General features: G+C 40.8%; 2 protein-coding genes across 5 annotated transcripts in view; one reads left to right on the top strand and one right to left on the bottom strand.

Annotated features, from left to right (window-relative positions):
• LOC140479011 (secretogranin-2-like) overlaps window positions 1-2,998 on the top strand; it is a 3,166-nt gene extending 168 nt beyond the window's left edge. The window contains exons 1-3 of one of the 2 annotated variants that reach the window (XM_072572773.1): window positions 1-9; window positions 222-319; window positions 916-2,998. The exon at window positions 1-9 is cut by the window's left edge and continues 168 nt beyond it. In XM_072572773.1, coding sequence (XP_072428874.1) covers window positions 936-2,657 — 1,722 coding nt within the window. In that variant the 5' untranslated portion in view covers window positions 1-9; window positions 222-319; window positions 916-935 and the 3' untranslated portion in view covers window positions 2,658-2,998. Of the gene's footprint in view, window positions 10-49; window positions 132-221; window positions 320-915 lie in introns of those variants that run through there. The other variant, XM_072572774.1, reaches the window with a different exon arrangement.
• A 17,495-nt stretch (window positions 2,999-20,493) lies between these two features.
• Window positions 20,494-57,620, bottom strand: ap1s3a (adaptor related protein complex 1 subunit sigma 3a). 3 transcript variants are annotated; one of them, XM_072572771.1, is made up of 6 exons: window positions 57,518-57,601; window positions 39,224-39,349; window positions 36,988-37,166; window positions 30,095-30,203; window positions 24,309-24,446; window positions 20,494-21,573 (listed from the first exon to the last, which is right to left on the bottom strand). In XM_072572771.1, the coding sequence occupies exons 2-6, from the start codon at window positions 39,224-39,226 to the stop codon at window positions 21,538-21,540; spliced, it is 465 nt and encodes a 154-aa protein (XP_072428872.1). In that variant the 5' UTR covers window positions 39,227-39,349; window positions 57,518-57,601; the 3' UTR covers window positions 20,494-21,537. The 3 variants fall into 3 exon arrangements, with proteins under 3 accessions (XP_072428872.1, XP_072428871.1, XP_072428873.1); XM_072572770.1 differs by lacking the exon at window positions 39,224-39,349 and having other exon boundaries at window positions 57,518-57,620; XM_072572772.1 differs by lacking the exons at window positions 39,224-39,349; window positions 57,518-57,601 and adding an exon at window positions 38,576-38,687.
• Window positions 57,621-72,089: the final 14,469 nt, after the last annotated feature.

The following is a 72,089-nucleotide window of genomic DNA, read 5'->3' as shown; positions in this document are numbered from 1 at the left end:
AACTCGCAGGTGAGCTTGACAACGCGTTTAAGAGATCCCAGCCATTTTATTTCCCCCCAGGATGCAGCTCCAGGCTGCTCATCCTCTTAACCGTCTGGTTCTTCAATTGCAACCTGATGCGCTCTGGAAAGGTGTTGCTCTCTTCGCTTTATTGGTTAAATCTGCAGCATATTTGCGTTTATACACATAACTGAGCTGATGTTTTTTTCTTTTATTTAAAGCCTTTTGTTAAATATAAAAACAAAATCGTGAACTCCGGACGGACGGCGCCAACACCCCTGAACCGAAGTTGGTAAAGTGGAGCCAGGCGCTGAGTGAGGTGGAGTAAAAGCTATGGGCCATTCTTCCATAACATGCTCAAAATAAGTCTAGGATTGAAATATATTCGCGTACACACGGAATTCAGTAATATTGTTTCATATTTCACGGTCGTTGCGCATAAGAAATGTTCTGACCTAGCTTCCAATGGTACCAGACAAAATGAAACGCCTGTTACCATGGGAACAAACACTGCAGCATTTCGAGAAGCGGTGAAACGTGCGGTGAAAACAACATGCGAGATGAATTTAGCATTTACACAAATAGAATTAGCATGCAGCCGATGGCAAATACCGAGTTAAATTGCCTAAATGCGTGCAATACATTTCCATTAAAAGAAAATCTTAGCAAGTCGGGAAGCCACGCGTCAAATCGACTGAACACAATTTCAGTTAATGTAAATCGATCGGGTTTTCCTGTTAAACCACTTTCCATCGTAAAGGGTAAAGTGTTAGAAAGGCTGGTATTATACGGAATACTTAGCTCAAATACCAAGTGTGAATGATATTACATTTTCTCTACAACTTATACTTCTAAATTTTAATGTTTTTTTGTGTAATCCTTTTGCTGTGTTTTTTTCCCCTCTGCATTTACCAGTTGGAGGCACCACAATAAAGATGGCGATGTTAAAAACCTTTCCAAGCGGCACAATATTAACCCTCAGCATCCTACTTTATTCAGACATTCTTGAGGCTGCTTCGCTGGTACCGATTAACAGATATGATCCGAGCACTCTGACAGAAAGAATGTACAACTATCCTAACCCGGATATGATTAAAGCCCTAGAGTTTATTGAGAATTTAAGACAAAACAGTGAAGACACGTCCCTCCCAGACTATGACGAGCGAGGTATTTTGCGTCCCGTTCAAGAAGCCCTCTTGAGAAAGTTTGAAGAAGATAATGAAGAGAATGAGCAGTCAGACACCAACAGGGAATCTCTGGACGGGGGCAGGGCTGATTGGGCTAAGCTTTTACTGAAGACACTGCTGCAGGCAGAGAGTCACGCCGAGGCTAATGACAACACCGACAGCCCACAGCCGCAGGAGACTGATGGTAACCTGCAGGATTATGATGGACTCCTGGTTGAAAGCGGCCGGAGGCAGGACCTGCCAAGGAAGTACCGCGTGGCTTTTCCAGGGGACAGCTACAGAATCAATCCCTATAAACGCACCAATGAGATTATAGAGGAAGAGTACACTCCCCAAAGTCTGGCCACGCTGGAGTCTGCTTTCCGTGAACTCGGCAGACACACCGAGCCGTCCAGGCAACGGGAGAGGCTGCAGGAAGAGCACTTCGGTAAAGACGAGGAAGATGATACCTCCCGGGACAGTGAGTTTGCCTATGAGGACTTGGCGGAGGGGGAAGACTCGGTGGAAATGAAGAACCGGCATCAACATAAAGAGGTGCAGTTTGAAGATGAGGAAACCGAGCTGGACAGAGAGTCGGAGCGAGCGGGAATCAACGCGAGGAATTCTTTGGATGAGCCGGATTCCCAGGAACGGGGGAGAATGGAGAAAGACAAGGCGGCGGCGGACCTGATGCTGCAGTATTACAAGCGGCTGCAAGACCGAATGGACGAGGAGCAGGCGAGAAGGGAGCTGGAGACAGACAGGAACGGGGAGGCGCCCAGCAGACAGCTCAGAGGCTCCCAGGGGGACTTGGAGCCGCGGCTCATGGACCAGCTGGTGGACCTGTCCAACAGGCTCCAAATCGCGCCGGATGATCTGCTGCAGATAGTGCAAGGCGCGGAGAGAAGGAAGCAAGGGAGCTCGGACCGGGAAGAGCAGAGACTGCGAGAGAGTGTCACCAGGGAGCAGGGCGCCGCAGGCAGCAGCCTGGACTCTCTCAGTCCGGAAGACATCCTGAACATCTTGGGGCTGGATGATGGACACTTGCTCCAGCAGCCGACAAGGAACCGCCCGCCCCCACCCCCGCCCGGACCCGCCGCCGTCTCCCCCTTTGAAAGGTTTCCGGGGTTGGGCTCCAGTGAGGGCACCGGCCGTGGCGGGGAGCAACTGGCCAGGTACCTGCAGAGGCTGCTGGCGGCCGACTCAGCCCCTGTGGGCGGACGGCGCCCGGAGGCAGGCGGCGGCTCCCGGGAACCGCTCAGCGACCCCCTGCACGGCGTCAACCCGAGGAAAGCGGCGGAAATGTTGGCGCTCATCAGTCAGCTCCCCGGGCTTGCAGGCAGCGATGACCGCCCCCCTCGAACCCAGCAGGATGGTGAAGATTCCTCGCTGATGATCCACAAACTGGCGGAATTGTTAAACCAACAGAAGGATAACCGAGACGGCTCTGTGAAGGAATTAAACAGAGGAATGCTCGCCCTTCCTGACTAAACAGTGTTACTGAAGAGTAAAGGTTTATTTGTGTCTGTGAGCAAATGAAACGATGGCCTGTACTCTGATTGACATTCCTACTTAGCTAAGGTGTCTATAGTTAAGATTGATGGACAATGACGATTAATAAAACCTCTTTATTGTGTGAAGTAAGTCGTTGCAATGAGTCGTTTCACCATTATTTCAGCAGTGAAAATATTTACTTTTCATCTTGAAGCTGTTTTAAACCTTGAAGTGTGCAGGCATTCCTTTGGTTAGAACATTTGCCCATTCTTAGCTGTTCGTAGAAACGCGTCCTTGGTTGATTTATATTTAAAAATAAAATTATTTTTTTTTCTTAACTGACCCAAAGTAGATGGTTATTGTCTTGCGGTTCCTTGTGAAAAGTCGAGAAGAAAATAAAGTAGCATCAAGAAAATAAAAAAAGTATTAGTCCTTGTACATTTTGCACGTATTGTTGAATTTTCAAATACCTAGCGTGTCGTGAATCTCTCCCAATCAACACACTCCTGCTCCTCCACTTTACACTGACACTTTCAAAAGCAGAAACAAAAAGCACACATTGGCGCTATTTTAACTCAATCTCCTTTAGCTCCCTCACGGAACTAAATTTGGGCCGAACACAAGTGACTTCTCTTGTTGTTTTGCAAACTTTTCCCGGGAATGGACAGGAACCACCACTGACAGCAATCTCTGCTGTTAAGCAAATGGCACCTAAAGGCTGGAGCCATTTCAGCATCTAGAATACGTTTGGAACAATGGATCATAACTGTCTGTGCAAACATGAACTGATAACGGAGTCCCACTGCAGGAAGCAGACAGAAATATAGGGAGAACATAAAAGGATGGAATAACCAATAAGATAAAGTCAGTATAGTCTCACCAAACCAGAGGGCTGCGCTCATTAGAGAGAGACCACTGGTGGTGGTCTAACTTGAGGGTCATCACACCTCAGGCCAGAAGAGAGATTGAGAAGGAGAGTCCTTCATGGTAGCCTCAGTCAGTGTAGAAAGTGAACTCATGACGTTGACATCACTCTACATCACAAATCAGCCAATGAGCCAACTGTAATCTCCTGGGGGTTTGAACTAACAGTGTTAATTCTCAATGAGGGACATGCAGCTTTGGGATAGGGGTTAAACTTGGGCTTCAGCAGAACCTAAAGAATAACCAGTCAATAGAGTCAATTCCATTCCATCGAGTTCCACAAGTGGACGGGCTCCTGACTTACTATCTCCCGCTTTTTTTTCCACCTCAATGTTTCACGGTTTAGGGTGAGCCACCTAGACATTCAGTAAGGGCTGCATATGGGCTTGGACTAACTCAAATGGAATTTGGTGTGGGAGATCATTAGGCAAGGCAGAGTGTGTAGTGTAATATAAAAGGGAAGCATGAAAAAGATGGTAACATGAGGAAAAAATTCAATATGCCTAATTGATTGCAATCTGTTTGTATTCGGGAGATCACTGAAGAAATCACAATTCATTGATACCAATTAAAGACCACATTAGCTTTTAAAAACAGTCTTCTGTAAACCATGGCTGCGGCAAGTGGAAATGTTGCAGAGGTGTGGAAGGACCTAACCACATCTTAACCCTTTCATGTACCTAACTTGTATCTCACTCCAGCAGTTTGTCAATGACAAACCCCTTTCAATAGCCTGCCTTCCTTCTCTGCTCATTCCTAACACTACAAATAAAATTCTCATTCCTCTTATCTCAGAAGCAGCAAATCTTGAGGTCATAAAGATTTACCATCAGTTTCTTTTCAAGATTATTCATCAAGGACATATGGATAGTGTTGGGAAGGCCATTGTCCATTCTTAATTGCCTTTGAGAGGATGGTGGTCAACTACCTGCTTTGAATTACGGCACTTGAATGATGGGAAGAGTTACAAACTGATACCATCTGCTAGTTATTGGAGAGGTTGCGAGTTGGGAAGTTGAAAAAACTTTGATAAGCAGTTGGAATGCATACAGTTGTTATACAGCACTGCTATACTGCACTGGTGATAAGGGAAATTTATATTTAAGTCTGTGGATGGGGGACTAATTTTACTTTGTCCTGCAAGGTATCAAACAACATAATATTTCTAGAACTGCACACATTCAGCCAAGTGCAGTATATTGATTTCTGTCTTGTAAATAGTGGAAAGGCTTTGGGGAGCCAAGAGGTGACTAATATATTGCATAGTACCCAAATTTTAACCTGCTGCTGTTGCCATAGGTAAGCTGTTGAACCAGTTAGGCTTAGGGTGTCAACTGTAACTGTGCTACTGAGACTTTATAAAGCTCTGGTTAGGCCCCATTTGGAGTACTGTGTCCAGTTTTGGTCCCCACACCTCAGGAAGGACATACTGGCACTGGACCATGTCCAGCGGAGATTCACACGGATGATCCCTGGAATGGTAGGTCTAACATATGAGGAATGGCTGAAGATCCTGGGATTGTATTCATTGGAATTTAGAATTAGAGGGGGTAAATTCAGAACAGAAATGCGGAGATATTTCTTCAACCAGAGAGTGGTGAGCCTGTGGAATTCATTGCCACAGAGTGCAGTGGAGGCTGGGACGCTAAATGTCTTCAAGGCAGAGATTGATAAATTCTTGATGTCACAAGGAATTAAGGGCTACGGGGAGAATGCAGGTAAGTGGAGTTGAAATGCCCATCAGCCCTGATTGAATGGCGGAGTGGACTCGATGGGCCGAATGACCTTACTTCCACTCCTATGTCTTATGGTCTTATGGTAACCTCCTGGGGTCCTGATGACACTAAGATGAGTGGCAGAGCAAAGTATGCAGGAGTCGGTGAAACTTTGCAGAGGAGCATAGATACATTTTTGAGTGGGCAAAGGTCTGGCAGATGGAATACAATGTAAATAAAGGTGAAGTCATACATTTTGGTTGGAGTAATAGTAAAAAGAATTATTACTTGAATGGTAAAAAGTTGCAGCATGCCACTATGTACAGGGACCTGGGTATTCTTGTGCATGAATCACAAAGTTTGTTCTGCAGGTACAACAAGTAATTAGGAAGGCAAATGAAATTTTGTCTTTCATTGCGAAAGGGATTGAGTTTAAAAGCAGGGAGTTTATGTTGCAGCTGTCCAGGGTGCTGGTGAGGCCAGACCTAGAGTAGTGTGTAGCTTTGGTCTCCTTACTTGAGAAAGGATGTACTGGCACTAGAGGGGTGCAAAGGAGGTTCACGAGGTTGATTCTGAGGGAGTTGGCTTAGGAGGAGAGACTGAGTAGATTGGGATTATATTTATTGTAATTCAGAACATTGAGGGAGAATGTTATAGAAACATGTTAAATTATGAAGGGAACAGATAAGATAGAAGTAGAAAGGATGTTTTCACTGGTGGGTGAAACTAGGACAACTGGGCAGAGTCTCAAAATTAGATGGAGCAGATTTGTGACTGAATTGAGTAGGAACTTCTTCACCCAGAGGGTTGTTAATCTATGGAATTCCTTTCCCAGTGAGGTAGTTGACCCTACTTCAGTAAATATTTTTAAAGCTAAGGTCGATTTTTTTTAACAATAAAGGAATTAAGGGATACAGTAAATGCATAGGTAAGAGGATCGCAGTAAATGAAAAGATCAGCCATGATCTTGTTGAATGGCAGAGCAGGCTCAAAGGGCTGGACGGCCCACTCTTGATCTAGTTCTTATGTTCTCATGTTCTTTTCATCAATGTTGAACACAGAATATCAGTGGTGGATGAATTTAATAATGCTCATGTTTTTAAATGTCAAGAGGAGTTTAAAGGTATCATGTTAGAGATGGTCACTGCCAGATAATTGTATGATGAAAATATTACTTCCCATTAATAAGTACTAATGTTGCCTGGATTCACATGTAGGGGAGCTGTGACTGGAACTCTGCAATTATCAGTGAACTCCCCTAAATATGATCTTATGATGGAATGGAAATTATTGATGCAGCATCTAGGACATTGACCTAAATAAAGCACCCTTTTGCAACATATCCAGGGATATACAACCACACAGAATATTTGGCTATTCCACCTGTCAAACTTGTTCTGCCATTCAATAAGTTCTTTGTGTTTCAGAGTCCAGATTCTCACCTATCCCTGATAACCCTTGATTCCCTTACACTAACAAGCTTAAAAAAAATCAACGACCTTGCTTTCACCATCCATCGTCTGAGGCAGAGAGTTGCAAAGTTGCAGAATTCTCCAAGAGAAAAAAATAAATCATTATCAGTGTCTTAAAAAGGACAACCCTAAATTTGGCATTTCTGGTCTCACCCATGAGAATAAACATTATTTTCATGTCCATATTGTCAAGACCATTCAGGATATAATATACTTCAATCAAGTCACCCCTCACTCTAAACTCCAGCAGACATAATCCCAGCCTGTCCAACCTATCCTCATAGGGCAATGCAAATCATACATGCCAGATATCTATCTAGTAAACAAAAACAGAATTTGCTGGAAAAGCTCAGCAGGTCTGGCAGATCTGTGAAGAGAAATCAGAGTTAAGGTTTTGGGTCCAGTGACCCTTTCTCAGACCCTTCCTCAATATTGGTAAACCTGTTCTGAATCATATCTAATGTATTTCCAACCTTCCTTAAGCATAAAAAAAACTCACACAATAGGTGAGAGGCTGTCTTATCATGCTGTGTATATTTGAAGTATAGCATCCTTAAATTTATGTTCAATTCCTCTCATAATAAAATATAGCGCCCCATTCACCTTCTTGATTACATATCCTGCCTGCATAATAACTTACGTGACTCATGAACTTAATACCATTAAAAACTCTTGCTACTAGTTTTGTATTTCTAACTAGCTTCCTCCCACATTCTAAAATCTTCCTCCTGATTAACTGTTTAGTAATTCTTCCCTAATCTTTATATCCTGACCAATCATCCAACTTGCAGTTATGTATTTTTATCCTTGGTTTAATGCTTTCCTTTAATTTTTTTTAGTTAACTAAAAAATGGTGGGTCTCTCCTTTGAATTATTCTTTACAGTATTAGACTAAGTATTAGTTTAAGTATTCAGAAATATCTCTTAAATATCTGCATTACACTTCTATTGATCTATCCCTTAGCCTTGCATACCTGTTCACTTCGGCAAGCTCAGCTTTCATGCCAATTATTTAAAGTTAAGGTGGCAGTCTTAGACCCAATCTTCTTCCATTTGAACTGGATGTGAAAATTTAAACATATTTTGATCAATTTGAACCACTGCATGGTGACTCAGCAGTTAGCACTGCTGCCTCACAGCACCAGGGAGCCATTTTCAATTACACCCTCAAATGACTGTTTGTGTGGAGTTTGTACTTTCTCCCTGTGTCTGTATGGGTTTTCTTCGGGTGCTCCAGTTTCCTCCCACAGTCGAAAGACGTGCAGGTTGGGTGGATTGGCCATGCTAAATTGCCCATAGTGTCCAGGGATATGTAGGCTAAGTGGGTGAACCATGAGAAATATAGGGTTACAGGGATAGGGTAGGAGGTGTGGATCTGGGTGGGATCTGTTCGGAGACTCAGTGTGGACTTGATGGATCAAATGGTGTGTTTCCATGCTCTAGGGATTCTATGATCCTACTGAGGGCGCATTTATTCTGAGGTAATTTATTCATCCTGTCACATTAGAAATAACCGAGTCTAATATAATCTGCTCTCTTGTCAGTTCCAAAATGTACTGCCATAAGAAATTGAAAACATTCTATGAACTCCATTTCAGGCTCCCTATTGCCAAGTTGATTTTCCCAGTTTATATTTGGATTAAAGTCTTCCATGATTAGTGCCATCTCTTTATCACAAGCACCCAGTATTTCTCCTTGTACATGAACACCTTCATTGTGGTTGCTATTAGGGGGAAGTAGACCATACCTACTGGTGACATACTTCTCTTACTTTTCCTCAGCTTCACTAAAACTGATTCTTCAGCTTGATCTTCTGAGCCATGGTCACCTTTAACTATTACACAAATGCCACCTTTGATTAATAGAGATACACTTCCCACCTTTATGTATCTCCCTATTCTTCTTGAATGTCAATACTGAGGACCCATTCCTTGTCATCCTGCAGAATGTCTCCATAAAGATGATTGACTTCCAATAGCTACAACCATCTTCCATTGTACTAGGAATGATTCCATCTGACCTTAACCTAAGGAAATGCCAGCTCAAAATAGCACTACACCTGCTTTAAAGAATGGACTAGAAGAGGTGCCTTCAAATGTGAATCACTGGGTATAGGAATTAGTTAGAATAGAATGCCAAAGGGGCTAACTCAAAGGGTGAGCTGACATAACAACTCTGCGGCAGAGGAGTCAAATTCTGAAGTTAAGAGCCCAGGCTACTGATATAGTCTGGTGTAGTTACATCAGGAAATGGCAAATTTGGCTGAGAACATGAAGAAGTCCAGTTCTACAATGTGTCTGGAATTTACACATAGCATTCTGTCAAACACAGAGGGAATGGTCACCTGCATGTGTTTCATCATGCCAGGGCCTCTCATGATGGCTCTGACAGCTTCTATTTCTTCTCTTAAAGCTAGTACCTTAACTATGGTGTCAAATCATCTCTGTAATTTATTCTTGTGTAAAATATGAAGAATCCAAATCGTTAGTCCTAGGAGATTTTACATTTGGCCAATATGAGGGGCACCTATTATTTGGCCACAGGACAATAGCATGCTTGCACATCTCACCCAATCTGCTTGTATGCTGCCAATTGCAGACCATAGTGCTGTCATCTACATTCAGGCACTTAAGGACTTCTCAATATTAACAACCACTTTCATCTAAAATATTCTTATATAAACTCCTAAAGTTGCACCTCCCATTGGGTATAGATGTTTTTTAATCAATCTTCTAGACCAGGTGGGAGTTGAACCCATGAGCCTGGACTACAGAAGAGCCCTCAGGTATGTGAGATAGGGAACTGGTTTTATAGATAGGGAGTGCTGGAGGGCAGAAGATGATTCAGGTAAAACCTTTGTAAGGGCTATGTTCTAACTGCTCTTGCAGCTTGGGAGACTCAGGGCCAATGCTTCACCTGACCTTCCTCCTCTTCATTCTACTCTTCCTCCTGTGTACACAATGGTAAGAGCTGACCCTACTGCATTGCAAAATTATGCAGTATGCACAGCTACTTTGGAGACACAGTCAGGAATTTAAGGCAAATCTCTGCCAGAATGATTCTGGCAGTGGAACCATTGCTCAAATGGATTACCGGTCTGGTCAATAAGAGGTGGTTATGGCACGGCTCTCATTGCAAGCCAGCTATCAGTCTGTGCTCAGCTCTTTGACAGGCATCATGAGCCATTTCTAGAAAGAGTACTCTTACTCTGAAAAGCCAGCTCTTGCTTTTACAACCCAATTAGAGTAGAGATGGGAGAGAGGATTGATTCAAGATTAATTAATCATGGATAGGGGGTGCCAGGTAACAATAACAACAACATGAATAGATATACGATCTTTAATGAAGCTATGAGGTGCTTCACTGGAACATTACAAGTATTATTGTTTGACACTGAATCAAATTAGAAGATTTTAGGGCAGTTGAGCAAAAACTAGATTGAAGAGGTAGGTTCTCAATGAAATAAGGCATGATAGACAGGCAGAGAGGACATAATAGATATTAGGATCACGATGGAGATACAGTAAGAAAAGTGGGGACATCCAAGAGACCATAATTAGAGATGTGCAGATACTTTGGAAGGCATGGGGCTTACAATGATGAGGTGGGAGAAGATCATGGAGAAAATGATAAATCAAAAATAGAAATTTTAATGTTGAACCTTACTTAACCAGGAACTAGTGTAGCTCAGTAAGCACAGGAATGTTAGGTTAAAAGGATTTGATGCATATTGGACTGAATGGTGAAATTTGTAAGTCCTCAAGTACATCATGGGTATAAGGTGAGAAGCTAGCCAAGATTACATTGGTTAGTCAAATTTAGAGTTTACCAAAGTATAATTGAGGGTTTCAACAAAGGGTGAGTTGATAGAGTCAGGTGATGTTTTGAATTTAGACATAGACAATCTTAATGATAATGAGAAAATGTGCCTAGAAATTAATCAGAATCAAATGTCAATGGGTTGAAAATTCTGATTCATTCTTAAACTATTGTAAGGGAGATGGATGGAGTTAATAATTAGTGTTATGGACCAGGCCAAACCCTCTCAAAACATATTGAGAAGGTAACATAGCTTTTTCTTATTTTAAAGGCATTACATTTCAGATGCAATTTGATTGATCAAACTATCAGTCTTGAAGCACAGTTTATTCATATACGTTAGTTAAAATACAACAAAAGAAAGAAGAAATTGGAATAACTTAACTCTATCAGAAAATTTAACAGAATAATAGGTTATTTAATTTCTAAACAGCAACTGTTCCAATACAGTAACATCCCAAAAACACCCCTTGGCAAAGGCAAATTCAGTAGAATAGATTATTGTATATGCAATTCTCCAGACCAGAAGGAAAAAAAAATCAAGAGAAAACTCTGAGAGAGAGAGTAGCAGGGAGAAGTGTACTGTAGTTTCCAAACCCAGCCTCAAGACTCCAGCAATTGTGACTGACAAATGAAAAGAAATCCTGGTTCTGCAAGAGCTTGACCCTATCTGTTCAGGCTATTGTTCCAACTTCAAATAAAATGCAACACCTCACAAACTTTTACTTGCTTGGTTTTTGAGCAGACTGTTTGTCACCTCTCTCTCAATCTTTCTTCATAAAAATGAGGACAAAATACTTATCTTAAAGCCATAGTATTGTCATGTTAGAGAATGAAGTTTGAAGTGAAGACCAAAGACAATGGCTTTGGTTTAACTGGAGGAAACTTCTACTCATCCAGTAGAGGAGAGCAGATAACTAAGTAATAGTGGAGAGTTGAGTTCTGTTGGTGAGGTGGTGAAAGGTGGTTTAGTGTACATGTACAAACTAATGCAGTGGATGAGTGACTGGAGACATCTAACATGAAGTTAGATTCCTGGTGGTCACCAGAGTTAATGGTGTGAGAGCAAAAAGAAATGCCATTTGGTGCAATCATTGGATATGAATAGAAGTAGCCAAGTACAATTCTACCCTGCTGGATGATAGTGTATGTCACCATAGTCTTACCAGACCATAGGGGCTGCTGTCTTATTAGACAGAAGCAACTGGTTGTGACTTGGCCAGAGGGCCACCCACCTCAGGCAACAGACAAGATCAAAAAGGAGAGTCTTCTATGGTAAGATCAAACCAGTGATAGGAATTGAACCCATGCCGTTGGCATCACACGACTCTGTCAACCAGCAATCCAGCCAACTGAGCTAAACTGATTGGATGATAGTAGATAGGTATTGGAGAATGCTGTTGTGGCCCACTGCTGAAAGACAGGGCAAGAGAGATGAGGAGAGATCATTGCTCTTTGTCACAAAGGATTCAATTTGTGACTTTGTTCAGTATTGATTTGGCAGCATGACAGTGTGAAAACATATGGTTCTTTTATAGATTTGCTTGGAGATGAAAGGGCATTTGGTGAAGTGAGCAGCAACTTGTAAGAATGTTTGTGTCAATGGTAGTTTTGTGGAGAGTGATGATGATGGCAGATTTGAAGAAGAGCAGAACATTCCATACTGTAGGGTATCTAATCTAAAAAAAAACACCCAAAGTGGGAAAGAACTATTAACAGTGCAATGCACATTGCCCAAAGTTTACAAATGAACTATATGTTGGGGGAAATGATATTCCTTACTATTGAGAAAGCTTCCAAACTGGTAAAGGGAAGCACAGGGGTCAATGGCAATGCTATTTATGACCTCTTGAAACGTTGCTTGTAAAAACTAATGCACTTGTCCCACTGAGTGGGACATGCAGGTGGTCTGCCTGGAGTAGAGTGCCTTGATCACTTTCCTAAAACAATTAGGGTCTGGAAGATGCCATTGACACTATTTGCTGCAATCTGGATGATTTATAGTTTCATAGTATGTTTTCAATCATAATAATCCTGACAGCAGATTGTTTTCGGCCCTCGTGCCCATATCCCGGTTTGGGGTTCTTATTGTGGCTGCAGTAGTGGCCTCTTTATTGAGCATGTTCTTTTTTAACTGAACTGTTTCTGTCTTGATTATTTCAACTCTGTATTTGGATGGCTGTTGTCTTTCCATTTTGTCCCATTACCACTCTTTTTGGCTCTTCGCATCTAACTCATTATTAAATTTCTTGTTTTCTTTGTGTTTTTCATAAATCTTCAAAACTCCCTATCCCCCTACAATCCCCCTTTAACTTACTGAAATCATAAACACATTTCCAACTTTTCACATTTCTAATTTTGGATCTCTAACTTGAAACATTAAGTGTTGACTCTTTACAGATGCTGCTTGAAATGAAGACCATTTCCTTATAAGTTTGCCTGTATTTTATCACATATGTTATGGACCAGGCCAGTCCCCCTCAAAATATTTCAAGAAAGTAGCCTGAACCTAACTTTGCCAGTTGTTTTAAGCAGGTGGAACGTGGATATACCAGGAGTGATGCAGCTGGCCCAATCACTTAGTTTTAGAAAAAACAGGAAAAACAGGAAACTTCAAACACAGGGTCTTACAGGAGAGATGTCAGAAGAGAGAGATGGCAGAGAGATTCAGCATGGAACACATTCTTCAGTTTAACTGTTTTTTGACCAATCTCAAACAAACCAAACCAGAGAGGAGTTAAGCTGGGAGAACTGACCATTTCCCTTTCATTGTACAAAAGCTTTTTTTACACTTCAGAGTCTTTAGCCTGAGGCTGTTAGCTGTAATCAAATTGGCCTTAAAACCCACCAATACCAAACCTACTGAGTCTCTGCATTTACAACCCCTGTGAAAAAGAAACCAAGGACAAACATAGCCTTGTTAAAGGAGTAGAATCATCACACATGGCATATCAGGAGCTAAGGCAGACATTTAATAAATGTATTGCATATCTACAGATGGAGTATTATTTCGGTGCTACTATGAAATATATGAATATTTCTGACCAACGGTCAGCACGGTGGGCGGCATGGTGGCACAGTGGTTAGTACTGTTGCCTCACAGCGCCAGAGACCCGGGTTCAATTCCCGCCTCAGGTGACTCTCTGTGTGGAGTTTGCACATTCTCCCTGTGTCTGCGTGGGTTTCCTCCGGTTGCTCTGGTTTCCTCCCACACTCCAAAGATGTGCCGGCCAGGTGAATTGGCCATGCTAAATTGCCCGTAGTGTTAGGTTAGGGGTATGGGTGGGTTGCGCTTCGGCGGGGCGGTGTGGACTTGTTGGGCTGAAGGGCCTGTTTCCACACTGTAAGTAATGTAATCTAATCTAATCAAATGATCAAATGTGGCTTTGACAAGGGCAGGGATACAGTGTACCACCATATCTGGCATATTCTTTCAGTTTGCTGGGTCTGAAGAGGTAACATAGACAGATAAGTAGTCAGATAGACTAATAGGGTGGGGACACGGGGAAGCTCAAAACCAATGGTCTTGACAAGGAGGGCAACCAAGAAGAGAATGTGTATATTTGCAATCTGAAAGTACAGCTTAAAGGCACCTGCAAGCACTAGATGCTGTTCGTAAACCTCAGTCATTAACCTGCAATGTGGAAGCCAAATCTTGGCCTCCAGCAGCATTGACAACATCATACAGCAGTAGGAATCAATCCCCACAACAGTTGTGATGCAGCAGCAATGTATTGCAGTCAGCAAAGGTTCACTATAGTTGGGAAAATAGCAAGTAACTTCCAAGTTCCCATAGTCTGCACAGTGTAGAAGCTTCACATCTTAGATCCTTATGTGTCGTGTAGTGTGAAGGATAACTAGGCTCTTGCAGTGCTCCTCAGTAGAAAATTGGATATACATTGAATGATAAGAGTGACCATATATTCCATACATAACAAATATGACCTCCGTTGTATAATATGGAACGTTTGCTGATGACTGCATAATGTTCAGTGCCGTTCCCGAGTCCTCGGCTACTGAAGCAGTCCATGTCCAAATGCAGCAAGATCTGGACAATATCTGACTTGGGCTGATAAGTGAGATGTAATATTTGCGCCACACAAGTACCCACACAATGGCCATCTCCAACAAAAGAGAAAATCTAAACATCACCCCATGACATTCAGCCATTGCTGAATAAAAAATTCCAAATGTGAGAAAGCATTTATAATGAAATGTCACTCATGCCACTTGCGTTCCCTCAGAGGCTGGCCTTCTTCCTTTCCCTCCCATTACGTCTCAGTGTAATTATAGGATTGACAGCTGGAGGAAGCCTGCTCTCCAGTGGACCTGATGGGCCTTAGAATTGTGGTCGGCTGACTCTCCTGAATATTTGTGACCAGGGGACGTAGACAAGCTGCTGCCTGAGGAAGTGCAACCCCCTTCCTGCAAGCGTGGTCTTAGTTTATAAAGGCCAGGGGCAGAAGTCTCTCCTTGTAGACGGTGCCGATATTTTCCCCAGGAATTAGATGGAAGTGACTGGAACAGCTGTTTGTACCTGTACAGCTGGGGTACAAAGGTGACAAGGTATGAATGAGTAGGCTGCACTGAGAGCATATAGAGTTAGTGGTCTGGGGGTTTGGGGTGAATGAAAGAAAATGAAAGGAGCCATTGAATGCAATGTTGTAGACAATGAGCCTTGGTAGCAGAGGTAAGATGATAGCACTTACCTTCATCGATTTTTTAAGGTTTTATAAAATAGAGCAGAGAAAGTCATTGAGTGCTGGGTATTTCTCCAGACACAGACACCAGGTGGCAACCTTGAACAAAGCTGGCAGCATCCAGAGTCATTGTCTCCTCTGCCCCTCTTGGGATGGAGAATAACCCTCATCTGCCCCATTGCATCCACCAGGACCTCAATGTTCCTTCCCCTAAAACTGGATGCCAATTTTCTCCTTGTCTGCCATGTTTAGGGCAAATGAATCATGTAGAGCAGTTCCTTACTGCCAGTCTTTGACCTTGTGCACAACTGCCTTTTAAATATGGTGCTTGTGTCAGAGATCTGAGATACCCCTGCAGTGGTTAGCATATCAGCCTGCAGCAACTGGGAGGATACACCATACATCCCATAGGGGTGATGCATATGCAAGGATATAATCTGGGGAAAAAAATAAAGGAGGAAACTCACCAGGCCTCATGGAAAGAAACCCCCAAAACTGACCAAACTTGACTCTTAACCAATTTCTGATTCAATTTAGCTCATGCATACAGGAGAAATTAATAGTGACAGCTAGGAATTTAACTTTACGCAGCAGAAAATTGGAGAATCTGAAAACAAGACCTTCACTGTATGAGCCTTCATGTTAACCTTTATCAGTTCCATTCCATCTTGTAGAAAAGAATCCTCCCAGTTACAGACTGGAGTCAATGAAGTATGGTTAAAAAAGAACCAACCATCTTTCGGAGAGACTTCCAAGGAGTCCAACAAGACTCATGTAGCCGGTTAAGGCTTTTCTTTAGGCAAGTCCAACCATGAGGATTGTTATGAAAAGTCATCATGTCATGCTCAGAGATATGTTTAAATTTTATGGACAATTTGAAAATTACCACTAAGTTTATTTATCTGCAAAACTGTTGCGTCTATTTTCTTATTTACAAATATTTTCTTATTCTGAATTTCATGAGCTGGTCTGCCATCTTGGATCAGATAAATTTTATTTTTTTCTGAATTTAAAGCTCAGGATAATTGATAACCTGTGAGAAAAAAAGTCAGCTGCACCAAATGCAATCAATGTAATTCAAGGAGATCTGCCTTTATATTATTCAACAACACTAAAAAATATTCTGGGACTATAGAGGTTGCTAAGCTGCTGGCGAGGATATTTGCCTCCTCACTCTCCACAGGAGTCATACAGGAGGATTGGAAAGAGGCGAATGTTGTTCCTCTTTTCAAGAAGGGTAATAGGGAAATCCCTGGCAATTGCAGACCAGTCAGTCTTACATCTGTGGTCAGCAAAGTTTTGGAAAGAATTCTGAGGGATAGGATTTATGACTATTTGGCAAAGTATAGTATAATTAAAGTCAGTCAGCATGGCTTTGTGAGGGGCAGGTCATGCCTCACAAATCTTATTGAGTTCTTTGAGGAGGTGTCAAAACAGGTCAACGATGGTTGAGCAGTAGATGTGGTATATTTGGACTTCAGCAAGGCATTTAATAGGGTTCCCCATAGTAGGCTCATTCATAAAGTCAGGAAGTATGGGATACAGGGAGATTTGGCTATCTGGATTCAGAATTGGCTGGCTGACAGAAGGCAGAGAGTGGTTGTAGACGGAAAGTATTCTGTCTGGAGGTCAGTGTTGAGTGGGGTCCCGCAGGGCTCTGTTCTTGGGCCTCTGCTCTTTGTAGTTTTTATAAATGACTTGGATGAGGAGGTTGAGGGGTGGGTTAGTAAATTTGCAGATGACACAAAGGTTGGAGGTGTCATTGATAGTATAGAGGCTACTGCAGGCTGCAGCGCGACATAGACAGAATATAGAGCTGGGCTGAGAAATGGCAGATGGAGTTCAACCTGGATAAATGCGAAGTGATGCACTTTGGAAGGCCGAACTCGAATGCTGAATATAGGATTAAAGACAGGATTCTTAGCAGTGTAGAGGAACACGGGGATCTGGGTGTGCAAGTACATAGATCCCTCAAAGTTACCACCCAAGTGGATAGGGTTGTTCAGAAAGCATATGGTGTTTTGGTTTTCATTAACAGGGAGATCGAGTTTAAGAGCCGTGAGGTTTTGCTGCAGCTCTACAAATGTGAGACCACATTTGGAATATTGTGTACAGTTCTGATTGCCCCATTGCTGGAAAGATACAGAGGCTTTGGAGAGGGTGCAAAGAGTGTTTCCCAGGATGCTGCCTGGACTAGAGGGCTTGCCTTATGAAGAAAGGTTGAGTAAGCTCAGACTTTTCTCTCTGGAGAGGAGGAGGAAGAGAAGGAGACCTGATCGAGGTGTACAAAATAACGAGAGGAATAGATGGAGTCAATAGCCAGAGACTTTTCCCCAGGGCAGGATTGACTGGCACGAGAAGTCATAGTTTGAAGATATTAGGAGGAAGGTATAAAGGAGACGTCAGAGGTAGGTTCTTTATGCAGAGAGTTGTGAATACATGGAATGCGTTGCCAGCTGAGGTGATGGAAGCAAAGTCATTGGGGACATTTAAGTGACTGCTGGACATGCACATGGATAGCAGTGAGTTGAGGGGCGTGTAGGTTAAGTTACTGTATTTTACATTAGGATTAAGCCTCAGCACAACATCGTGGGCCAAAGGGCCTGTTCTGCGCTGTACTTTTCTATGTTCTATCCCCGCAGAATGGTTCATAATATTGTGATGTGGAGGTGCTGGTGTTGGACTGGGGTGGAAAAAGTGAAAAATTGCACAACACCAGGTTATAGTCCAACAGGCTTATTTGGAAGTACAAGCTTTTGGAGCGCTGCTCCTTCGTCAGGTAGCGAGTGGAATAGAATCATAGGACACAGAATTTATATCAAAAGATCACAGTGTCATTCACTGATGCAACATATTGAACAAACCTAGGTTGCTGTTGAGTCTTTCATCTTTTAAAATGGGCTGCAGGTTTTGAATGATTAATATGTAAATCCCAGAAATTCTTTCAAGTCACATTTCTTTCAAGTCACCAAAGCTCTGGTCTGGGTGCTGGTATCTAAAGCGTTGGAAGGGATCCAGAGGAGGGCCACAAGAATTATTCTGGGATTGAAGAGCCCATCATATGAGGAAGCAGTGAGGACTCTGGGTCCTCACTTGATGGAGCTTGGAAGGGTGAGGGAGTGATCATGTTGACACTTACAGAATACCGAGGGGCCTGGATAAAGTACATGGAGATGATGTTTCCACTAGTAGAACGGACTCAACCCAAGCCACAGCATCAGAATGAAGAGAGGACCCTTTAGAATGGAGGAGGAATTTCTTCAGTCAGAAGGTGGTGAATCTATGGAACTCATTGCCTCAGAAGGCTGTGGAGGCCAAATTACTGAGTGTCTTTAATGGCAGACATAGATAATTTTTTGACTGGTATGGGGAATCTGACGTTACAGTGAGAAGGCAAGAGAATGATCACTGCTCATAGGTTTCTCAACCTCAAACAGTGGAACAGACTCGATGGACTGGATAGCCTAATTGTGCTCCTGTACGTTATAATCCCATGGGTTTATAACTTCAAACGTCTTCATTTTTATCAATATGGTCCAGCTTACATGAAATATTCCTTTCTAAAACAAGTTTGAAAATGGTTCCCCATCACTTCCCAAAATACATTACACCCTCAGATTTCTATTATTCACTTAAGTTGAACTGAATCTTCTACATTGAGATACTGTTAGTATAGCACTAGAACTGATATATAAAGCACAATCTGATGCTGTTGGCATTATCATTACTAGCTACTTAAACAGATGGCAATAATTTGCATTGCAAGGAGCAATGTTTATTTGAACTGATTCAATGCTTATACAGCTGAACAAATGACAGCCATTGTCAGTTGTGCATTTTGTTCTGGTGATATCTGTAGCGATGTATAAAGGTTGTCTATATTTCACCCAAAGCAGTAATTCTTGCCTTGTAGGCACATAATGAGATACATTCAAATACAAAATTAAACTTTTTTAAAATTGTTGCTCGCTGGTGCAAATGCTGTTGGCATTTCTTTTCAATTACTTTGGATGCAATTTTATTTTTAAAACTTTGTTCACATGATACAAGCTTTATTGACAAGGCCAACATTATTGTCCATCCTTAATAGTTCAAGAATGTAGTGTTGCATTGAGACTATTAACCCTTCAGGCCATGGTGATAAATGTACACCACTAAACCAAATGATATTTTTATCTAGTTTGGAATCAGTTGTTACCATCAGTGCCCATTTTGTTATAGCACAGATACACCAGAAAGACGAGAGATAAGAAACAATAGTTATACATAGAGATCAGAGATAGTGGCACAATTTTCAGTGAGCCAGAATAGAATTGGATATAAATTATAATAGATGAACATTTGCAGTTGCAAACAGGACATTATTATTTGTTTGAAGATTCATTGATCTAGAATTTATCATGCTGTCTAAGGTAGTGTGGAGAAAGGTTGATAAAAATTTCTTCATACAGTGATGCTTGACCACATGGGATAGCTACAGCAGTAATCGTTGCAACCTTTAGAGAAAAAAGAACTAAATATTTGAATAAGAGAAAGAGCCTATTAGCAGTAAACAATACATTGGATTCTAGTATAGGCTACTGAGCAAGGAGATCCCACAGACACAAGAGACAGACATCCAGGTTCAAAACACAGTGCTACAACAAATTTGTTGTGTCTAATAAATAAGCTTTTCAATAATTTGTACATTGAGATAGTGTAAGGTACAATGGATGGAAAAATACTGCGGTTATAAATGACTCACTGCATTAGCTCTGGCCATTAAATCTCAAATCTGATTTTTTTTATTTCTATTCAAACATTAAGGCACATTACTTACAACTTACTGCTAAAATTTTTCATTAGCTCTTCTTAAAAATTTGACCTTAAATGCACTTCTCTGGATTATTACTGAAAATCCTACACTTTTGTAACTTAAAGCAAATCTTTCACCACCCTGTTACAAATTCTTGAAAGATTGTACAAAAATGCATATAATTGGTTGTTCTTTCAGAGGTGAATTGCTAAAGGAAAAATCAAAAAATGACACTTTAGTATTCATCAGGAAAAAAAAATAAACTTTATAAAGTTAAGAAATCAATAACAATTATTAGCTGAATGTCACAAAGATACAGAGTCAGCTTGTAGAAGACACAATGCTACTGAAAACCCACAGGTTGCAACTATGCACATTGCAACCTTGCTAATCAAAGAAGATTAATAATAAATAAGACAGAGAAGATTTTATTTGCATTGGGCTTATGTAGTTTCCAGGTGACCGATAACCTAATTCTATACTTCCAACGGATGATATATAGTCATGCTATGTCCATGCGCTTAAAAGATGACGATCATTGTTCTTAATTATCTGTTCCCACACTGAACAATGGACAAAGTTACCTGCCAAGAACTTCAGAGGTTCATGTTTCAAACACAATCTCCAATGGATTTCAGGGGTTCAGAAGGGGTCAGCATAGAAGATGTTGTATTCAGCTGCATTTGTATGTAAATAATTTCAACTGTACAATGATGTAAACCATGAATTGGTTTGCTAACATTTGCTATCAATGTTAGCTAACATTGACTGAAGCACATTTCCTTGCCTTCCTTTGAATATTGATATGGATCATCCATGTGAAACAGCAGTTGGAACTCACATTCAAAGTCATCCCTGGTGAAAATCCAGTTTCCCCTTTGATTGTCTGAGCGTGTACGGTGTGTCAAATGCTTAAGTTTTACAGCTTCAAACTATTTCAAATATTTTAAAGTAACAATCTTCCAGCTTGAAAAAAATTATCAGAAAGATAAAAGCTTATCACAGTTTCATTAATTTTCCACAATGCATAGCCATTAGATTGACTGACAACCTCAATCTCCTATCTGAATTTAGTACAACGTGAACTTCGGGACTAATGCTTTATTAATGATGAGAAGCATATTTGGCAGATTGATTACTTCTTATAAAAGTAGAATATTTTGAATGACAATAGAAGAAATACAATATAATCTCCTTCAAGAAGGATTGCATTTAAAAAAAAGGTGGTGAAAAACCTCCTGCTAACCAAAGGAAAGCTTAGAATGAAGAATACATTAAGATCTCTACATATCAAAACATGACAAACATACTATGCCTCAATATTGCACAGCACTAGCTGCATTTTGGGTGACATTCTTCTACAATGTGATGCAGCAACAAATGTAAATATCTACATTTTAAGACTCTGTAGCTTTATGCATGTGGTTTGCCTTCCAGTTCCTCAATGCCAAGTTAAAATGTTGGTTTAGCCATATATTCTTCCATGGTCTGGAACAAACATATTACAGTATTAGTTAAATCAATGCAACGTGATACACGAAAACTAACACAATTGTGAAATGCCAGTAATATAGCATTGGTTTATGAGAATGATTCTATGCAAATTTCACAAGAAAACAAGAAATTATACAAGAAACTTAAGTCTGCAAACTGATCAGAATTTCTCAGAAACTGATTTTGTAGCAAAACAGCTACCCAAATTAAATGAGTAAATGTGACAAAGGGATCAGACAGAGTGGAGGGACATTTAATAAGGTTGAGATCATTTAAATAAATTTAAAAATCCTAAAAGAAACTAAGTAAAATATGTTCAAAATAAATATGAAGAATGTTTGCTGCATTAAAGAAATTTTATTGGCAACAAATAGAATGCCAGAAATTACTAAATGAAAACAATAATTTCAAAATAAATCTCTTCCAAACATTTTTAAGAAAAGTACTCACATAACAATGTGTAGTATTATAAACCTATGGTTAGAATATACAAAGCAACCATTTCTGTTTTTCGGCAGTAAAAATATCAAAGTACTACAATGTTCATATGCACTTTAAAAATATCAAAGGCAAAAGAATATAAATCTTTTCTTCCATTTTCCCCAATTTCCTTCCTCAGAAAGCATCTTCTTTGTCAGATTACAGTATTACAATACCATCCAGGTCCTATTATCTATATATGAACCTCAACAATTCTGTTGGATTCACGGGGCTGAATTTTCCCAGCCTGATGAACAAAGCTAATGGCAAGATCAGAAAAAAACAGATTTTTGATGTTGAGAAAAAGTTTCACATTGAGAATGGTTTGCATATGGAATGAACTCCCAGAGGAAATGGTGGATGCAGGTACAGTTACAACATTTAAAAAGACATTTGGAAAGTACACAAACAAAAAAGGGTTTGGAGGAATATGGACTAAATGCAGGCAAGTGGTACTAATTTGGGAACATGGTCAGCGTGGACTAGTTGGACTGAAGGGTCCGTTTCTATGTTGCATGGCTCTATAATTAAATTTTGAACATGAGCAGGCATCTAACTAATAAGTAGTGAGAGACTTATTTGCGTGCATTTAAGTGCCATTAGTACCTAATTAGTATGAAGTTTCCATTCTATCTCATGCAAGAGAGAAACTAAAAAGGTGACAATTCCTGACTAAGTCTGACCAGGTACCTGTTGGATTTACTATTTGCTCCTCTTGGCCCCCATCTGACACAGCACACCCAAACATCTCAAGTTATGCTCTATGCAGAGTGATGTCTCATTCCATAAAGGTTGGCATCCAACATGCACAGCCTCACCACATCCTCATAGGACATCTCCAACTCACAGAGTATAGTTCTCCATTTCAATACTGCACTTTGGAGTGTACTCATACTGCACTTCTTTGCAATGCTGCTTCCACGCTACTTTGCACAGCATTATACTTCAGTGCTGTCTTGTTGTTGTTGTCTGGCACAAACAAACACAGAGAGCTGAGCAGCTGGTCATGGCTTTCAGCAGTGATCAGTCAAGGGGATGGACCTACAAGATCCTGTCCTACATCACTGTCACACTTACTGCATATGCCAGCAGCATATGTGGCAAATCGGCTAAATGCGCTTCAAAACATAAAATGGCAGTAGTGCAAGGTTAAGGCAAGGAGGACAATTTGGACCTGGCTTAGACACAGTCAACCAACCACTGAGAGTTATCAGTACCAGATTTCACCTGATTAGGTTAGTGCAGCAACCCAGGCAATAGGCTTTGCAAATGACGCAGGCTTCCCCCAGGTATAGGATACTTGCACACAGGTTGGATTGAGAGGATCACATCAGCCATAAACCGTAACACAGCTGACTTCAAAAAAAAAGAGTGACATTCCATCAATGGACTAGTCATCAATGTTCACCGGTACCACATCTTGGAAGTCTGCATGAGATTCCCTGGAAATTACCATAATGCTTAAATGATGATTTCCAACACCTGTTTCTCCCTTATTGAATGATGATGATGTTATCTATATTAGACTTTGGCAAAAAAAGGGTAGCACTCCCTCAGACAGACTTCTGACATTTTAGGACTCTGAAGGACAGGTAACATGTAGTTTGATTCTTGCAGCTTCAGTCCCTGGCTAGCACTGGAATGCCCTGCTACAGTTCAAATATGGGACTGGAGCCAGGAGTCCTGGTAGTTCCCTGCAGTGACAAGTACGCCTGTCAATGAGTTGTAAGTGCACGCTAGCACAAATGGGTCACCAAAGAGACATGCTGATGAGATAACTTGCCCGAGTTCACAGAGGGAAACCGTTCAAATTGTCTGAAATTGAAAACCAAAATAAGTTATACAGTTTGACAACTTTGCAACAGGGGGTCACTGGATTGCTAGAACTATACTTGTTAATCTCACACCAATTCAAAGACTGGGTGTTATAGGTTATACTTCCCAATCTTTTTGGTTTATTCACTGCTACCTTTATCAACTGAACTTTCAAAAGCGTTGAAGAAAATACAAGAAACAAGATTTATTTTTCTTATAAGAGAACTGCATATGCCACATTCCATGTTTTAAATCAACAGTTATATAAATACAGATATTAACTAGAGTTCTGGTTTTGTTTAGAACATAGAACATAGAACAATACAGCACAGAACAGGCCCTTCGGCCCACGATGTTGTGCCGAACTTCTATCCTAGATTAAGCACCCATCCATGTACCTATCCAAATTTACTGTCAGAGTATCTATACCTTACCTCTTGAAGCATATCTGCTTCTTCTATCGCCTTTGGTATACTTTGTTTTGAGGTGTCCTGCAATTCTCCTCCAATTAAAAATTCATCCAGTATGAAATAGGCCTTCTCAAAATTAAAGATAATGTCCAGTTCACAAACCTGAGAGAAAACATCAAAATTGCCAAGTGAAGTTTGCTGAACTCATTTAGTAGCTGAAGTAATTTAATATAAAAATGGAAACAAATAATTTTGTATATATCTCGCCCTTAAAATATCTGAATCCCTAATTTGAATGCTAAATCCTTGAGTTGGTTTCATACTTAGACATAAGATTTTTCTTAGTTAGCATCGTACTCAATTCATGAAGCACAATAGAACCAAGAATTATGTTGTGTTTACAAGCCCTGCTGCTGTATGCAAACCGAGCTAGCATTCACTTCTGACTGGCGGTGGTACAGTGGGAGCTGTTCTACAAATTCATAGCTTCGGGATGTTTAGTCATCTACATTTGTAATCCATAATCTGCATATTAATGTAACAAATGAAAAAATGTATTTCTTTTTACACCGCTGTAAAGTTCATTTAAAAATAATTACAAGTTCAAAATTAGAAGTGATATCTTTTTGAGGAAATGATGGCTTGAAATTTGGTTCCTGTGTCAGGAGCACATGCAGGGAAAGTTCCTGGCTCCACAAACCCAACTTGTGAAGTGCCCTGAATGGTAACATTTTCCTCAGGTAGCATATGGGTTGGGGAAGGGGTGTTAACTGGAGTTGTGCCTGGCCTCTAGGAACAGCTCAGAGGCAGCCACAGCATTTGGGTGCTGTGGCAGGCTATCTGAAAGGCTGGTCATGATGTATGTTATCACAGTTATTAAAAAAAAAGACAAAATTAACCCTCGTACCATACCACATTTAATGTCAACCTGCACCATCTTAGGCCCATCATATCCTCCATGTGAACATATGCCTCTCGAAGCACCTGATGCCCATATGACAATGACAGCTTGTGAAATCAATCATGCAGCATAAGGATAGCACTCAGGCATATGTCAGAGTGAAACTGCAGGCTGCTTCTCTTCCAAAAAAATTTAAAGGTCAGAAATTTAAATACCTTGACAAACCTCTTAACTACCTGACAGTTCCAATTAGTTTATCCACTTTGCAATGTGCGTTCAAATTTACTTTTGACAATTGCTCTTTAGCATATGTAACTGCCAGCGATTGCCACAGACACAAAGTACAATTGTTTCTTGTCATCGCAATAAAAACGGTATGGCTTCACGGATTGGAGATCTGGCACCATTTTAGCTAAGCTGGAGATCCTTTCGTTCATGACAAAAACTCCAGCCCACCAGGAATATTCCCAAGCTTTTCCTTCAATTGATGCTGACTGGCCTGCTGAGTGTTTTCATTGTAAACAGTGAAAATGTGCTCTAGCCAAAGGCAGGTGATGAAGGGGCTACTCTCTGAAAGTTTGTGATTTCAAAATAAACCTGCTGGACTATAAACTGGTATTGAGAGGCTGCTGGCATTACACTGGATCACATGGTTGCCATCAATCCAGAGCTGCCTGGCCCTCAAAATCTTTAAAAATAAATAAATTTTGCACAAAATAATTAAAAGAGGCACAGATAACAGTTCCACATAAAAAGAGCAGTAGGTGTTAGAGATTGCTTCACAAATAGCATTAAATGATTAAGCTTCTATTGCAAGGTTTGTAGCTCAGGTTGAGGTTTAGGGTGTAGGTTTGCTCGCTGAGCTGTAGGTTTGATATCCAGACGTTTCATTACCTGGCTAGGTAACATCATCAGTGGTGACCTCCAAGTGAAGCGAAGCTGTTGTCTCCTGCTTTCTATTTATATCTTTCTCCTAGATGGGGCTTCTGGTGTTTGTGGTGATGTCATTTCCTGTTCGTTTTCTGAGGAGTTGCTGGATGGCATTTAGATCTATGTGTTTGTTGATGGTGTTGTGGTTGGAGTGCCAGGCCTCTAGGAATTCTCTGGCATGTCTTTGCTTAGCCTGTCCCAGGATAGATGTGTTGTCCCAGTCGAAATGGTGGGTTTTTTTCATCTGTGTGTAGGGCTACGAGGGAGAGAGGGTCATGTCTTTTTGTGGCTAGCTGGTGTTTGTGTATCCTGGTGGCTAACTTTCTTCCTGTTTGTCCTACGTAGTGTTTGTGGCAGTCCTTGCATGGAATTTTGTAGATGACGTTGGTTTTGTCCATGGATTGTACTGGGTCTTTTAAGTTTGTTAGTTTTTGTTTGAGTGTGTTGGTGGGTTTGTGTGCTACTAGGATTCCGAGGGGTCTTAGTAGTCTGGCTGTCATTTCTGAAACTTCTTTGATGTATGGTAAGGTGGTTAGGGTCTCTGGCTGTGTTTGGTCTGCTTGTCGTGGTTTGTTCTTGAGGAATCTGCGCACTGTATTTTTTTTTGAGTATCCGTTCTTCTTGAATATGTTGTATAGGTGGTTCTCCTCTGTTTTCCGAAGCCGACTGAGCTGACCTTTGTCTGCAGGTAACATAACGATGTTTTTGTCTTTTTTGAGGTTTTCTAGGGCTTTCTTTTCTTGTGTGTTCAGTTTGCTTCCTTCCCTCTTTCGGCTCAGAGTAGGTGCAACTATCTGTCTGATCGTTTGTTGTGTTTCTTCCGTGAGTTTGTTGTCCTTCAATGTGGTTTCTAATGCCGCTAGGATATCCTTCTTGTCAGCGTCTCGGTAATTGAAATTTAATCCTTTTACTAGTACCGCTTTTTCTGTGTCTGATAGGGTTCGGTCTGATAAGTTCTTTATCCATGCCCCTGTGTTATCGATTTTGTTAAGCTACTATGGCTATACAGCAGTTTTAGATATGTTGCACACTAACTGGGAACAGCAACTTGTAAGTCAGCAGCACAACAGTGGAGAGCTTTCAAAAAAAAAGGTACCGGGGTGACTACAGGCCCAACACAGTGGCTCAGTGGTTAGCACTGCTGCCTCACAGCATCAGGGTCCCAGGTTCAACCCTAGCCTCAGGTGACGGTCTGTGTGGAGTTTGCACATCCTCCCTGTGTCTGCGTGGGTTTCCTCCGGGTGCTCCGGTTTCCTCCCACAGTCCAAAGATGTGCAGGTCAGGTGAATTGGCCATGCTAAATTGCCCATAGGTGTTGGGTGCATTACTCTTTGGAGGGTCGGTGGGGACTTGTTGGGCCGAAGGGCCTATTTCCACACTGTAGGGAATCCAATCTAAGGGAATCTAATCTAACGTAACGTTCTCTTAGGGTGAATTGGAGGAGCAACAAGTCCAGAGAAGCCTGGATATCTAGCATTATTCAGGACTGAATGAGAAGATGGGGGAGGCTTTCAAAAGGTACAAAGGGAGCAAAACAACAGAGGTCCTTGTGGAGTATAGAGAATGTGGTCGGGGGTTGTGGGGTAGTCTTGAGAAAGCATTAGGAAAGCAAAGAGGAGGAAAGAGAAAACACGGCTGGGTATGGTTAGGGAGAATCCCAAGATATTCTAGAAGTACATGCAATGGAAGAGAATAGCCAGGAAACAACTAGGACCCAGCAGACACCAAGGGGGTAATCTGTGCACGGAGCCAGAGGACATTAGTAGAGAGTTGAATGAGTACCTCACATGTTCAGTCCAGAAGAGTACAAAAGTACAGAATTCAGAAAGAAGGACTATTCCCAGACTGAATTAGGGAATGAGGAAGTATTGGCAGGCTTAAAAATGGACAAATCCCCAGGACAAGAGGAGTTGTATCCTAGGCCACTATGGGAGACAAGGGAAGGCATTACACTTGCTCTAACATTGTGAATTTTTAATTCTACCCTGGCTACAGGAGAGATGGCGGTAGACTGGAGGACAGCTAATGTGGTTCCACTTTACAAGAGGGTGGTAGAGGAGTTACAACAAAAGAATTACAGACTGACGAGTCTCACATCAAGGGTGGGAAAACTATTGAAGAAAATTCTGAAGGAGAATATTAATTTCCACTTAGAGGCAAGATTTGATCAGAGATAGTCAGCATGGCTTAGTCAGAGGGAGGTCACGCCTAACAAATTTGACTGAATTTTATTTTGAGGAAGTGACTAGGTTTATAGATCAGGGTAGTGCAGTTGATGTAGTTTATATGGATTTCAGTAAAGCCTTTGACAAGGTCCTACATGGGAGATGGATAAAGAAAGTAAAAGCACACAAGAGCAAAGGTAACTTTACAAGGTGGATCAAAATTGGCCCTGTAATAGAAGACAAAGGGTAGAAGGCTGTGTGACTGGAGGACAGTGTCCAAAGCTTATTACAGAGGTCAGTGCTGGGTCCCTTATTGTTTAAGTGAAGTACATAAATTATATAGAAAAGAATGTGGAAGGAACGATAAGTAAGTTTGCAGATGACATGAACATTGGCCGAGTGGTTAACACTGAGGAAGAAGGTCTTAAATTACAGGAGGATATAGATAAAATTGGTCAGATGGTCAGATCAGAGACAGATGGAATTTTACCTGGAAAAAGGGTGAGGTGATGCACTTTAGAAGAAGTGACAAGACAAGGAAGTACTCAAATCAATGGCAGGACACTAGGATGCTTGGGGTGCTTATCGACAGACTCCTGAAGGCAGCAGAATAGGTTAGTAGGGTAGTAAAGGCAGCATGTGTGACACTTGCTTTATCAGCTGTGGCATTGATTACAAGAGCAGGGAGAGTATGCTGGAGCTGCACAAAACTTTGATTAGGTCACTGCTGGAATACCGTGAGCAGTCCTGGTCACACAATGTAGGAAGGATGTCATTCCACTGGTGGGATGCAAAAGAGATTCACCAGGATGCTACCTGGGATGGGACAGTTTAGCTATGAAGAGATGCTGGATAAGCTTGGGTTGTTTTATTTAGAACAACAAAGGCTGACAGAGGACCTGGTTGAGATGTATAATGATTATGATAGGCATGGACAGAGTAGATAGGAAGCAGCTATTCCCCTTAACTGAAGGGCCAATAACATGGGGGCATGTTATTGTTGCCAGGGAAAACAGCCCATCCTATTCAACGTCTCCCAATAGCTCAAACCCTCCAATCCTGGCAACATCCTTGTAAATCTTTTCTGAACCTTTTCAAGTTTTACAACATCCTTCTGATAGGAAGGAGGCCAGAATCACACGCAATATTCCAAAAGTGGCCTAACCAACTTCCTGTACAGCCACACACATGACCTCCCATCCCCTGTACTCAATACTCTGACAAAGAAAGGAAACCATACTAAATACCTTCTTCACTATCCTATCTACCTGTGACTCTACTTTCAAGGAGCTAAGAACCTGCACTCCAACGTCTCTTTGTTCAGCAATACTTCCTTAGGCCTTCCCAAAAATCTGATCAGCAACGAGCACTCTGAACAGGCTATAATTTACACTCACCTCTGACCCTAGTCCAGTCCTGCCTAATTGATGGTCTCCTGCCAAGTCTACTGCCACCTTCCCAGGTCTGTTAATGGTGAAATCTAAAAGCCACTCAATAGCAAATATGAAACCATCAACTAAATTTTCCCACTTCCATGAACTTAACAACTCCCTCACCCATCACAGCAAACAAAATCATATTTAAGTTACATTTTATTCCATGATCTAGACTCAAATTTTCAACCAATTTTACTTTAGAATATATATCCCCAGCATAATGCAACACTGATAGCACTGTAGTAGATGAATCTTGGAATGAGATTGAAATACTTAAGCCATTTAGTTAGTTTATCATCAGATGGATCTCTGAAAAAAAATCCAGTAATTCTTCCATTTTATTCTAAATTTTAAATATATTTACCACAGAAAACATACATTTCCGAAATACTTGTCCAGAAGTTCCACATAGCGATGAATGATTTCTAGAGTCAGAAGCTCATTGTCTTGTTCCTCTATTGCACAACAGAAATATAAACTAGCAAATCTGAGGAACAAAGAAATTATAGAAACGTAAAATTACATACAATACTTGACCTATTTACAGTACAATTCCACAAGTTTTATTCTTTCCAAACAGTTACGTAAATTAAATGTAAACTGTGGATATTTTATATTGTAAACAAGTAGGTAGTAAGGCCTCTAAGTAAAGTAAATTACATACAATGAAAATTTCACACTCCTTAGAAACAACAATACTACAGATTTAAAAATTTACTGAATTGTGCAATAAATACATTGCACATCACACCTGTTAACCGAAAAATCAATTGGATATTATTTACAAAACATTAACAAGATCCCTCAAAACTACAATTAGCAACATGCCTTATGACATACAAGGGTGGAGTATGCAAAATGCAGCCAATAACATAGCTCCCAGTTGAGCAGATCATTTATATTACTTCTGTATACCAGTTGTTCTGCAACCAGGCAAACGCTTCTGTTGATTCAAGTCAGAATTTAGCAAATCCAGTGCAAAAGCTCACCTGATATCAAATTTGGGGCATTTCTCCACTATTTTGGTTCAGCAAGCTACCTCGGGGTAGCCATGCATTTACAAGAAACCATGTTTCTGGATCATTTTATGACAGGATAATAATGGTGAGCTGCCAGAGGAAGTGGTGGAGGCTGGTACAACTGCAATATTTAAAAGGCATCTGGATGGGTATATGAATAGGAAGGGTTAGGAGGGGTATGGGCCGGGTGCTGGCAGGTGGGACTAGATTGGGTCGGGATATCTGGTTAGCATGGACAAGTTGGACCGAAGGGTCTGTTTCCGTGCTGTACAGCTGTGACTGTAATAGCTTGCATTCACCAAAAATTTGAAAACCATGTTGACAGTGGCATGCAAGATTTCTCTTGGGCTCTGTTGTAGTGGAACCATAAATTGCATTTGCACTTTGTTTTACCCATACACAGGTAGAAAAACATTCTAAGGGAAAGAATATCAATCTTCAAATTTCATTTTCTCCCTTTATAGATCCAACCCCTTTCCTTCTGATTATGGTGTCTACTCACTGCTTCTTTTTACAGTGCCCCCTCAGGTTAAAGCGTCAGCTCATTATCTTCATCAAGTCTTTTGAAACTTAACTCTGCCACCGCAGTATACTTAAATTTTATGGCTCTCTGATCAAATATAGTGAAACAGTACTGCAAATTGAAATGGTGCACAAAATAAAACAAAATGGAAAGGAGTGAAACATTGCTAGAATCTAGATGAAGTATGCAAATTCGCGGCAAGATTATAATCTCAGCGAGAGCTGTTTATAAATACCTGTGATAGAATAAATGTAAAAAACAGAAATATGATTTATATACAAAGCAACATTGTAGTGAGAGCTCATTTTCATACTGATTCTAAATTTAAACAATGAAAAGCAATCAGAGTCAAAATGATACCAAATTGAAGGGTTAGAATATGAAGATAGCCAAATCCAGGGGAAGTACCTGGAAACAACACATGAATAGACAGAACAGTAGGAAATTAATTTTTGTTCTTGCAGACAAGCGAGAAGGAAAGTGATTAGTATGTGAATGTCATGCACAATCTGCTATTCAGAATCTGCTGGGGATGGACCAGATACTCAGATGTGCACAGTTACCACATGGTGGCGAGAGAGAGAGAGACAATTAGATGGATAGTAATTGCTTCAGCTCAAGAAGTTTATACTTTATGCTTTGCAGAGCTCTGGGCAAACTGCTCTTTCAATATCATGACTATTTGGGTGATCATGACCCAACAGAGATAGGTTATGTAATAAAACAGTATGGTAAAGATAAATCTTCAAAATATAAAATCAAAAATCATTAGGGCATATTGGGATTTTATGCAATAGCCAGTCATGAACATTAGTTGCTAACTATTGCTTAACAACTGAAAAAACAGATATCATCCCAACTTAACAAAATTTAACTTGTTATGCCATAAAGGGGATAAATACATGCTGAAGTGGGAGGGTGCACAATGGAGCTGATCCTGATTAATTTCCTGCCATTGAAAATTTTATGAAGAGTTGGCAAAAGGATACAAAATAATTTAGCCACTAAGTGCATATTTACAAATATATCATTGGTGAGTCCATGTGGCCTGTTTGAGTATATTACAGCATTTATGGAACTTCAGTACATCTTCTAACAATATGTCAGTCAGGGCTCAGCTGGTGACACATTACAGCAACTTATTTGGCATCATACCATTGAAGAATTAAAACAAAATACATCGTTCAGCCACATTTAAAAAATTAAGTCAGATGACCAAAAGCTTGGTTAAAGAGGTAGACTTTAAGGGGAGTGTTAAAAGGAGGAAACTGTGGTAGACAGGTGGACAGATGTGGAGATATTTTTCAGAATTCAGGGCAATAGAAAGTATGGCTACTGATAGCAGGGCATTTTAAAAAAAATCAGGGATGCATAACAAGCCAGAAGTAGAGAAGTGGAGATACATTGGAGAAAAACAGAGAGATAATGAGAGGCAAGGAAGGATTTGAAAACAAGGATGAGAATTTTAAATATTGTCTTTGCTTGACCAGAAATCAATGCAGGTCAGCAAGCACAAGAACAATAGGAGAACAGAACTTTCTCTGAGTGAAACATGGAGACATTTTGGATGATTAGAGTGCGAGTGACGAGCTACAAGTGCAATGGAATGGACAAGTCCAGAGGCTACAAAAAGCATGAGTAAAGTTTCAGCAGCAAATGAGCCAAGACAAGAGAAGTAAATACAAAATTAGAGAGGTTAAGCGAGACAGGAAGCTTGAGATAGCAGAGTCATAAAACATGGAAATAGACCCTTTCATCAAACACATCTGTGCCAACCAAATATCCCAATCTCACCTAGTCCCTTTGCCAGCATTTGGCCCATATCCCTCCAAATCCTTCTTATTCATACACACATCCAGATGCCTTTGAAATTGTGATTGTATCCAACTTCACCACTTCCTCTGTTCCGTACACATTTGTGGGAAAAAGCTCTCCCCTCAGGTTTTTTCCAAACTCTTTGCCCTCTCACCTTAAACCTATGCGTCCTAGTTTTGGACTCCCCTACCTGGGCAAAAAGACCATGACTATTCAACATATCCATGCCCCTCATGATTTTATAAATGTCTATAAGGTCACCCCTCTGCTTCCAATGCTCCAGAGAAAATAGCTCGTCTATTCAGCCTCTCCCTATAGCTCAAACCCTCCAACCCTGTCAACATCTTTGTAAATATGTTCTGCACTCAAATTTAACAACATCCTTATTATAAAAGGATGAACAGAATTATACTCATATTCCAAAGGTGGCCTCACCAATATCCTGTACAACCACAATATGACTTCCCAATTCCAATACTCAATGTTCTGACCAATGAAGGCAAGCGTGCCAAATGCCTCGTTCACCACCCTGCCTACCTGCTTCTTCACTTCCTCAAGGAACTATGCACCCGAAGGTCTCTTTGATCCCTAGGGCCCTGCCATTAAGTGTACAAATCCAGCCCTGGTTTGCATTACCAAGATGTAACATCTTACATTTATCTAAATTAAACTCCATCTGAACTCCTTGGCCCATCAGCACATCTGATGAAGATCCCATTGTACTCGGAGATAATCATACTAACTAACTATACCTCCTATATTCACATCCAAATCATCTATATAAATGACAGAAAGCATGGACCCAGCACTAATCCTTGCAACACACCATTGGCCGCAGTCTGAAAGATATCCCTCCACCATCACCCCCTACCTTCAAGCCAATTTTGGACTGAGTTAGCTAGCTCCACCAGATCCCATGTGATCTAACCTTACCAACCAGTCTACCATGCAGAATCTTGTCGAACACTTTACTGAAGCCCATATAAACAATGTCTACTGCTCTGCATTCAAATCTTCTTTGTCACCTCTTCAAAAAAACTCATTCAAATTACTAAGACAATTTCCCATGCACAAAGCCATGGTGACTATCCCTGATCACTCCTTGTCTCTACATATGGATGAAATTCCTGTTCCTCAAAACCCCACCTAACAACTTACCCACCATTGACATAAGGCTCACCAGTCTATAGTTCCTCAGCTTTAGATTAGATTCCCTACAGTGTGGAAACAGGCCCTTTGGCCCAACCAGTCCACACTGACCCTCCGAAGAGTAACCCACCCATACCCATTTCCCTCTGACTAATGCACCTAACACTATGGGCAATTTAGTTTGGCCAATTCACCTGACCTGCACATCTTTGGACTGTGGTAGGAAACCGGAGCTCCCGGAGGAAACCCACACAAACACGGGGAGAATGTGCAAACAGGCATTCACCCGAGGCTGGAATCGAACCTGGGACCTTGGTGCCGTGAGGCAGCAGTGCTAACCACTGAGCCACCGTGCCACCCTTGCAGCTTTTCTTAAATAATGGCAAGTTTCAGAATTGGTCATCTTTCTTATGGAAGGATACAATGCTGTTGGAAACAATTCAGAAGGTTTACCAGATTAACATCTAGAATGGGCAGGTTATTTTATGAGTAAATGTTAGACAAGCTAGGATTGTATCTGCTGGAGTTTTGAAACGTAAGAGGTGACTTAATGGGGTAGATTTGGACAGGATGGAGAGGAAAACCTAGAATGAGGTGTCAGGATTTAAAAATCCAGGGTGGCCCACTTAAGGCAGAGATGAGGTGAAATTATTTTTTCTCAAAAGGATTATGAGTGTTTGGAACTCATAATAAAAAAAGGTGATGGAAATAGAGACTTTGAATATCTTGAAGGCAGAGGTCGCCTGATTCTTGTTAAGCACGGGGGGGTGGATTGGGTTATGATGGGTAAGTGCGAATGTGAATTTGGTCAACAACCAGATCAACACACATTTGTTGGAGTAGCAGAACGTGTTAGAGGCACTGAACAGCTTAGTCCTGCTTCTCATTCACACATTCATATCCCAACGATGAAGTCGGGTGATGATATGGAGGTGGAAATAAGTGGTCTCAGTAATGGCATGACTTGTAGTTCAGAAGGTCAATTTGGAATCAGATCTGGGACCAAGATTGCAAACAGACTGGCTTAATCAGACTCTTGACAGATAAAGGGATAGAATTGGTGACATGGGAGGAGCACTGGCTTCAAGCTTCTCAAAGGTCAAAGCTGATACTCAGTTCAGTACCGAGGGAACAATGCACTGACTGAGATACAGCCTTTCGCAGAAAACCCCAAGGCACCAATTTTGAAACAGAGCCAGGGATATTGTCTTCTGTGTCCTGACAAATATTTATCCCTCTGTGCGCATCACAAAAAAACAGCTTCTGGTTATCATAAGTGAACTTGCAGCCTGTAAATTGACTGCCCTGTCTCCTACATTACAGCCAGCGACTATACTTCAAAAGTGCAGTCCTGAGGTTTACAAAAGGTGCTACATAAGTACCCATATGTCATTTTTCATTTTGATTGAATGGGATGCAGTCTTTGCGACCACATTGTGTTTTGTTGGCTCAAGCATTAAAGTTTGAATTTAGCATGCAGGTTGCAGGGGCAAGTTTCATCGACTTATGGTTTGAGCTGCTAAAATTTAAAATCACGATTTATATAGAATGGAACAGGCTATGGTTCAATTCAATGAAAGGTGAGCAGTAAAGACAGAGTAAATTACAACTCACCTTTCAGCTAGAATACTGGCATCACAGAACAATATTTGGGAATTGCAAAGAGTAAGAAGGCATACAAACGTACTGACGAATTTAGGATGCCTATTCCAAAACACACTTTCTGCTAATAAAATCCAATGAAAAGAAACATGGAAGCTTTTCCTTGTTCTTTAAAGGATCAACAGCTCCAGACACTGACATATCAAAAACACCTGGTGTCAACACTGGAGTAATCATATGCCTTGAATTATAGAATCCCGACAGTGTGGAAGCAGGCCATTCAGCATTCGAATCCACACTGACCCATCCCCCTATCCTATCCCTGTAACCCTGCATTTCCCATGGCTAATCCATTTAACCTGCATATCCCTGCACACTATGGGTAATTTAGCATGGCCAAAGCACTTAACCTGCATATTTTTGCATGTGGGAGAAAACCAGAGCACATGGAGCTAACCCACATAGACATGGGGAGAATGTGCAAACTCCACACAGACAGTTAAGACCATATGACCACAGACATAGGAGCAGAAAGTAGGTCATTCAGCCCATCGAGTCTGCTCTGCCATTCAATTATGGTTGATTTGAAGACCCAGAATCCTCAAACATTCCTCATAGGTTAAGCTTTTCATTCCTGGGACTATTCTCATGAATCTCCTCTGAACACACTCCAGGGCCAGAACATCCTTCTGGAGATATGGGACCCAAAACTGCACACAATACTCCAAAATGTGATCTGACCAGAGCCTTACACAGCCTCAGAAGTACATCCCTGCTTTTATATCAAATACCTCTCAAAATAAATGCCATCATTGCATTTGCCTTCCTAACTACTGACTCAACACGCAAGTTCACCTTGAGAAAATCCTGGACTAGAACTCCCAAGTCTCTTTGCACTTCAGACTTCTGAATTTTTTTCCCCCATTTAGAAAAAGTTGCCTAAGTTTGGAATTGAACCTGGGACCCTGGTGCAGTGAGGCAGCAGTGCTAACCACTGATCCACCATGCCACCCCATTTCAAGTCTTGTAAGTAACTGGATCTTGTTTTCTGTGATTTACCTGAAGTCATAGCTACATCAAAATTCCATAAATGACCTATATAGCCTGTTACCAGAGCATGTGTAGTAAAAATGTTGCATAAATCTGTATAAAAAAATTCAAACCTTTTATAAATAATTTTGAGATCCCGCCATTCAACAAAACTACACATTCTGGGCTGTCGAGACAGCACAATTTGAATAAGTTCCCGAGTAATCTTTTTCTTCTCTTTATCAAGCAACGTAGTATACCACTTCTGGAGCCTCAATTTGCCTTGACGGCTGAAAAGCAGCATGAAACGCATCTGTGAAAACAAATATTTATCCTTAAGCACTCAGTACTGAAGGGAGGTTGTGTGGCACTAGCAGGTTAGAGTCACACATCAGGGCTTGGTGGCCAAGGAAGGTCATTTACAATGATGCCAAACTGTTGATTATCAGCCTGCAAATCCCACCTCCTCCCCAACACAGGCCAGTGGCAGACAGTGAGAATGGGAGAGATTTCTAGTCAGCCATGTGGCGAAAAGCTCCAGATAAAGTACATGTCGCACAAGAGCACAAAATCTCAGAGCAGTCTGTAACACACCACCACTACCCAGTTTGCTCCAAACCCCACTGTGACAGAACGTCGATCAAAATGGAGGCAGGAGATTCACCTACGAATCAACATGAAAACACCCTGCAAGGTAGTTCAATGTGACAAAAGCAAGGTTTAAAAATGGAAATAAAAGGAAAACAAATTGTAAATCCAGAAAGTAATGGAACACACCAAGTTAGTTAGAATCTGTAGAGGAAGCAGCTATATTAACTTAAGTAATTTACATTGGAATGTGAAAACAGAAATTTTTTTAAAAAGTGTTAATAAGATTCAGAACAGCAGACAACATACTCTAGTTAGAGAAACACAATCAGAATGAACGCTTCCGGTCAAAGACCTTTCATAAACATGAAAGTGAAAACAGAATCTGGGATGAGGTTACTTCTTGCTGAAGATGCTGTTTTGTGCAGTCGTGCTGTTTGCCATTGTGAATAGCTATGTGTAGCTGAGTGTCTCAGCTGAAGACGTGTTACAGCCGCATTGTGAAGTCATCCTACATGTAACTGTGTCTTGACAAGTGCACTTTTGCAGGTGAGCAGTCCAGACGAGGCACTTACACAGTGGAATGTACTTTCAACAGTAAGTAGTACCACCCCATCAGCAATATTTAACAGGGATCATCAATGAGAATTCATGTCTACCGGGCTTCCTGAGTCATTAAATTTGTAATGTGTACAGGCAATGATACAGCATGTACAGTAGGATCTGATCCAATCTTAAAGGATTCTGAAAAATCCACTTACTTGCAGACTGAGTATAAACATATGTAACCTCCTTGGACTATTACATGATAGGGAAAAGGGAGATGGTGCAGGAGGCACTCAGGGGGGCAATTGTCCTTCCAAACCTCAGCAAGTAGTAAATCCAAATGATGTAAGACAGATTCAAAAGAACAAACAGTACACCATGCTCAAGAATCAAACTCAGAATGAACAAAATTGATTGATGTGCCATTAATGTATGCATTTTACATTATAAAGACTATTTAAAACACTACAAATCAGCTCAGACCAAGGAATTACATTTGCTTTTAGAACATAATTCATAAGCCTTCGCCGCTAAATACGAATCATGCTACTTCATAGCAATTCTAGTTCTGTAAATTAATTAGAATACCTGTTTAAAAGCATGCTTTTCATAGTCATATTGTGAAACCTGTTCAGCCTGTTTCCAGGTGTTGCACAATCCTGTGGGGATTCCTTTAAAGGATTGTGTAATGTGGAACCACAACTGAACCAAATATCTTCAAATACACACACCAATATCCCTTAACACAGAGAGAAAGAAAACAAGAGAAGCACACAGAAATACCAGACAAGATTCAAATCAAAGTGTTAGTAAATACACCTTGTTTAAAATACCAGTTGTGTAGCTAGTTAAAAATCACACAACACCATGTTATAGTCCAACAGGTTTAATTGGAAGCACACTAGCTTTCGGAGCGACGCTCCTTCATCAGGTGATAGTGGAGGGCTCGATCGTAACACAGAATTTATAGCAAAAATTTGCAGTGTGATGTAACTGAAATTATACTTTGAAAAATTGATTGTCTGTTAAGCCTTTCATCTGTTAGAATACAGTGATAGTTTCACTTCTTTCATGTGTAAATCACAAAACCTTTTTTTTAAAGTGGCATTCTCGGGTTAGCTGTTAACAATGGTGGTAGCTAGACAATATGTTGTGTAGCTGGGCATCTAGCCCAGCTAGGATTTTACTGGATTTTACGCCATCTTTACCAAGAGTATAAAACTTCAATGTACCTACCATTGTGACTGTAGATTAGAAGAGTATTTACATCTTTACGTTCAGGAAATTGTAATGACTTTCCCAGAATTCTTCAAAGTAATAGCTCCTCCCTATTTCACAACACCACCTGCAGTGCCTCAGGACCTATATGCAAATTAGTTTAGGTTTATAACCTTTGACTTCAATTGCAAAAACGGCAATTCTAATATTCACATTTCCCTTATTTCGGTTCTATTTTTGCATATGTTGTTCCATTTTCCAAACAGTTTTAATCATTTTTAAGAGAGTGTTTAAATTGATGCTAATGCCCTAATTGTCTGGTGAAAACCAAATCGATTACATTACATTTGCTTAACGTACAGGACATCATATATAATTTGCAAATGACCTGTACGATCCAATTCAAAATATTTTACCTATGATCCTTTATTTATTCATTAATAAATTCATAGAAAGTTTCAATCAGTCTTATAGCTCGACCAACCAGAGAAACATAGCATAACAATATACAGAAACAGACCACTTAGAGTCATAGAGAGGTACAGCACGGAAACAGCCCCTTCGGTTCAATCCGTCCATGCCGACCAGATATTCCAACCCAATCTAGTCCCACCTGCCAGCACCCGGCCCATATCCATCCAAACCTTTTCTATTCATAAACCCATCCAAATTCCTCTTAAATGTTGCAATTGTGCAGCCTCCACCACTTCCTCTGGCAGCTCATTCCATACACATATCTTAGGTCTCTTTTATATCTTTCCCCTCTCACCCTAAACTTATGCCCTCTAGTTCTGGACTCCCACACCCCATGAAAAAGACCTTGTCTATATACCCTATCAGTGCCCCTCAGGAAGTTATATATTTCTATACTTCTCAGCTTCTGACACTCCAGGGAAAACAGCCCCAGCCTATTCAACCTCCCAATAGCTCAAGTCCTCCAACTCTGGCAACGTCTTTGTAAACCTTTTCTGAACCCTTTCAAGTTTCACAACATTCTTCCAATAGTAAAGAGACCAGAATTGCACGCAATATTCCAAAAGTGGCCTAACCAATGTCCTGTACAGCTGCAACATGGCCTCCCAACTTCTGTACTCAATACTCTCACCAATAAAGGAAAGCATACCAAAACGCCTTCTTCACTATCTTATCTACCTGCGACTCTACCTTCAAGGAGCTATGAATCTACACTCCAAGGTATCTTTGTTCAGCAACGCTCCCAAGGACCTTACCATTGAGTGTATAAGTCCTGCTTTGATTTTCTTTCCCAAAACGCAACACCTCACATTTATCTAAATTAAACTCTATCTGCCACTTGTTAGCCCATTGGCCCATCTGATCAAGATCCCGTTGTAATCTGAGGCAACATTCTTCACTGTCCACTACACCTCCAATTTTGGCGTCATCTGCAAACATACTAACTATATCTCTTATGCTCACATCCAAATCATTTATATAAATGACAAAAGGTAGTGGACCCAGCACAGATCCTTGTGGCACTCCACTGGTCACAGGCCTCCAGTCTGAAAAACAACCCTCCACCAACACCCTCTGTCTTCTACCTTTGAGCCAGTTCTGTATCCAATTGGCTAGTTCTCTCTGTACTCCATGAGATCTAATCTTGCTAACCAGTCTCCCATGGGGAACCTTGTCGAACGCCTTACTGAAGTCCATATAGATCGTATTCACCGCTCTGCCCTCATCAATCCTCATGGTTGAGTTTTTTGAAAATGTAACTTTGTGAGACATGATTTCCCATGCACAAAGCCATGTTGAGTATCCCTAATGAGCCCTTGCCTTTCCAAAAACATGTACATCCTGTCCCTCAGGGTTCCCTCCAACAAATTGCCCACCACCAACATCAGGCTCACCGGTCTATAGTTCCCTCGCTTGTCCTTACCACCTTTCTTAAAGAATGGTACCACATTAACCAACCTCCATTCTTCCGTCACCTCACCTGTGACTATCGATGATACAAATACCTCAGCAAGGGGCCCAGCAATCTCTTGTCTAGCTTCCCACAGAGTTTGAGGGTACACGACCTGATCAGCTCTTGGGGATTTATCCACTTTTATGCGTTTCAAGACATCCAGCACTTCTTCCTCTGTAATATGGACATTTTTGAAGATGCCACCATCAATTTCCCTACATTCTATATCTTCCATGTCTTTTTCCACAGTAAACACTGCTGCAAAATACTTGCTCAGTATCTCATTTTGGTTTTATTTTAATTTTTCCCCTATTCTTGAAATGTCGACTTAAATCATAATTACCACAAGAAAATTCATTATTGTTTGTAAAGCTTGACACATACAAAAGGTTCATGCTATAATTGACTTTACATACATGATCCTGCTAATTAAGTAAGTGAGAAACGAAAAGATAATGAGGATGAAAATGCCTATTTTGACGTGTACAATAGAAAGTTCCAAGGAGATTACAAAATATACTTCAATGTGAAATACCATGAACAATTCCAAAATAACAGAATTTGACATTTATCAAAATCACTTACAAAAAACTTTGGGTACACTGTAGTCTTTATGCTAAAGGTATAACTAAGACTTTCACTGACAAAATTAATTCATGCTAAATTGTTCCAACTTCAAAATAATACTTATTACACTAATGCAATACTCAATATTTAAGTACGGAATTGTTCAATTTTCAAATAATTTTCAAATGTTTTATAGATATAGCTGCAGCAAATGCGTTTCAGTGACTAGCAGCAGGACCATGATGGGGGCTATTTGATGTTTCAGTTAGTGCCCATACATCAATCCTGCACCAAAAACTGCAGAGGGAAAGCAAACCTCTGACATCCAATTATTCCCCAACAATGAGATCATTTTTCAACACAATACTAAAGACTGAACATACTGTCAACATGAGATTCCAATCAATCAATGTGCTTGGAGCACTTGTTAACCTGAATTCCTGCAGGCTGAGAGGTGACCTTGACAAATAGTGCACTCATAATTTGAACACAAACTTTATTCAGTTGTGGGACATGGGCCTTTCTGGCTGGGTCAGCATTTATTGTCCATCCCTCACTGCCGTTGAAGAGTTGGTGATGAGCTAATTCTTGCAAAGCTGTGTCCATGCGTCATAAGTACACCCAAACAGATTCCAGGATTTTGATCCAGCAATGCTGAAGGAATGGTGATACATTTCAAAATCAGTATGGTGTGGGGCTTAGCGTTTCTTGTGCCTAGGTCAATGCCAGATGGTTGGTCCAGTTTCATTCCTTTGTTGAGACTTGTAGCAATTGACATAACTGAGTCACATGGCCATTTCAGAGGGCAGCTGAGAGTCAACCACATCACTGTGGGCCTGGAGTCACATGCAGGCCAGACTGGGCAAGGATAGCAGAACCCCTTCCCCAAAAGGACAACAGTCAATTGAATTCAAATTCCACCATCTGCCATCGTGATATTGAAATAGAGATCCCCAGAACATGAGCTACTTTCTTGCCTAATAGTCTAGTGATATTGCCACAAGTCCATTGTCACCCCTTCTATTGTGAGAAAACATCAGCAGCTGTGTAAATATGCTTCAGTGATCAACTGCCACGTTAATTAACTAAACAAATCAAACGACCTATTAGGTCAGATTTCAATGTAGGTTCCAACTTGTCCAGTAATACCACTATAAATTTTTTTAGGATCAATATTAATTGAATTCAGTAAAGAAAGGCAAATATTGAGGTATGGGATATTGAACACAAGTGTACAGTTAATTGCACTGACTGGACAACAAAAATGCTTTGCATATCGCTAAGCTCATCTGGAAGTATATGGCATAATAGTGAATTACTGGAAATCATTAAGGTTACACAGAGATTAAGCAGAAAATTGAAGATAGAAATAAAAGCAATTAATGCAAAGGCAAAAAGGCATGTGGCTATAAAAAATGAGTATGAAAATCAGACACAGGTATGGAGAAGTTCTTTGGTTGGCAATAGTCATTTGCAAAGGGAGAACTGAAGAATCACCCTGATAATGGAACAATCTTGAGTCATGAATGGCTCAGATTGGGACTGATGCTCCAGCTTTTTACATGGCTGCTTTTACAGGTCAGTATGAAACTTATCCACAGATATTGTCTCTCCCAGCTGACGGTTTAGCATCACATCTGATCAAAATCAATTAGCACCAGGTCCAATCAAATACATTAGTTTTATTCTTTTAATTCCTTGTTCTGTTAGATTATTTTTGATAATAGCTTTCTTGTTTAAAATGTCATGGATAAGGGCAAAAGCAGTTTAAAAACATAGAGCAAATTTTATAATGTCTGAAATTTATTGAGAAGTAACAAGAAATCAAAGTATTGGCATTTTGTTTCATCCTGCATCTATTCTATTAAGAATTGTTAAAACAGCGGGTGTGTTAAGAATTGCGAATTTGACGTTTTTTTTTAAAGTGCCATTTATGAGGATTAGACAAAAGAAAAAGAAATGTTGGGAGAAAAGAAAAAGACCCAAAAAGGACTGTTAAATTCAGAAAAAAGTAAGAAAAGTCTTCCCATTGAATTTCCCTACAATACAATAAATCAAGGAAGGAAATTAAATTTTACAAATGTATAGCCTCACTGAAAGGCAATCCACACTTACATACAGCTCACAGGCTCATCACTCGATCCTTACTGAAGCCCTAAGTGGTTTTTCTTTTTAAATCTAAGATTATAGATGTGTCTCCTGCCACTTTTATGGTAGAATAATAATTCTTGGAGATTATACAAAGAGGAATAAATGTGTGTAAAATTGCAACTACTAAACAATACCTTAGTGTGTGACCTGGGGCAGCGTTTGAATTGTAGTGTCAGCATTCAAAGAACTTTCAGTTTGGTAATTATCAATGCATTACTGATCCTACTCTGAATCTAAGTAGGAACAAATGATGTGTTTACCACATATGTAAAGAAGACACAAGTCTCCTTTAAAAGGGAAAAGAAAGACTGCACAACCTTTATTATCTTCCTGATGAAGGAGATGCACATGTTATGCATATGGCACAAGCAGTACATAATACTTGGACCTAATATAATTTGTACACTGAATCTAGTTAGGCCCAGGAGAGAAGTTGGTAAAGAATGCAGATATTTTTAGATCAAGGATGAAACATTTCCTTTTTAAAATCAAAACATTGTAAATACCAACTGAATACATAACATGACATTTTCCTGCAATGAAGTTACCAGCAAGAGCAATTTCTTAGTCATATGACCTTATGTCTTTTCCCAATAACAATGTGAACTATTAATAGAACCACATTCACAAAAGTATGCAGATTTCAACCTGTAGTTTATTTTAGAAAAACAAGAACGTTTCAGGGCAGGGAGAAATAGGGAGTCCTATAATTCAGGAGAAAATTGGGTTTTTTTCTGATTCACCACAGGACAAAAAAAAAATCAAGAATTTATTTGTGGAAATGGGTAAAAACTGCTTTTGATGCTTCATAAATTACAAATCACAATCTAGAGTACCAACATAAAGGAAATGGAACATTGCATTATTTTGAAATGTTGGTAATCATTGGCTTGAATGGTAATTGTTCCACGTACAATTTGCAACTGAAGTTATTATTTTGACTGAAAGGATGAACACTGATCACAGAAATCAAGCTGGAAGAGTGTCCACTTTTCACAACAGCAACTGCCAGGGAAGACAAAGCCAAAAATCTGTACATTAGATCTGTATATTAATTTTCCTTTGTAGCAAACTGAAGAAATAAATCCAGGGATCTTAGCTTTTACATTTTCATCATGCAATAAATAGGATTTTATGAAAGAAACTCCTTATTAATCTTTAACTAATTAGGCTCACTGATTTGCTAAGTTGTGTTTTTGGGGAGGATTCATATTCAAAAATTGGCAAAATTGCAGAATGTGATAACTTCTGTGTGAATTTTATAGTAGTTTGAACAACAAATGGAATTTCAAAAATGGTGTTGCAATTTTTTGTTACTTAGACAATAGACAATAGACAATAGGTGCAGGAGTAGGCCATTCTGCCCTTCGAGCCTGCACCACCATTCAATATGATCATGGCTGATCATCCTTAATCAGTATCCTGTTCCTGCCTTATCTCCATAACCCTTGATTCCACATTCCTTGAGAGCTCTATCCAACTCTTTCTTAAATAAATCCAGAGACTGGGCCTCCACTGCCCTCTGGGGCAGAGCATTCCACACAGCCACCACTCTCTGGGTGAAGAAGTTTCTCCTCAGCTCTGTCCTAAATGGTCTACCCTGTATTTTTAAGCTGTGTCCTCTGGTTCGGCACTCACCCATCAGCGGAAACATGTTTCCTGCCTCCAGAGTGTCCAATCCTTTAATAATCTTATATGTCTCAATCAGATCCCCTCTCAGTCTTCTAAACTCAAGGGTATACAAGCCCAGTTGCTCCAGTCTTTCAGTATAAGGTAATCCTGCCATTCCAGGAATTGACCTCGTGTACCTACACTGCACTCCTTCAATAGCCAGAATGTCTTTCCTCAAATTTGGAGAACAGAACTGCACACAGTACTCCAGGTGTGGTCTCACCAAGGCCCTGTACAGCTGCAGAAGAACCTCTTTGCTTCTATACTCAATCCCTCTTGTTCTGAAGACCAGCATGCTTCACTACCTGCTGTACCTGCATGCTTACCTTCATTGACTGGTGTACAAGAACACCCAGATCTCTCTGTACTGCCCCTTTACCTAAATTGATTCCATTTAGGTAGTAATCTGCCTTCCTGTTCTTGCCACCAAAGTGGATAACCATACATTTATCCACATTAAACTGCATCTGCCATGCATCTGACCACTCACCTAACTTGTCCAGGTCACCCTGTAATCTCCTAATATCCTACTCACATTTCACCCTGCCACCTAGCTTTGTATCATCAGCAAATTTGCTAATGTTATTGCTAATACCATCTTCTATATCATTAACATATATTGTAAAAAGCTGCGGTCCCAGTACTGATGCCTGCGGTATCACACTGGTCACTGCCTGCCATTCCGACATGGAGACGTTTATCACTACTGTTTCCTATAAGCCAACCAACTTTCAATCCAATTTAGTACTTTGCCCCCAATACCATGCACCCTAATTTTGCTCACTAACCTCCTATGTGGGACTTTATCAAAAGCTTTCTGAAAGTCCAGGTACACTACATCTACTGGATCTCCCTTGTCCATTTTCAGAGTTACATCCTCAAAAAATTCCGGAAGATTAGTCAAGCATGATTTCCCCTTCATAAATCCATGCTGACTCTGAGCTATCCTGTTACTATTATCCAGATGTGTCGTAATTTCATCCGTTATAATAGACTCCAGCATCTTTCCCACTACTAAGGTCAGACTAACTGGTCTATAATTTCCTGCTTTCTCTCTCCCACCTTTCTTAAAAAGTGGTATAACATTAGCCACCCTCCAATCCGCAGGAACTGATCCCGAATCTATCGAACTCTGGAAAATCACCAACGCAGCCACGATGTTTCGAGCCACCTCCTTCAGTAACCTGGGATGTAGACCATCAGGCCCCAGAGACTTATCAATCTTCAGACCTAACAGTCTCTCCAACACCAATTCCTGGCAAATATAAATTCCCTTAAGTTCAGGTCCTTCAGCCACTGTTACCTCAGGGAGATTGCTTGTGTCTTCCAGCAATTGTGATTTTGAAAAATATAAATGCTGGAAACTAAATAGGGAAAAAATATCTTCTCAGTACTCATCTGCTGATTAAATGGTTTGTAGTCTTGCATTAATTTGCAATAAGGATTATTGGCAAACATTAATTGAATTAAAATTGCTGCAGTCACGTCATAATATCGAACTTGGAAACATGCGTTCCAACTCAAATATCAGACCAGTCATTAAAATTAACACACTAATGTTGCTATGGGTTCGGTGGAAAATTGAAGGAAGACAAGAATAGAAAAAGACATACACAATGTTGATAGAGGACATATCCATCATCACATCATAACATCTGACATCACAATTTATACTGAATGTGTCATAAGTGTTAACAAAGAAAGTCTGGTAAATAATTCACAATCCCTGAAGTGAATTTCAAAAGGATATTGGATGGACACTTGAAGGAAACAAACCTTGTTGGGCTGTAGGAATCAAACAGTTTCATAAACAGAAGCATAGAATGCAAGAGTGCACTGTTTCTGATGAATTCATGTCGGGCACGTTAGGACTTTTGGTGGATTATTGTGTACATTTTTGGGCATCACACTTTCAGAAGAATATGAATATATTAGAGAGAGTGCTGAAGATGTTTATGAGAATGGTTCCAGGGGTGAGATACTTCAGTTGTAATGAAAGATTGAAGAAATTGGTGCTGCTTTCCTGGAGAGGAAAAGGCTAAGGAGAGATTTGCTAGAAGGTTTCAAAGTAATGAAGGCTTGTACAGGATGGACATGGCGAGAATCTTTCTGCTCAAATGAATTGAGAATTGGTTTACCAAAAGAGTTAAATGCGAGAGGAGAATAAGCACATAGTGAGTAGTTAGGATATGGAATGCACTGCCTGAAAGTGTCGTGGAGGTAGGTTCAACTGAGAAATTCAAGACAGCAATGGATGATTGTTAAAATCACTTAAACAAGAATATGTTACATGGACGAGGTCAGAGATTCGCTTGGAGTTGAATTGCTCAGAGAGCCAGTGCAACGTAAAGGCTCACAGGCAGAAGACAGACGGTGGTGGTGGAGGGTTGTATTTTAGTTTGAAGGCCTGTGACCAGTGGAGTGCCACAAGGATTGGTGCAGGGTCCACTACTTTTTGTCATTTATACAAATGATTTGTATGTGAGCATAAGAAACATAGTAAGTTCACAGATGACACCAAAATTGGAGGTGTAGAGGACAGCCAAGAAGGTTTCCTCAGATTATAATGGGATCTTGATCAGATGGGCCAATGGGCTGAGGAGTGGCAGATGGAGTTCAATTTAGATAACTGAGGAGCTTCATTTTGGAAAAACAAATCTTAGCAGGACTTGTACACTTAATGGTAAAGTCCTAGGGAGTGTTGCTGAACAAAGATACCTTGGAGTGCAGGTTTATAGCTCCTTGAAAGTGGAGTCACAGATAGATAAGATAGTGAAAAAGGCGCTTGGTATGCTTTCCTTTACTGGGCAGAATATTGAGTTGGGAGGTCATGGAATTGGAATATTGCGTGCAATTCTGGTCTCCTTCATATCTGAAGAAAGCTGTGAAACTTGAAAGGGTTCAGAAAAGATTTACAAGGATGTTGCCAGGGTTGGAGGATTTGAGCTATAGGGAGAGGGTGAACAGGCTGGGGCTGTTTTCCCCAGACCTTCGGAGGCTGAGGGGTGACCTTATAGAGGTTTATAAAATTATGAGCAACATGGATAGGATAGGAAAGTAGACAAGTATTTTCCCTGGGGTGGGGGAGTCCAGAACTAGAGGGCATAGGTTTAGGGTTAGAGCAAAAAGATATATATATATAAAAATAAAGAGACCTAAGGGACAACATTTTCACACCGAGGGTGGTGCATGTATGGAATGAGCTGCCAGAGGAAGTGGTGGAGGCTAGCACAATTGCAACATTTAAAAGGCATCTGGATGGGTATAGGAAGGAGGGATATGGGCCGGGTGCTGTCAAGTGGGACTGGATTAGATTGGGATATCTGGTTGGCATGGACGAGTTGGACAGAAAGGTCTGTTTCTGTGCTGTAGATCTCAATGACTCTCTGACTGTAATGGCCCGAATGGTCTCCAACTGCAGCACAACAAGTTTTATGATATTGAGACAGACAAACTAGTTTGTGCAGTAAGCTGGCTTGGGCTCCCTGGGCTAAATGATCTCTATCTAATAAGGAATGCAATTAGCTTATGATCAGGTCTGTCAGCTCAGCTCAGCTGAAAGAAGGTTAGTTAAGGAGTGCTTGGTTACATTTAAAATAAAGCACTCGACATAAGTCTCAGATTTAATAGGAAAAATATGACAGCACCATTTCACATCATGAGATAGATTAGCATTTTTTATTATTTGTAAAATGTTTTCATAACAACAGAGATTCATATACTGCAGAATGGAAGAATGCAATCCAATGAGCTCCCTAGATGGTACCAGACTGTACTCTTAAAAAAAAGAGTTCTCACATGACATTCACTGCACAGCCTTAGATCTATTGCCAATGGTTTGTGACCCTGAAAAATCAAGTACAACTTCCTACGACCTCACTTTCTGAGTCCTGAAAGGGATCCAGGAAAATTGCATGTACTAATATCCTGCCAAGAACAAGCTGCAGTCTGCACTTTAAATCATTGAAGAATTATCAAGCTTTGTTACTGATTTAAATGAATACAATATTTATGTAACTGCTACTTCCAAGTGAATTGGTGCAGAGAGATCTAAACAAAGTCACTTCAAAATATTTTTGAAATCACCTGTCTACTCATGCATCAGTTCTAATGCAATGTTGACCACTTGCTGTTGTTTCACTTCAATGTTGTGAGTGAATGGGGACTGCAATCTCACAGAATGTTGTGACATATGTTTTAACATTGTTCCCCACATAATTGACACCATTTGAAGCAGCTTCTCTTGCTCACTTACTGTTCAATGTGAGGCTACTACTCATGCCCAGCTTTCAACGTGCAGTGTCCCTGTGCCCAACTCTTTGATCCCTTCCCCAGACATGAGAGCTCAAGGCCAGGGACCAGGCTCTAGACCACCTGTGAGAGTCACCACTTCCTCCAGGCCATGTTGTAACTGCTGCCTAACAACATCTTTTTGAAACCCTCCAATGAGCTTCTTGTCAGCTACCACTGCTCAAGTGTAAATGGAGCTGCTCCTCTTGGTCGGCTGTGGGGCATTCGCCGTCATCCCTCAACCCCTGGACAACAGGATGTTGGTGATAACTGAGCTTAGTCGCTTCCCACCACCTGACACTACAAAGGCCACAAATTGGAGAGTTAGGGAGGGGAAGGATCAGCAATGATCAGGGAGCAGGAGATTCATACTGCAAACCAGGAATGAGCTGGTGGTACACGATTGTGAATAAAGTTACATTTAGAAATAAAAGAAAAATGCATTTTATTTTCAAAAGTGTTTCATTCATTTATGTAGGAATTTAACATGGTCAAATATCCCAACTAACAGGGCTGAATCTCTCTTTTCTAATCAGATCCCAGAGAACCTAACTCCAGTTTTAACATTGATGTTTACAGCAATCAAGGGTGTAATTTTCCCATATTCAACAAAACACTTGAACTGAAAGAGTTTTATGGCATCCAGTCAATCATTGCTCCAAGTAACACTTCTAACTTAATCTTCTGCTCTTCATCTCATTCATTCAGTGAGGGCACAGTCTCAAAATAAGGATAAAATTACCTGACGAAGGAGCAGCATTCTGAAAGCTAATGCTTCCAAATCAACCAGGCGGACTATAACCCGGTGTTGTGTGATTTTTAACTTTGTCGACCCCAGTCCAACACTGGCACTTCCACATCAAAATAAAGAGTTGAACATTTAACACAGAGACAAGAAGGAATTTCTTCTTTCAAGGAGGAGTGAATCTGCAATTCTTTATTGCAGAGAGCTGGCAAGGCTGGGGTCGTTAAGGAATTTCAATACTAAGATGGACAGAATTTTCATCAGTCAGGGAATCAAGGATTATGGGGAAAGGCAGAAAAGTGGAATTCAGGATGATCAGTCCAACTATAATCTCATTGAACAGCTGAGCAGACTATGGAACTGAATGGCCTACCTTTCCTTCTACATTTTATGATCTTATTAGGAAACTGGGCCGTTTGGTGATCTTTGAGTGGAATTGGTAGGAGAGGTTGCCATTGCCAGGACCTGGTAACACTCCCTGCACTGGCATCATATTTAAATTCCAGTTGCACACCAACTCTGCTAGAAACTGACTGTCATGCTGTAATGCTTGACCACTATCATGGAGGACTGACCTAGGAATGGAGACTCGCTTCAGTGACAAGAATCTAGAGGTGCTGGTGGATAGGGTAGGTGAGAAGAGGGCAGTCCTTCTTTTACTGACCTCCGCAGGAGGCCAAATCATCAGACAGAACCAGCCAGGACACAGATAAACAGCCCGGGTCAGTGCAGTGCCCTGGGGGTAACAGGAACATCTGGAATTACCTGAAAGCTGTCGGTGATCTTTCATACTCTACAAGAGTAAGTGCATGCACCTCTCTGTGCTAGTCACACTAACAGGGTCACCACTCATCTAACTCTCCCACGGCACACACCTCTCACTAAACTCATGGACTACACCTCTCACTATCACATACATCAAACCACTCAATTACTCTCGTCCAGCTGGGGGGGTCTAACAGGCTACAAACTCTTTCTGTCCTCTGTACTTCCTTATTACTCACTGCAGACACCTCAGCACCTCTTGCTGCTGCATTACCATGATCTGTGTAATGGAAAATTAACAAAATTAACATTTACTCTGAAATCCATTTACTGAAATCTGAAAGACAACGCTTTACTAAATTTAAAACCTTCTGACACTTTGCTGAAGTCTGCAGTCGAGGTACAGCTTGTCTCTGTGGAACTTTGTAAACATTCAACAAGAGAAAAATATAAGAACAGTATGTCCACAACAAGGGAATGAAGAGAATAACAACTCAAATCTGCACAGTCTTTTTCCTTAAGAACGTGATAAGAAATAGTATAAGACAGCATATGAATTATGCTCAGGGACCTTGCACAAGGCATTTTTGTCAAGTGCATGTGGTTCCTCTGCAATGCAGAGGTTAAAATTAATAAAGCTCTTCTTGGTTGCTCTTGCTAATAGTTGAGTTGAGTCAATTTAATTTCCACGACAGTAAACTTGGGGGCTCGTCCAGGACCCCGCGACTGGGTGAGATTCTAAAGATTCCCAGGAGGCACAGCCGCCAGTGCCTTGAAGGTCTTTCAATTCATCTCGAGTGCTGAATTGGCCCTTTTGCATGAGAGGACTGGGAATCTGTGGATTGTCCCGGCACTGGGGTCTGAGCTGAATAGGGTCGGGGTAAGAGTCATGGCTTAAGTAATCCTATATACAGACTCATTCTAAGAGAATAAATGAATCAGAAAAAGGGTTCAGTAAACTCATGCAGTATTCGAGCAAAATTCCAGGGAAAGGATTACCGTCTCTAGAGTGTTTGAGAGACAGCAAGTTTAAGGGTGATTTTAGACTGCTCTTCCATCCACATAATCCCTCTCCATTTGTCTCATTACAGGAAAGATTGGACTGAAAGTCTGATCTCCCACAACTTCCTGACTGACATACTGGCAATCCCTGGATGGGTTACACGGCACCACAGTCAGTCCTGCAGGTCAAAATCTCCAGAATGTAAAGACATTTTTGACTGTGGCCAACCCCTTGGGGAATCAGATGTGTCCTTGACTGACTTTGGTGCCCCTTAACCCCACGAAAGGACTTTGACTTTCAGACATGGCCATTTGATTGATGCACATGCAATGTGCTTGCCATGTAAGCTGTTGGCAAATACTGGTGTGACATTGACATAGTACAGTGTTGTCCAGCATTATGTCCACTCCTTTGATTATTCAGTGCCTTCCACTATGATAAGCTGCTGCCACTCCCTCAATGCTACAAAGCACTGAGAGCCAGCAACCTACATTCCCCTAACTTGCCAGCCTTTAAGGTCCAGGCATGGCAATGATTTCTAAACCTCAAAGTCAATTTGTTGGCATATTGACTGGCATATGCCAAACCTCTCAGTTGTATAGCTTAGATGGAAGGCTACTGACAGCCTGCAATTGTGCCCAAAGCTCCTGTTCACTAAACAGCGATGCAAGACAGAAGCTTCCAAGCAAGCGAACTTTAAGAAAACCAAGCAAAGAGCCATAAGGTGATCTGTGCAGATGAATGGGATGACTGTGTGCCCCTACCTATCCATATCATAGGTGTGCCCAATCTCTAAAGTGTTGAAAAACTGAACTGGTGCAAGAGTAGGTAAGATCATAAGTTGTGGCCCATGGTTTGCTGACCCAACTCAAATATTTGGAAAGTCAAGGAGGGTGGCATCCATTAGAGCATGCAGGGATATTGTGATGAAGATGTGGTTGCATGATGTCTGGGACAAGAATTCAGTGAGCTACAGCCACCAGGTAACTACCCACTCTGACCTGCCCATCAGGAATTTGTGTCACCAAGTTTCTCAGGGGAGGGAAGACAGAACTAGAAATTGTTCATCAATAAAGTGAGTTGGGCTATTAATGACACATCCTAGTACATGAACATAAGGCATTCACCACTCACCAGCGACATTCTGAAGTCACTGTTCAATGCTTAAAAGGAATAAAAGGGAAACCAAATTCTCAACGTCATGATATTGATTTTTTCATCCTCGCCATATTTTTCCCATCTTTCATCATTTTCATGCCACATCAGGGAGGGAAAATTCCATCCATTGTTTCATTTGAAGTCATCAATTTTTAAGAACATCACCACGGCTTTTATTGAGGACTTACAATATTTTTTGGCTCTGATTTTCTTGGGGTTGAGTTTTGATTGCAAATCATCAGCTTTCACCATCATTACTCATGAAACATTAAAATCTCAGGGTACCAGACAGGCACAACTTAGCAAGAACACCCTGAAGTCAATCGGGACTCTAACACAGGCCAACTCCAGTCATGCCCCAAAATCTAGCAACTGCAAAATAAGTGAGAGTTTCAATTTTTCCATTCCCACATTAGTAGCAACATGACAAATGAAATTCAGTGAACAACAGAACTTACCCTAAAAACATTATTCACAACTGGAGCAATTAAATTACAAATTAAATGTTTCACCTTCTGTTTTCAGTCTACATATACATCCCATATTTTACTTTGCTGCATTTAAAAAAAAGGTTAATTTAATTACTCCTTGTTTCCTGTGAAAATCTTATAATGAAACTGATTGCTGAAAAGCTAAATGATATTGCCGCACCCCACACTGCGAATATCCAATAGAGAGACTGGTAACTAATAGTGGTAAGGTCTTGACAGATCTCCTGGTGAGACAATTGGACGTTAGTGGCGAGCATGATCTTTACCACAAGGTTCATGTTAAAAGAAAATGAATTTATACATATTCTAAGAACAGGTACTAACTAGCATGCATTACAGCCTGAATAGCCAAAGACATTAAACCACTCATCAGTATGTCTTAGGTGACCAAAGAAATATCGATATACTGTGGTAAGCAAAATCATCATGCAATTATGGTACAAGGGGTGTGCAGAAGTTACACTGACAAACCTGTTGGTGAATTTTTGCCTGGGAAGGTATCACACACATTGTAATTCTGGCTTGAAGAGGTGAAGGGGCAGAGTAAAGATACACAAAAGGAGTTACTTTTCAAACAGAGGTAAACTCTGCCAAACCTGCAAGTTAAAAGCTCAGGTGGTAAGTTATAAAGAAATAATATTAAGGAAAGACAGATGCCAAAAGCAAGTAAGCCAGCTGATGACATGGACATGTTATTTCACCTCCACCTTAACAATTGGTTAACTAGATGACTAAGAGATATCCTGAAATGCTTCACAGCCAATGGAATTATCACTATTGGAATATAGTATGTGGAATTTTCTTTTACTGTTGCAGTTTATACCTGGTCTTTTACAAGTACTTCCATCAATCAATCTTCAAAAGGACTGGAAAAATCATCTCACACTTGTGAAATACATGCTATTTGGTTTGAATTAAAAAGATTCAAAACCTAGATTTTAGCTTACAATTAGATATTGGGTATTATAGGCACACCTTTAAATGTAATACATACAGAATATTCATATGAGTAATTTGCACCACAAAACCCAAGAAAATATCTACATCACACTTTCAACATGTAACATGAAGAACAACAGTTGGAAAATGCTCTGGAGCATAGATTCAGAATAAAAGAAGAGATATTTGGATTGAATAGGAAGCTTTTACAGCATATTTTTATGTAAAATCCACTTGTATATGCAAAAGCAATATTCATAATCTCTGAAGGGGTTTTGATTTCCACTGACGTTTTAGATTCACACAAAAGAGCAAGATAATTTCCACGATTCCATGCATACTTACAGTAGTACATTGTTTGTGACTTTAATTAAGTTTGTTTGTAGACCTATCAACTGATTAGTAATTTAATTGAGTGCTACAATTTCTCATTATGTCATATGATGTGACATCAATTTGTCGGTGACAATCTATTTTGCATTTTGTTTTTCAAAGAAATAACACATATAAATTAAACAAGAGCATTGTGTGTCATGAGTTGGCCACGTAGAAACTACATGGTAATTTAACATTAATATCTTGCATATGTAGAATCACATTTTAAAATAATAAGTTTTAATAATATAATAATAATAATAATAATAGAATAAATAATAATAATAATATAATAATAATAATAATAATAAATAAGTTAAAATTTAGCTCCATATTATAGTCTCATTGTCATTTCATTTTACTTCCTCCTCCCCATTCTGGCCTAAGTACTTCAAACAGATGAAAATCACACAACACCAGGTTATAGTCCAACAGGTTCAATTGGAAGCACTAGCTAGTGCTCCCAATTAAACTTGGACTGTAACCTAGTGTTGTGTGATTTTTAACTTTGTACACCCCAGTCCAACACCGGCATCTCCAAATCAAACAGATGAGACTGCTAAATGATCAAATTCAGATTAGACTAAATTACTTACAGTGTGGAAACAGGCCCTTCGGCCCAACAAATGCACACCAAGCCGCCGAAGTGCAATCCACCCAGACCCATTCCCCTACATTTACCCCTTCACCTAACACTACGGGCAATTTAAAATGGCCAATTTACCTAACCTGCACATTTTTGGACTGTGGGAGGAAACCGGAGCACCCGGAGGAAACCCACGCAGACACGGGGAGAATGTGCAAACTCCACACGGACAGTCGCCTGAGGCAGGAATTGAACCCGGGTCTCTGGCGCTGTGAGGCAGCAGTGCTAACTACTGTGCCACTGTGCCACCCACAGATGTTCAGTTCTTGTATATTTAAGATTCAGTATTCTGCAATATTTTAACCCATGGATGCAATGAAACTATTTAATTTATATTGACGGGGTTTTCTTGATTACTATACACTAAGTTGTATGTCACGAAGTTTCTTTCTTATTCAAATAATTATTTGCTTGGTATGACAGGTAATAGAGGAAAGGCCGACTAAGTAACAATGGAAGAAAAATATTTGCACTTATAGGGCATCTCTTGTGACATCAGAATATTTTGTAACACTGACCCATCAAATACTTTTGAAATGTACTCTGTTGTGATGTAGGAAACATGGCAGCCAATTTATATACAGTAAAGCTCCCACAAACAGCAAAAGGATATAATGGCTCCTGGAGTAGGACACAGACCAGTAGATTTATTATTCTGAAGTGAACTGTAGCATAGCTGACAAACGGAGTCAGAGGAAGTGTCAAACACTTCCTTATGTTTGAGAATTCAAACTGAAAGTCTGCCATACATCTGAAATCCATTTTAGTACAGGTATGAGGATTGTTTCTCAAATGTGTATTCAAAATGAATGTTCTGCGAGATAATTTCAAACTGTTGTTGTTCAATAATTCTATATTATTGAAATTGAATGAAGGTACACAATCTGCAAGACAGTGTTTAACTGATTCATGACAAGGTGTTTAATCCATTTCTTACATTTTATGGACTTTTAAATGTTCTGCTTGTCATACAAAAATAAAATCACTTTTAAATGAGTTTCTAGTTTCTAAAAATATTTTCTCCCCTTTGTTTTGATTCTAGGTTTACATTTGGGATTCTAATTTTTAAACACCAAATGCTTTTCTGTTTTTGTTTCCAGTTTCCAGCACTTGTTTTTTTAAAATGAGACAACACCGACATTATTTACCATGAGTATAAAGTGCTAAATCGGTTAAAACATTACATTTTTCAAAATCATTGAGTAATGATTTTGATTCAAATAAACCAAATCTGTACCCTAGTCTCAGCAATGCCTAGAAACCTGATTAATTAAGTGCAATGGTAGCTAACAGAGTTGTGACACTGTCTGTATAATTGACTTTAAACACTTGTAAATGTAGCCTTTAATATTTTACATGGTATAAAGCCTAATATGTTTATTTAAAGCAATCTAAACACACACAATAAGTGCTTTTAAACTAACCATTAGTAAACTCGTTCTTTCAGTGTAGGCCAGGTGTGCACTTGTATTTTCACCTGCAGAAACAGGTGAAGTAATTGATATCTACACTTGCCAGCGTAACTCTGTACTTAGATCTAAGACACTCCAAAGAAATCAACTATGCAGTTTAAAAACAACTTACCATTCTGCCTTAAAGCAAAAGATGGATTGGTTTAACCTCAAAATCTGAACACAAAACATTTCCTGAGAAGCTTGCATTCAGGAACCCATGGTAGTTATCCCAGAATTCTGTGTGCTTAAGGCTCCTCCCTGCCCATGGATTACACATTAACCTGCAGTAAAAGAGCAGGTTAGGGAAATCCTTACTACCTTATTGTTTCATTAGACAGTTCATTGAGCTGATAATATTTCGTATGTTATACATGTAAGATAGTCTAAAGCTTATTAAGCTTGCAAAAATATACATTAACATTTAATTTATTAGTTATTCTTTGAGAATGAGAAGTTTGGTAATAACAATTTTTATATTCTATAGTTCATTTAAAAATTTTGCCACTGCCCTTCATCAGGAATGAGGCTGTGAGTTGATAGTGTGGAGAGATAAATGGGAGGGGGAATGGAGCTGGGGGGAAGATAGCTGAGAGTACGATAGGTAGATGAAGGTGGGGGCAATGGTGATAGGTCAGAAAGGAGGGTGGAGCAGATAGGTGGGAAGGAAGATTGGCAGGTAGGACAGGTCATGAGGGTGGTGCTGAGCTGGAAGGTTGGAACTGGGATAAGGTGGGGGGGAGGAGAAATGAGGAAACTGGTGAAATCCACATTGATGCCGTATGATTGGAGGGTCCAGAGATGGAAGATGAGGTGTTCTTCCTCCAGGTGCGGATGGTTGGGGAGTGATGAAGGAGGGCCCAGGACCTGCGTGTCCTTGGCGGAATGGGAAGTGGAGTTGAAGTGTTCAGCCACGGGGCAGTGGGCTTGGTCAGTGTGGATATCCCAGAGATGTTCTCTGAAGTGCTCTGCAAGTAAGCCTTGAGAGGGGGAGACAGGACGCCCACTTGCAGAGCGCTTCAGAGAACATCTCCGGGACACCACATCAAGAACCCCACTTCAACTCCCCCTCCTACTCCATCAAGGACATGCAGGTCCTGGGCCTCCTTCATTGTCACTCCCTAACTACCCAATGCCTGGAAGAAAACACCTCATCTTCCACCTCAGGAGCCTCCAACCATACGGCATCAATGTGGATATCACCAGTTTCCTCATTTCCCCTCCCCCCACCTTATCCTAGTTCCAACCTTCCAACTTGGCACCACCGTCATGACCTGTCCTACCTGCCCATCTTTCATCCCACCTATCCGCTCCACCCTCCATTTAACCTATCACCATTACCCCGAACACCTCCATCCACCTATCACACTCTCAGCTACCTTCCCCCTCCCCAGTCCCACCCACACTCTCATTTATCTTCTACCCCCTCGGATCACAGCCTCATTCCTGATGAAGGGCCTTTGCTCAAAACATTGATTCTCCTGCACCTCGGATACTGCCTGAGCTGCTGTGTTTTTCCAGCACCACATTTTCAAATCATATCTCCAGCATCTGCAGTCCTCATTTTCACCTAAACATTTTGCCAGGCAAGTGAATGTAAAATATTCTATATTATACATGTTATTTATAAAATGTTCATAATTACATTTATATATCTTTGTATTACTTTTGTTGATCAGTGTCATGATCGATCTAAACTTCATCCCTGTTTTCAAATCATTCCACATGAATCCATTCTCTCCATCTCTTTGATCGTTTCCAGTCATGTATCCTCAAGATCTCTATCTCAACACTTTGCCAGTTCAGGCTTCTTGAGTCTTGTGGTTAAAGGGATAGTGCTGGAGAGAGACCTTCTCATATGTGGATCATTGGGATGCTTTCCAGAGCAGATGGGACCAGTACTAGAAAGACAGGCTGCATCTAAATTGGAGGGGAACCAGTAAACTGGCAGCAAAACTTTCTAGCCTCACTCAGGAGGGTTTAAACTAGTACAGCAGGATGGTAGAAACCAGAGCAAGTGAAATAACCAAGGAGGAGCTTGAGACTAAAGCCAGTAAGGCCAAGAGGAGGAGTAGACTGGGAAAGGTTTTTGAACACTGTGGAGACTGCCAGTCTAAAGTACATTAGTTTTAACACAAGGAGTATTACAAATAAGGCAGATAAATTTAGAGCCTGGATTGGTACATATAACAATGATATTGTAGCTGTTACAGAAACTTGATTATGAGAGGGACGACCCTGATAGCTTAATGTTCCAGGATTCAGATTTTTCAAACCAAGATAGAGAGGGATATAAAAGAGGTGGGTGAGTTGTAATAGTGATGAGGGAGAATTTCACAGCTATAGTGAGAGAGGAAACCTCGAAGATCTCATCTAACAAGGCCATATGGGTAGAGTTCAGGCACAGGAAGGGTGCAATCACTTTGACAGGGTTGTCCTACAGACTCCCAACCACCAGTGGGTGATGGAAAAACAGAAATATGAACAGATAATGAAAAATGTGTAAACAACAGGGTTGTTCTGGTAGGAGATTTTAACTTTGGTATATATGTTTGACTGGGACTCCCTTATGCCTGGGGCTTGGATGGAGAGGAATTTGTTAGGTGTGTTCAGGAGAGTTTCTGGAAGCAGTATGTAGATAGTCCAACTTGGGAAAGGGGCATATTAAACCTGATACTGGGGAATGAACTTGGCCAGGTGAACAAAGTTCCAGTGGGTGCATTTTGGGAACAGTGACCATAATTCTGTAAGTTTTAAGTTTCTTATGGATAAGGATAACAATAGTCCTTGGATGAAAGTAGTAAATTGGGTGAATTTACATTATTAGGCAGGGATGGCTGATCGAGCCACATCTATCACAGGGGAATCTTTTAAAGGCCAGTTGATTAGAATTCAGGACCAACATGTTCCTATGAAAATTATGGATAAGATTGGCATGATTTGGCAACCGTGGATGACAATAGAAATTATGAGCTTAGTCAGAAAGAAAATGGAAGCATATTCAAGGTTTAGGGAACTGAAGACAGACAAAGCCCTCAAGGAATATACAGATAACAAGAAAGAACTAAAACAACAAAGTTAGGAAGGCTAAAAGGGGCTATGGAATGACCTTGGCAAACTGAATTAAGGAAAATACCAAGGTTTTTTATACGTTCATAAGGAACAAGAGTATAGCTAAGGAAAGAGTAGGTCTGCAAGGATAAAGGAGGGAATTTATGCATGGAGTTGGAGGAATTGGGTGAGCCCTTAATGAATACTTTGCATGGGTATTCAGAAAGGAGTGGGACATAGTGGACAGTGAGTCTAAAAGGGGTATGTTGATATTCCACGCCATGTCAATATAAAAGATGAGGCGGTTTTGGGTTTTTTGAAAAGCGTTGAGGTAGACCATTCCCTATGACCCGATGGGATCTATCCCAGAATACTGAGGGAGGTCAGGGAGAAAATTGCTTGGGCCTTGTATGAAATCTTTGTATCCTCTTTAGTTATAGTTGAGGTTACAGAGAACTGGAGAATAGCTAATGTTGTTCCGTTGTTTAAGGAGGGCAATGTAGATAATCCAGGAAATTACAGGCCAGTGAGCCTTATAATGGTGGTGAGGAAATTACTGGAGAAGATTCTTAGTGACGGGATTTATTCACATTTGGAAAAACATGGACTTATTAGTGACAGACTTCATGGTTTTGTGTGGTGATATTGTGTTTCATAAACCTGATTGAGTTTTTTGAGGAAGTGATAAAGATGATTGATCAAGGGTAGAGTGGTGGATATTGTCTACATGGACTTTAGCAAGACCTATGACAAGGTCCCTTATGGCAGGCTGATACAGAAGATGAATTCACATGGGACTGGTATGAGCTGGTAAGAAGAATACAGAATTGGATTGGTCGTAAAAGACAGAGAAGAGTAGTGGAAGTGTGTTTTTTCTGACTGGACATCAGTGACCAGTTGTGTTCCATAGGGATCAGTGCTGGGACCTGGTGTTTGTAATATATATAAGTGATTTGGAAGAGAATGTAGGTGGTATAATTAGTAAGTTTACAGATGACACAAAGATTGGGGGAGCTCCAGACAGCAAGGTGGGGGGGTGGGGGGGGGATTGCGGGGTTGTGGAGGGAAATGTTAAAGGATACAGCAAGATATAAATAGCTGAAGAGTTGGGTGAAGAAATGCCAGATGGAGTTTAATCTGGACAATTGTGAAGAGATGCATTTTGGAAAGTCTTATGCAGAAGGGAACAATACAATACAATACGAGATTACAATAAATTGCAGAACCTTAGAATCATTAGCATGCAGAGGAATATAGGTGTACAGGTCCACAATTCCCTGAAAGTGGTAACACATGTGGATAAGGTCATCAAGAAGGAATGTGGCATGCTTGCCTTTATTAGTCACACCATGGAGCATAAAAATTGACAAGTCATGTTGCAGTTGTATAGAACTTTAAGGTCATATTTGGAATATTGCTTACAATCTCATCACCACACTTCCAGAAGGATGTTGAGGCTTTGGAGAAGGTACAGTAATGATTTACCGGGATGTTGCCTGGTTTGGAGGGTATAGGTGATGAGGAGAGATTAGAAAAACCTGGAGTGCTTTCCCTTGAACATTGTAGGCTGAGGGTGACCTCATAGAGATTGACAGAATTATGAGAGGCACAGATAGAATGGATAGTTGGAAACTTTTTCCCAGGGTAGAAATGTAAATTACTCAGAGACATAGGTTTCTAGTAAAAGGGGGAAGCTTTAAAGGAGATGTGAGAGCATTTTTACACAGTGGATGGCAAAGTGCCTGGAATATCCTGCCAAAGGAGATGATGGAAGAAGATACAATAGCAACATTTCAGAAACATATTGACAAGTAGACAAATAGGCAAGAAATAGAAATATGGTCTGCATAAAGGCTAAAGGGATTTAGTTTAGAAAGACATATGTAATGGCACAGCCTTGGTGGACTGAAGGGCCTCTTCCTGTGCTATACTGGTCTTTAGTCATTGAGACTTGAAACATTAGCTTGCTCTCTCTCCATGGATGCTTTCTGACCCACTGTGAGCTCCAGCATTGGTTGTTTTCTGTGGTGTTCTTTGTTCTTTTTGTTTTTGTGAAGTGACATAGGCCCTAAACAATTCAGTAACTTATTCTATATTCTACTTAAATTTATGGAAATCTTAACAAGAATATAGAACTGAATGTCCTAAGGATTCATAAGTTCTATGCTAATAAAGAGGACATTTCCTCTGCAATGAGGCAGCCACACTGCATTTTGCCAATCCTGTATTACTCCCAGCTGAAACATTAACTTGTATTTGTTCAGTTTTCAGACACAGATTGTCCTGCTGGCTATTTCAAGCTGTTGTTATTCCAAATTTCCTGCATTTGCACTCTTCACTGATCAGATTCCAGATTGCTCCTTTGAAATCTATGAAACAATTCCATGACTAAATTAGGCAAATGTCACATTATCCTTACATTCTGGTTCTCTTTAGAAAATAGGAAAGATGAGAACTGCTTGTCTACCAATGAAGACAGCCAATTCATAATGAAGAATAAGAATGTTCAATATTACAGAATTTTCTTATGTTTAACTGCCTGTTGCTCTTCTCTACTCACTTTCAACTGACTTTTAACTAATCCATTTGATCTCCTTAAAATAAACTGTACAGAATCTGTCTGAAGTGGATTTTAAGTCTGTAAAAGGATTGGATTACTGAGCTGTTTGATTATCATTTAGGTATTCTCTAAGCAACTTTCAAATCTCCTTTAAGTGTCTCTTTTTGCAAAAAAAATACAAAAAACTTTCCCTTGTGGAAATCTTATCATCCACATAAAAAAGATGTTCTGTTATCATTAAATTTCTTTGCATGTTCTTTTTATTGCTGCAGGACTGTTTTCTGGATACTATCAAATCACTATCTATATTGGGTTTTCTTTGGAAGGTACTCTTCAATGTCAATTTCTTCTGTTTGTGTCAAAAAATGAAAGTCAATCTGTTTTATCTCAACTAGACTCTAATCCAGTTTATCCCACAAATATTTATGGAAGTTATTACAGTGGAGTTTTCCAGCAGCTGAGTTAGTAATTATATTACAATGTTCTATCATTTCCAAATGATAGACTTGCCAAATAAATCTGGAGTCCTGTGACTGTCACATTGTTCCCATTGGTGTGATATGCATCCTATTTCACTTAATCATTGCATAGGTATGGGGGCAGCTGAAATTATTTACAATTAAAAAGAAAACAAGTATTTATGATGCATCTGTACCAGTGCTATAACCATTTCTTTTAGTATGCTTAAGTCACCCATGGGTAGAATTTCACTCCTGCATTGACAGCTTGTTATTATTTCCCCAGCTGGACAAGAATATTGTTAGATGTATACTATATAATTACAATAATATTCATAACTCACAGCTCAAATGCCTTCAGTCGTAAAAATAATTTATTTCATCTGCTGTATTATTATAAGACCTTATATAATGGGAAAGTGGTATCACAGGAAACCTTCATTCCATTTTTTTTAGATCAGTATCTAATACCACCATGAAGGCACCAGAAAGCCTTTCCCTCTAGACAGCCACACATTATGTAAGATATGGATATAAAATGAGACTTGTTCCAGAGCTGTTCCCAATCTGGAAACTGTTAACTGGTTTTATTTGCATCATCTCATTTCATCACTAATTATGTAAGTTTGTTTATTTACCAGTGGAACACACATGATGTTGTATTAAAGCAAGGGACTTCTGTCTCTTTCTTTCCTGCGTGTGTGTACTCCTTTATATCAGTCTGGCTCTTTTGCGTTTCTCTCAATGTGTCTATACAGATACATGGATAGGAAAGGTTTTGAGGGATATGGGAAAACACGGGCAAAATGGACTAGTTCAGTTTAGGAAACCTGATCAGCATGGACGAGTTGGGCAAAAGGGTCTGTTTCCATGCTTTATGACTCTCTATTTTCTTCAGCTTATCTCTTTGTTATCTTCTCTATCTGTGTCTGCAATTTTGTGGGAAGCAGTGTATACCATGATGAGGAAAAGAAATCCAGATGGTTGGAAGCTGTGTTTTTGGTGGGAATTTGCAGCAGTTGGAATTCACTTCTCACTGTCTCTCCCTGTAACTTTCCCAACATACCTCAGCTCTTACTCCTGTAATCCCCAAGCAGCCATTTGTTCCTATTTGAAATCATAGAATCAGTGCCCTCAAGGGTGGGAAGGTGGATTCATTTAATCTTCCAACAATACATTTGGCTATCAATCTTAATTTTTACAAAGTACTCTATCATTCTCAGTATTATCTGTAACTAATTTGTAACTCTCTACCTCTACATTTATCCGAACAATTGCCACTTTCCAGTTTGCTGACTCTGCATTCTCACATATTAAATACATTATTTGAATGATTCTCAAAGTTCCAAATTTGTATCAGAAACAAAAACAGAAATTGCTGGAAGAGCTCAGCAGGTCTGGCAGCATCTGTGAAGAGAAATCAAAGTTAACATTTTGGGTTGAGTGACCCTCAGAACTGATGGTTGCTAGGAAATAGATTTTTTTTAATGTTGAAGTTAGGGTGGGGCAGGGGATAAGGAGTAAACGATAGGTGGATATAGAGCCCAAGGAGAAAGAGGAACAGTTAGACAGACAAAGGAGTGGATAACCATCAACCTGGGACAATTGGGTTGTGTGTAATAGCAGATCAAGTGATAACAAGGCCTGTTTTGTGTGTGTGTGTGGTGGGGTGGTGCGGTTGGGCTAAGGACATCGGAGAAAGGCTTCATGCCGTAAAATTGTTGAATGCAATATTGAGTCCAGAAGGTTGTAAACTTTCAAAGCAGAAAATGGGGTACTTTTCTTCCAGCTTGTGCTGAAAGGTTTAGAAAAAATGGGTGGCACAGTGGCTCAGTGGTTAGCACTGCTGCCTCACAGCACTAGGGACTCAGGTTCAGTTCCAGCCTTGGGTGACTGTCTGTGCGGAGTTTGTATATTCTCTCCGTGTCTGCGTGGGTTTCTTCCCACAGTCCAAACAAGTGCAGGTCAGGTGAATTGGCCATGTTAAGTTGCCCATTGTGTTAGGTGCATTAGTCAGATGGAAATGGGTCTTGGTGAGTTACTCTTCGAAGGGTCGGTGTGGACTTGTTGGGCCGAAGGGCCTGTTCCCATGCTAAAGTGTATCCATCTAACCTTTAGCAACTTTTGGGGACAATCAATGGCTAACAATGGGTTATGTGTAATAGCAGATCATGTGATAACAAGGCCTGGTGGGTGTGGAGGTGGGCTAAAGACATGAGAGAAGGTGCTTCATGTCGTAAAATTGTTGAACCCAATATTGAGTCCAGAAGGCTGTAGAGTTCCCAAGCGGAAAATAAAAAGATTTTCTTCCAGCCTGTGCTGAGCTTCACTGGAGCACTGCAACAAGCTTGACACAGATGTTGGCCAGGGAACAGGGTGGTGTATTGAAGTAGGTAAAAACAATGACTGCAGATGCTGGAAACCAGATTTTGGATTAATGGTGCTGGAAGAGCACAGCAGTTCAGGCAGCATCCGAGGAGCAGCAAAATCGACGTTTCAGGCAAAAGCCCTTCATCAGGATTAAAGGCAGAGAGCCTGAAGCATGGAGAGATAAGCTAGAGCAGGGTGGGGGTGGGGAGAAAGTAGCATGGAGTACAATAGGTGAGTGGGGGAGGGGATGAAGGTGATAGGTCAGGGAGGAGGGTGGAGTGGATAGGTGGAAAAGAAGATAGGCAGGTAGGACAAGTCATAGGGACAGTGCTGAGCTAGAAGTTTGGAACTAGGGTGAGGTGGGGGAAGGGGAAATGATGAAACTGGTGAAGTCCAAATTGATGCCCTAGGGTTGAAGTGTTCTGAGGCGGAAGATGAGGCGTTCTTCCTCCAGGCGTCTGGTGGTGAGGGAGCGGCGGTGAAGGAGGCCCAGGACCTCCATGTCCTTGGCAGAGTGGGAGGGGGAGTTGAAATGTTGGGCCACGGGGCGGTGTGGTTGATTGGTGGGGGTGTCCTGGAGATGTTCCCTAAAGCGCTCTGCTAGGAGGTGTCCAGTCTCCCCAATGTAGAGGAGACCTTATCGGGAGCAACGGATGCAATAAATGATATCAGTGGATGTGCAGGTAAAACTTTGATGGATGTGGAAGGCTCCTTTAGGGCCTTGAATGGAGGTGAGGGAGGTGGTGTGGGCGCAGGTTTTACAGTTCCTGCGGTGGCAGGGAAAAGTGCCAGGATTGGAGGGTGGGTTGTAGGGGGGCGTGGACATGACCAGGTAGTCACGGAGGGAACGGTCTTTGTGGAAGACGGAAAGGGGTGGGGAGTGAAATGTATTCCTGGTGGTGGAGTCTTTTTGGAGGTGGCGGAAATGTCGGCGGATGATTTGGTTTATGCAAAGGTTGGTAGGGTGGAAGGTGAGCACCAAGGGCGTTCTGTCCTTGTTACGGTTGGAGGGGTGGGGTCTGAGGGCGGAGGTGCGGGATGTGGACAAGATGTGTTGGAGGGCATCTTTAACCAGGTGGGAAGGGAAATTGCAGTCTCTAAAGAAGGAGGCCATCTGGTGTGTTCTGTGGTGGAACTGGTCCTCCTGGGAGCAGATACAGTGGAGGCGGAGGAATTGGGAATACAGGATGGCATTTTTGCAAGAGGTAGGGTGGGAAGAGGTGCAATCCAGGTAGCTGTGGGAGTCAGAGAGTTTATAAAAAATGTCACTGTCAAGACAGTCGTCATTAATGGAGATGGAGAGGTCCAGGAAGGGGAGGGAGGTGTCAGAGATGGTCCAGATAAATTTAAGGTCAGGGTGGAATGTGTTGGTGAAGTTGATGAATTGCTCAACCTCCTCGTGGGAGCATGAGGTGGCGCCAATGCAGTCATCAATGTAGTAGAGGAAGAAGTGTGGAGTGGTACTGGTGTAATTATGGAAGATCGACTGTTCTATGTAGCCAACAAAGAGACAGGCATAGCTGGTCTATACGTGTGCACATGGCTACCCCTTTGGTTTGGAGGAAGTGGGAGGATTCGGGAAGGTATATTGAAGTGTCAGGCAACTGGAAGCTCAGGGTCTTATTTGCAGAGAGCATGTAGGTGTTCTGTGAAGTAGTCACCTAGTCTGCACTTCGTTTCCCAGTTTAGAGGAGACCACACTGTGAGAAGCGAAAACGGTAGACTGAATTGTGTCAAGTGCAGGCAAAGCAGTGGTTCACCTGGAAGGTGTGTTTGGGCCTTTTTGATACTGAGGAGGGAGGAATTAAATGGGCAGATGTTACACCTTTTTTGGTTGATATGGGTGGTGGAGCGGGGCGGGGGGGGCTGTGTCATAAATGAAGGAGGAGTAGACCAGGGTGTGCCAAAGGGAATGGTCCTTGCAGAAGGCTGTCAAGAGAGAGGAGGGGAATAATTGTCAAATGGTGGCATCTCGCTGGAGGTGGTGCAAATGATGGCGAATGTTCCTCTGGAAGTGGATGCTGGTGGGTTGGAGGTGAGGGCAAGGGGGACCCTGAGACTGTTGTGGGGAGGGGAGAGAGGGGGTGAGGGCCAAAGTGCAGGAGATGGGTTTGAACCTGTTCAGGGCCCTGTCAACAACGGTGCTGGGGAATCCTTGGTTGAAGAAGAAGGTGGACATTTCAGCAGCTCCCTTATTGAAGTTGGCATCGTCAGAACATATGCGACAGACACAGAGGAACTGGGAGAATGGATTAGAGTCTTTAAAGGAAGCAGGGTGCAAGGATGTATAGTCAAGGTAACTGTGGGAGTCAGTGGGTTTGGAAGTGAAACTGGTGGCCAGCCTATCCCCAAAAATGGAAGTGATAAGGGACTGAACAAGGGGAGAAAAAAAATTGAATTGAGATCAGAAGAGTTCTGCAGGGCAGGAGCAGGCAGAAACAATGCGTTGTCCTGTCCAGGCTGTCCTGTTTGTGAAATTTGGGGAGGAGATTGAGGTGAGCTGTGTGGGATTGGGAGACTTTGAGTTTGATGGCAATGTGGGGAGATCACCAGATGAAATTAGATTATTGACTGTAGTGGACACAATGGCTTGATATTCCATGGTGGGATCATGGTCCATTTTCCAAACTTATGTGGTATGTTAACTCCTTGTAATTAATAATTTTACACCATGACTACTCCAGGAAATCAAACCAAAGGCTGCCTTCTAAATTATTGGCAACTGTGAGAAGGAACAGAAAAGAGAAAGACTTGCATTTATATACTGTTATGACATGGACTAAATCCCTCTGCTTAATTTAAATCAGCATCACAGAAAAGATTTATGCCGTGTGGTAATCAGTGAAAATTGAGAAGCCAAAGATCACTATTTAAAGTAAAAATTAACAACTTTACTTCTTAAAGTATAACAGAGAATAATTAACTAACAACTGTTTACAACTCCTTCCTCTAACTTACCTTTTACCATTCCCTTCTACAATACTAGTCCGATAAAACCCCTGATTAAGATTTACCAAAAATTTCAAATTTCAACACCAGCCAGTTATCAGATCTTCTCTTTATATCTTCCTCTGTCTTCTTCTTAGGGATTTCAGTTTCACAGGTCACTGGTGGATAAAGATATCTTTAAGAGAGCTAATCTCTGGGCAGATTGCATGTGAAGGTGGCTTGGCAGTTCTCTTTTAACTGCTCAATTTTCCAGTCTTATACCCCCAAAAGCATTGAATTGTGTTATTGGTTTTCAATATTTTCAATATACCAAATTCAAACTTGATTGGAGTTTTTTTTGGGGGGGGTATAATTTAAACTGATTGGTCACATTTCAAATTTGTTTCTGTCTCCTGGCAACCAGCTACCCTAACTGCTGGACCAAATGTTACATTGTATTTTATTCAGAACACTTGGTGCTGTCAGGTAGTTCTGCGAGCTTTTAACTCTCTTAAAGGTATAGTACCCCTGACACCTTCATAACAATACGCTACTGAATTCCCGAATCCTCACCTCATTGACTGTAAAGGACTTTTAGATGCCAAAAAGATATTTTAAGTGTTGTCACTGATGTACTGACCATTTTACTGAACCTGAGATATTAATTACTGTTCAGTTAAAATTGAAAATCCACGCAAAAGGTAAAGGAACAAAAACATTCATTATGTAGCCTTCAATTATCAATCTTATTGCATAGAAACATGTCATTCATAACTGAACTAATCATAAGGTCTGTGCCTATTTGGTAATGTATGAGATTTTCACCAAGTCCATCACAAAACTTTTATAGTACTGCCTGCTTTATTTTGTATATTTAGTAGTATAAGCAATTGAAGGTATCATATCTATATATTGTACCTGTTGCAAAGGAACCAGACAGAAATGCTTCCTACTTGTCACACATACTATATATATGTCACATTATATTAAAGGCATAGTCATCAGACCTCTACTTGGCTCACCTTGTGCGAAATCACTCATCTTTTTGTAGCACTGTAACATCATCAATGAAGTGGTTCCATTTGCACTGATGTCACAGGCATTTCTTTATCGTATTTTACAGTGGGATTGTTTATGTAATGAATGGAACAGGTAACATACCTGTTAAAATGCAACCATAATCGACCAAAGTGGCTGCACTATATTAGGTATATTGTCTACTAACTGCTGAACACTGCCTTCCTTTTCTGGTTGAAACTGCAGATTTTGGTCAGCAATATTACCCTTCAGCTCCATTCCCATGGCCCACATCGTTCAAGCCATCAGAATCACTCCTTTTACCTTCTTTTTGTTTTTTTAATTATGACTGATAGCAGAATGCAATTTATTATCACTGTAGTGAAATGGTGCACTTGGCCATTGTCAGAGTAGCAGAATCACAGTCAAGAAAAGGCACGTAGTCCCATTGCTAGAATAGAAAGTAGAATCCAATTCATGTAGATGGGGAGAGGGATATTAGGAGTGGAATTTTTCCAGTGTCTGAACAATATGGTCAATAGTGAGAAAGTTGGGAAAATCCAATGAGAATGGGGAACAAAAGCCACACAAAACCTGCAATTTTTCCTAAAAGATCAAGGCTAGATGAAAATCTTGCTTGCATGTGGTGAGGGCCCTGCTTGTATTGCATTATATCCAATCTCATTTCATTTTCTACTATTTTGTGCAATGTGGCTGTCCAGCATTTATTACCCATCCTTAGTTATCCTGGAGAAGGTTGTGTGAGCTGCCTTCTTGAACTGCTGCAGCCTGCCTGCTGTGGGTTGGCCATTAGGGAGGGAGTTCGAGGATTTTTGACCCAGTGACAGTGAAGGAACTGTGATTATATTTCCAAATCAGGATGGTGAGTGACTTGGAGGGGAGCTTGCAGGTAGTGGTTTTCTCATGTATATGCTGCCCTTATCCTTCTAGATAGAAATGGTTGCGAATTTTTGGTGAATATCTGCTGTGTATTTGTAGATAGGAATCACTGCTGCTACTGAGCATAGGATGTTTGTGGATGTGGTGACCATCAAGGGGACTGTTTTGTCCTAGATGGTGTCAAACTTCTTGAATGTTGTTGGAGCTGTACCCATCTAGGAAAGTGGGAAGTATTCCATCACACTCCTGACTTATGCCTTGTAAATGATGGACAGACTGGAGAATCCGGGGGTGAGTTACTCATTGCAGTATTCCTAGTTTCTGACCTACTCTTGTAGCCACTATGTTTATGCAAGTCCAGTTGCGTTTCTGGTCAATAGTAACCCCAAGGATGTTAATTGTGGAGGGTTCAGTGATGGTAACACCATTGAATGTCAAGAGGGCAGTGCTGAGATTGTTTCTTTTTGGTGATGGTCGTAGCCTGGATTTTGTGTGTTGCGAATGTTACTTGCCACTTGTCAGCCCAAGCCTGGATATTGTCAGCCCAAGCCTGGATAATGTATAGTACTGTTTCCTGCTTCAATACTGCACTTTGGAGCTCATCACCACCTCACATTGAAACATCGTTGCCTGGCCACTGTGCACCTGAGGACAGGTGGAGAGGGGGAAGGAGTGAGAGAGAGATGGAGAGGGAGAGATATTATGCCCTGCCCAGAACCGGCCTAACGAGTGTCTTAAGAAGTTCCATCATTACGACACGCTGCTTGCCTTTCTGTCTGCACTAAAAGACAAGTCAAGACAGAATGCCGTTGAGTGTCCATCTAAGTGCAAAATAAATGACCATTAAAAAAGCAAGCTGAAGTTCCTGAATTGCATTCTGTTCCAATGCATGAGATGGCCCCCTCTCCTTGAGTGCAAAGTGGCCTTGCAGCAATGTTTCAATGTGAGGAGGCAATGAGCTCCGAAGTGCAGTATTAACTCTATTATGTGTTCATCCAAAATGTGCCATTTTAATGTAGTGCGGCCTTATTTGGGTAAAGTAAGGCTGCTGGTGCTTGGTGAGCTACATCTATCTAACACAGAAAACTACTTCACTCCTAGCATTTGACAGTCATCAAGTAACTAGCATTCATGCGTACCTGACAGGCAAACCACACACAATCAGCTGACTTGAGATGGCTTAGCTGGTATAAAGGCAGAGCCTTTTTTATTCAATTCACTCATATGATGTAGAAAGTACCTGCTGGGTCAGCATTTTTTCCTGTTGTGAGCTGCACTTGAAATGGAGGTGGAATTTGACACTGTAGTCTATGTGCTTTAGGTAGACCCACAAAGCCATTAGGAAGGCAATTCCAGGAATTTGACACAGCAACTATTAAGGCATGATGGTGTACTTCCAAGTCAGGATGGTGAGTGGCTTG

This window comes from Chiloscyllium punctatum, chromosome 6 (genome assembly GCF_047496795.1).
Source record: "Chiloscyllium punctatum isolate Juve2018m chromosome 6, sChiPun1.3, whole genome shotgun sequence".
NCBI lineage: Eukaryota > Metazoa > Chordata > Chondrichthyes > Orectolobiformes > Hemiscylliidae > Chiloscyllium > Chiloscyllium punctatum.
This window is presented reverse-complemented; position numbering and strand designations above follow the sequence as displayed.

What these genes read in the sequence shown, in the direction of transcription:
- ap1s3a (XM_072572770.1), bottom strand. An exon ending in CTCAAAATTATTTATAAAAG is followed by an intron (nt 30,204 to 36,987) that starts GTTTGAATTTTT and finishes TTTGTTCCTCAG; the next exon opens with ATTTGCTAGTTTATATTTCT. An exon ending in TGGACAAGTATTTCGGAAAT is followed by an intron (nt 24,447 to 30,094) that starts GTATGTTTTCTG and finishes GTTTTCTCTCAG; the next exon opens with GTTTGTGAACTGGACATTAT.